The sequence below is a fragment of the Silene latifolia genome, chromosome 4 (assembly GCF_048544455.1).
Source record: "Silene latifolia isolate original U9 population chromosome 4, ASM4854445v1, whole genome shotgun sequence".
In the NCBI taxonomy this organism is placed as follows: domain Eukaryota; kingdom Viridiplantae; phylum Streptophyta; class Magnoliopsida; order Caryophyllales; family Caryophyllaceae; genus Silene; species Silene latifolia.
The window spans coordinates 41,311,572-41,383,660 of record NC_133529.1 but is presented as its reverse complement, the minus strand read 5'-3'; the positions used below and the strand labels follow the sequence as shown (position 1 = coordinate 41,383,660).

Sequence of the window (72,089 nt, the reverse complement as noted above, 5' to 3'; positions counted from 1 at the left end):
AGACTTCACTATAGCCCATTATTTTACACACATCTTGTAAAATTGCATGTGACAACATATTAAATTTCTATGACCAGATTCGAAATTTAACTCATATTAACCTATTTTTCACCTAAATCCGAATTTAATAATGAAAAATCCATTTTTCGAGCATAACAAGTCCAAAAATTATGAAACTTTACAGGTTATCTCAAAATAATATATGTGACAACATATCCAAAAATCACTGGAAAATTCGAAGTATAGCTAATTTTAGACCGAAAATGACATTTTTACTCATAAAATCATATTTAAATGCCATTATTGTATAATATGAACAATAAAAATCCGTAAATATAACCAAAATATCCTAAAACATTTTAGGAACAGAAATTTTAACATGCTTGAATTAATTTCGTGATATATCATAATAACACAAATTTTACAAGTTTTATATGTTAATCTTTATAACTCGGAAAAACTTTTAACCGATTTGCATGCAAACAACCATGGCTCTTGATACCGATTGAAAGAAAATTAGATCTATATACTTACATATTCATATATATGTTAATTTAATTTGTCATAAAATTAAAGATGGATTTTATGCATGCAAACAATAAAATAAAATAAGGAAGAACCATTATTCTTACATTGTATTTTCGGTTCAAATGGGCACAAAAGAAATCTCCTTTTCTTTTGTTCTTGAGCTTTCCTTTTGGATGAACAAAGATCCAAGTGTAGGATCTCTCCCAAGGAATTATACCCAAAGCTTACTCTTAATAAAATTAATATTATATGAACTAGTACAATATTAATCTTGTAGAAAATGACCCAAAATATTGTATATAACACTTAATATTTCGGTTTTTGGAGGAGGAAGAATGGGAGCTTTTTATCTCTCTAAAACTCTTATTTTAGATAAGTGAAAGTATGAATGAATAATACAATTACATTATTGTATATTAGGTAAAGTTAAGAGGAAAAACCAAGTGGTTTTTCTCTTCATAAAACCGGGTGGGAGAGAGGTAAAGGGGAGCCAATGCATGCATAGATTGTTCTTCACAATAAACAATAGGGTTGCATGGCTAGATTAGTAGGTAATCATTGTGTTTACCATTAACTTAATCAAACACAATATTATCCTAATCCTCCTCCTTATTTCGGCACATTGAGATAATATGGGATCCATTTTATTTTTGTCAATTGTCAAAATGTCACATGTCATATGTAACATAAATTTGTTATGTATTTTTAACATATTAAAAATCAACGTATTATTAAAAATACGTCACATACAAAATCGACTTAGTAATTCATAATTACTTGTACCAAAATAATTTACCAATTTATAAATCACAATAAATTGTATTTATAATAATTCATTCAATTTCAATTGTTTCTTTAAACAATAATTTCATCCGAGTAATGATACAATTCGATTACTCAGACCGTATCTCATTTAATCACATTTCAATTTGATACGTAAATTTTACTTCCAAAATCGTCCGTCAATTTTCAAGTAATTTAATTAACTCGTAACATTATACGATTAATTAAATGATCAATTAAGAGTGTTGCCCTATAGGTATGACCTAGGGGGTCAACTGATCACCACCGTCACACGACAGTAATGTCAAACTTTAGTCAGCCAATCATTACCGATATATGTTGACCAGTTGACAGTAAAAATTACTTCCCAATTGTATTCTTTAAAACGAGACTTAAACATGTGATCATCATGATCAACAGTCGTGATCGCATTATTGTCGGAGGACACATATATTCCAACACCATCATCCACCAAGGTTATTGGCACATTCTTTTTTAAGCAAATGACAGTGATGTAAAGAGCCAAGTTGTGACTAGCGCTAAAGGGTGGCAAATCTTCATCTGAGAAAGTAATAGGATTACTTAGCTTCGGTGATTCTTGGAAGACCAAGTTGACTACATCGTCGGGTGTGGAGTTATGTGCTACATTTAGTTTGGCCAAAGCTTGCAGTAAAGCTTGGCGATGTGGGAATGAGCTTGTTCCTAATTTCCAGACTGAAAGATCAGCCTTTGTTTTCTGTAATTGCTTGAGTAAATGATCAGTAGAGTCATCTTCGTTATCATTTGGTGTGATAACGTTGGTTGGACCATTTTGAGTTGTACTTTGATATGGACGCCCCGAACGAGTTAGGTGGCCCACATCTTGGTCTTCACCATTTTGGACTATTTCCTTGACTAGAGAGTGTTCATGAGATACTCATGTTCATCGTCATCGGCCCATACTCCATTGACTGTAGCTAGTTCCCTCATTCTCATGATATCGTCCTCTAATTCTGTGATTTGGTCGACTAGTTTATCAACCACGGCGACTATTTCTTGCATAGTAGCATTTTGGGAAAAGATTAGTGGCGCGTGTTCTTTAGGTGTCGCGTTGGGATCATGTAAAGTTGTCACCACATTTTCCAATTCCGAAACTTGCCTATCCACACTCCTTGCCCATGCGATGAAGTCGGCAATGGTAGGGGAAATGGTAGAGTAGAACCTTTCATTCTCAATCGCGTGGATCTCATCTTCGATTGGAGAAATGAGGTGTGAAAAATCTAAGGTAGATTCTTCACTTGTGATCACTAGAATTCCAAGAGGATTCTGAGTGTTGTTGGGCTTACCTCCCGGCGGTATTGGTAGTCGACCATCCTCAATCATGTCTTGAAGCACATTTTTCAATTTGTAGCATTTTTCTGTGTCATGCCCCTTACCCCTATGATATTCGCAGTATGAGTTCTCATCCCAGAACTTGGACTTCTTTTCTGGTTCGGGTGTAGGTCCTATGGGTTGGAGTTTGCCTTGTTTCATTAACCTTTTTAGAGCATTGGAGTAAGTGTCCCCAAGATTTGTAAATTTCCTTGGTGGGGCACTCTTCTTGGATGGCTCGAGGAGGTTAACTTCATCGGTCTTGCTAGTGGAGCCGTAAGAACGACTTGTTGAGCCTTGATATCCTCGACCTACCGTTTTGGACAAGAGCCCTTTACGGATGTCATCTTCGATCCTTGTTCCCAGTACGGTTAAGTCTTTGAAAGTTTTGATGTTTTGGTACCTCAAATGATTTGCATAGATGGGTTTTAGGTTGTCCACGAACTTTTCCACAAGGGTAGCTTCGTCCGGGCGTTCAACTAGTTGGGTACTAGTCTTCCTCCACCTACTTAGGAAGTCGGTGAAACCTTCTTTGTCATTTTGGGTAAGAACCTCTAAAGTGCGCATGTTAACTTGGATCTCAGCATTATCCGCATATTGCTTAGCAAACTTGATCGCGGCGTCTTCCCAAGTAGCGATCTTCTTGTGTTCTAGAGAGTAGAACCATTGCTTTGGGATGGTGTCAAGAGATGAAGGAAAGATCCTTAAGAACATCTCGGGTTTGATGCCTTTGATAGACATGTATTCCTTGAAAGCACGGATGTGATTCAAAGGGTTTTCGTGCCCCTTGAATTTAGGGATATCCGTCATGTTGAAGTTGGTTGGCAACTTGGAACTCACGGCCTCATACTTGCGATTATTCTCCCTATAAATGTCATCCCCTTTTAGATACATCAATTGCTCCTTTAAGTATTGGAGTCGTTTCTCAGCTGCAGTCATACCCATGGGAGGGTTTTCGTCCCTGAAGTCATTTACGAAGTCATCAACGACTTCACTTTCCCGAGGAGGCAACCTCGTTTCTACGGTATAAATCCGGCCCTCGATGGTGTCAAGGCGATCATACACTTGGTCTTGAGTAACTTGGAGTTGAGCTAGCGCGGTTAGGATTCGATCATTACCATCTTGGAGTTGATTGAAGTTCACGTCGCTTGTTTCAGGCATCTTGGAAATTGGATAAGAGATCGACGACGAATCAAAACACGATCGACCAGTCTAGCACACTTACTAAGAAATGTTTTGACTCGTGAAGTGGGTGTGTGCCACTTGTGTCGGTGAGCTTTTGAAGAAATGACAAGATTTGAAAAATGTTGGTCCTAGTCAACTTTAGTGTAATTGTAGGAGTGGACTCGAAGTGAGGTTTTGAAATGGGCTTGGGCCCGAAATTTGACTCGACAAATGGACGGAGTTTTGACTCAGTTTTGCGCTAATCATTGGCCTTTTTTCGAAATTTACACTTTAAAAGGATTTTGATTTTACAAAAATCGTCATGGTTTCGTTTAGAAATGGTGATCACATAAGGTACAAGCATTTATACAAGCATTATAACGGGATGCTGAGTGCATTTAAAAGGGTTTTGGTTTAAAGGGTGGGTTGCCATACCGAACAATCAAACCCGAAGTTTGTGGAGAGGCTCATACCAAACAAGAGTAAGGCCGATTCCTAGTCCATTTCCTCAAGTAGTGAAAGTCCTTGATACAAACAAGAGTAAGTACCATGGTATGGATGACGTCAATCGTTATCCATCCTTAGGCCCAAATAAGAATTAGGACCGTTTAGACGGGACGATTGGTCGAATGGGTTGGGTTGGGCCTAGGAAGGCCGAATAAGCGATCTAGGAAGACCGAGTTATGAAAACCGACAATTGTCTTGTACAAACTATTCCCTAACCTTGTTCAAGTTTCACCCTTGGCTACACGTAAGTGTATTATCCCCAGTGGAGTCGCCAAACTGTGGACGCGGGCCCACGAGGGCGCTTGGGAGGAGAGAATAAGCGTTTGCATTTGTGGAGTCGCCACCAATTTATTGTGGAAAATTGGAAACCGTTCGAATACCTCGTGTCATGTCAAGACACAAAGTAGTGACATGAACACCAAGAACTCGTTACCCTTAGCCTTCTATGTCTAGAATGACTCTCGTGGATGCCAATGAACACGGATGTTCACAGAGATCTGGAGTAAGAGGTGAGGGTACGTATTAGGAAGCTCTTTTGATCGAACACCTAATCCCGCCCGCCTCGATAGCGTCCTCTACTAATGATTAGGGAAAATCGTCTATACTTGATATATCGTCGATTATATGCATGCAATGCAACATCCAAGTTTTAATCCTAACATGTGAGAATTGGACTAAGTCGGTGAACAATTAATTTAGCATACAATTGGGTCGAATCGGGATTTAAGTTCAATTACATGTGAAAGCATACAAATGATACAATAAAAGAAATAAAAATTACAATAATGAAAATTACAATAATTACAATGGATTCAATTGATTTATGTCGAAAATACTTTCAAAACGGATAATTTGAGAAAGAACAAATAAATAAATTAACGAACAGGAATTAGGCGATAATACGATTAATAGTTAATTAAGTACGTAAGCTAATTAAACTAGGTCAAGGCAGAACGGAAGTTCAGAGACAGAAGTCAACCTGGAACAGGCGCAGCAGAGCTGCGCCTCTTCCAGAGGGCGCAGCAGTTGCTGCGTCTGTTCCAAGGGTGAGTTCTGGCTGTGAAGCCGGAACTGCAAATCGTTAATATTCATGGGTGATTTTAATGATTAATTATGATATTCGACTCGGATGGAAGTGATTTAATACATTAATTACATGCGAATGAGTCATAAAAGCAATAAAACATGGATGAAACGAATGCAAACGAATTAATTACATGAACGAAAGATTGATTAGTGACATGGGTGAACTAAATAGGCTAAATATGACGAATTAATGAAGAACTAACGACGAATACGACAATAGACAGATGAAAATATATCAAAGATCGAATTCCAGAGACTCAATATGAAAGAATCGAATCTCTACAACCCGGATTGATTTTAATGACGAAAACCCGCAAATATTGGATTACTTGGGATCTAAGTCGGGATTTAATGATGAATGATACGTGTTTATAATGATAAACAATGTACATGAGAAATTACTATGCTATTATGTCAAGAAATTGAAGAACAAACGAAAACAAAAAAAACAATGAATTGACAGAGGACGAAGGAAGAAGAAAGGAAGCAGGAACTACGGCAGCCTCACGAAGAGGCGCAGCAGGCACTGCGCTCCTTCGAAGAGGCGCAGCAGTTGCTGCGTCCTTTCTCGACGGTCATCTTCTGGTAATCCGTAAAAAGGGTTTTAAAGCATGGTTTTATAAATCGGTTTCAAGAAGTACTTTCGACATAAACCTTACATTAATGATACAAAAAGTAAATAACAATAAATAAAGAAGGATTTACACCCTCAGACTTACATGTTTGACGAAACGAGATGAACTAAGTTTATGATTAGTTATGCTCGACTCGAATGTAACGAAAGTGCCCTCGTAAGAGGAAAACGATTAAGATTAATTAAGTTGATTGATTGTGGAGTTGGTCAAATTGGTCGGTCATGCAAACGAGGCTGGTACTCAGAAGGATCCGACCTTACGTGGTCGAAAGTTCAAGCACGTAGACGCCAAAAAGTAAGAACGTGGTCTAGAATGCAAAGGGAGAAGAGAAGGGCGGACACTCGCGTGAGAAATATGAGGAGCGAAGGCTCCTATTTATACTAATCACGTGAAGGCATTAGGGTTTTCGAAGAAACTTTGGAAGTGAATCTCGAAAAGATATGAAAAGATACGAAAAATACGCGGAAAAGGACCTGGGAAGAGGCGCAGCAGTCACTGCGTCTCTTGGAAGAGGCGCAGCACCTGCTGCGTCTATTCCCAGGTGGTTTCCTCCTGCGGAAGAAAGATTTCCGTGTTTAATTTATGGAATAACGGCTTAATCTTATTTTCCTTAATATTTTGTATGAATATTACGGGAAATTCTTTACCAAAGATTAAAAGATTGTGAAAGATTTATAAAATATGGAATAGAAATATCCGGAACATTCCATAACATTCTGACTCGGGATTTAGCGGTTATCAGAAAATGAAGACGGTTTTAAGCCCGGACTCCAAATGTACTCTAATTACTGTCAAAACGACCGTATCGGCGCGTAGATGACAATTAAGAGGTAGACATCAGTGTTTGAGCAATTACTTGACGATAAACTTATGAACTGTCATAAATCGTTCCGCGTACCAAACATGCGGCCCAATCATCACCGGGTGGTTTGCGGGAGGTGCAGAAATGAGGTATCTACAACTACACACTAAAGTGTGTAGCCCTGCCAGAGTGCCCATCGCAACAGGTCACTCCACGCCGCCAGTGGGGGACCGCAGCCGTTCCCACCTAATCCCCGCTCATCTCCGTCGAGCGATAAACCCAAATTCCTTAATGTGCACATCCCTTCTGTGGCGGGTTCCACAGAAGGCGAATAATGGGCGTGAAGCCACTCCCGCAAGTGACTCCACTCAACCAGGGACGCGCCCCGAAGAACATAGACAGATACAATCAATCACAACTACTAACAACAACCAAATCCAACCGCCGTCATAATACGAGTATGACAATATTCAATAATCACAAAACACCAACAACGCATTATGGGACTAATACTAAGTAGGGAAACCCTACCTGGAAAGCAACACAGTCAGACGATCTCAAAAACTATTATCAAAAGGCTTCTTCTACGAATCCTCCTCCTAACATACAATCATACAATTACTACCAATCAAGAAATACAACAAAACCCCCAAATCCCCAAATTAGGGTTTAACTAACTTTAACGAATTACCATAAAAACAGTATGTAGATCTTACCCTCGACGCAAGGATCACAAAGGTATCAAGAAAGGTGAAATCCGACCTTCCGAGCTCCGGGATTTGCCAATAATGCGATTGATGCGAAGAACGTAGATTGTTTTCTCTTTGAAAGTAATTAGGTTTGTAAAAGTGTCTTAAGAAAGTGATGGAAGTCATTATATATTAAATCGCATTATTAACAAAACCCGACAAATCATCCCCCCGTAAACCGGCTACTCGATCGAGTAGCTGACATACTCGATCGAGTGCCTCCTACTCGATCGAGTATCAAGGTTACTCGATCGAGTACCCAACAGGTCAGAAACTGTTTTAAATCGTAAAACACCCTTACTCGACAGAGTAAGGCCCACTCGATAGAGTACCCAGAGACTCATAAAACCCCACAGATCTGATGTTCCTGGCCTCCTATTTGGATTCGAAACAAAAGCTATCTTTAGCTTGAATGATGAAAAAAGGAATAACAAAAAGAAATGAGAGAGGATGAATGAAGAGTGATGAATTCGATTTACTAAGCTCTTCACCGTCCTGTAGGACAGGTGACCCTCTGCAGCCCAAAGTAGGTGCCTACTGTCCCAAGTCTCAGCCCATGCAGGTGCTCCCCTCAGCTGGCGACCACCCCGTCCAACATTGGCCCGTCTCGGGGCCTCCTCCTCCTCAACAACCTCCTCCTCAAGGACCTCGTCCTCAGCAGCCATCACCGCGGCAGTAAAAGCCTGCTCTAACGCCTCCTCAAGCGAACGAGAAGGGTCAATAGCAGTATCCACGTCCATGGGAGCTCTCCCTGACGTAGAAGCCTCGTCAACTACAAAATTAAAGTGAATTTAGGTCGCGTCAAGTGACGACAAGCCTTAATTAGGGGATTTTCGAGTTTTTGGAGCTCCGAAATCGCTCTTTTCTCGTCATCTTTGGCGATTTTCCCACAAACCCGTCCGCTCATGTATTAATTTGGGTCAAGTCAAGCCTAAGTTGAAGCCTAGTCATGGGTTCGAGTCGGAATTTCGACATCATTTCGTTATAACGGCGATTATGCCCTAGAAAATTGTCCTGAAAAAGCCGTCACAAATCAAAATTCCGAGATGATAGAAAGTTTACCCATCATGCAAGGATTCCAAATATCAAGTTTCGTCACAAATGAGCAATCCTAAGGATATTTTCGAAGCGATTTACGGTTTAGCTATGAAACCGTCTCAATTTCACTCAAATGCTCAAAACTCAACGAAAATTCGAAACAAATACATGGTTATGATCCTTATATTACCAATTAGCCGTTTACAAGGTCAATTTTGCAAGGCAAAATCATTTGGGGGAAAAGCCCCAAATTTTCGACATAATTAGGGTTGAAAACCCTGATTTTGTCGGTCCAATTCGATCAAATACAGAAGATTAATGCAAGATTAATACACATACCTCGATTAGTCATGGCAAATGCGAGTTTTTGATCAAATTTTGACGAAAATTGGTTTGAATTTGAGAGATAAATTAGAGAATTATGTTTCGAAATTATGAAACATAAACCCCTCTTTCATCGGGTTTTTACCCAGAAATGCCACGTCCAGGAAAGGACGCAGCAGGTGCTGCGCCTCTTCCAAGGGACGCAGCTCTTGCTGCGCCTCTTCCTCAGTTTCCCTCCATACGAATTTTCGAGGATTCGTTATAAGTTCGTTATTTTGTGGGCCCATCTTTGGTGCGCCTCTTCCTCGATGTCATATCGCGTATTTGGTCCATCTGACATTTATTCTTCACCCGGACCCATATTCCCAAGCCAACAGCAAACTGTCGCCGTATTTTTTGCCAAGACCTATCTTGTTACAACGAGCAGATCTTCTTTGACAGGTGTTTCGACACGCCTTTATTATGTTCCCCCAGCGAGAGTACACGGATAGACATTCCCTCTCGAGACATGGAGATCAGTTCCCGATTATGTTCCCCCAGCGAGAGTACACGGATAGACATTCCCGCTCGAGACATGGAGATCAGTTCCCCATTATGTTCCCCCAGCGAGAGTCCACGGACAGGCAATCGTCCCTCTCGAGACATGGAGATCAACATCGACCCCCAAGCTCTTCCGAAGTTTGTTTGAAGCCGACCCAAGCAGATTTCTCCCAGCAGTTCCTGACTATGTCCTGCTGCCTCTTCCCAATATCGCGTTTTGTTTCCCCTGGAGTTTCAAGGAATTTCAGGTATGGTCTCTTCTTATGGCTGGCGAGCCTCCTCACGTAGTCTAATGGACTTTAAACGACCTTCCCTGATAGTCGACAGACTCTAAAATGTTCCCGACGACAGGTCCTTGGCTCAGACCCCTTGAGCCGCCTCGCGTCGCCATAGTCGTCAGGTTGTAATCTTCGATTGACCTGATGGCTATACTTTGACTTTTGCCTTGTCCAAGCCTCAGTCAAAGTGGGGGCTCTGTAGATACCTCATTTCTGCACCTCCCGCAAACCACCCGGTGATGATTGGGCCGCATGTTTGGTATACGGAACGATTTGTGACAGTTCGTAAGTTTATCATCAAGTGGTCGCTCAAACACTTGTGTCTACCTCTTAATTGTTATCTACGTGCCGATACGGTCGTTTTGGCAGTAATTAGAGTACATTTGGAGTCCGGGTCAAAAAAACCGTCTTCATTTTCTGAAACCGAGTCAGAATTTTCTTGAATGTTCCGGATATTTCTATTCCATATCTTCCAATCTTTTAATCTTTGGTAAAATATCTTCCGTAATATTCACACAAAATATTAAGGAAACGAGATTAATCCGCTATTCCATAATTAAAACGCGGAAATCTTTCTTCCGCGGGAGGAAACCACTGAGGAAAGGACGCAGCAGGTGTTGCGCCTCTTCCAAGGGACGCAGTGCCTGCTGCGCCTCTTCCTCAGTCCTTTTCTGCGCATTTTCCGTATCTTTTCGAGATTCACTTCCAAAGTTTCTCCGAAAACCCTACTTCCTCCGTGTAATTAGTATAAATAGAGACCTTCGGTCTCACATATTTCTCACGCGAGTGTCCGCCCTTCTCTTCTCCCTTTGCATTCTAGACCACGTTCTTACTTTTTGGCGTCTACGTGCTTGAACTTTCGACCACGTAAGCTCGGATCTTTCTGAGTACCAGCCTCGTTTTGCATGACCGACCAATTCGACCAACTCCACATCAATCAACTTAATCAACTTTATTCGTTTTCCTCTTAGAGCGCACTTTCGTCGTACATTCGAGTCGAGCATCACTAAACGTTAACTTAGTTCATCTCGTTTCGTCAAACATGTAAGTCTGAGGGTGTAAATCCTTCTTTTTTTATTGTTATTTATTTTTGTAATCATTAATGTAAGATTTATGTCGAAAGTATTCTTAAAACCGATTTGTAACCTTGTTTAAAAACCCTTTTTACGGATTATCAGAAGACAGACGTCGAGAAAGGACGCAGCAACTGCTGCGCCTCTTCGAAGGGACGCAGTACCTGCTGCGCCTCTTCGTGAGGTGCCGCAGTTCCTGCTTCCTTTCTTCTTCCTTCGTCTTTTGATAATTCGATTGTTTTCGTTTGTTTTTCAATTGTTCATCGTTTCATTAACATAACAATTTAAGTATAATAATTTTAACATGTAAATAATTCATTGTTTATTAATTCATCATAAATCCCGACTTAAATCCCTTATAATCCATTTTTGCGGGTTTTCGTCATTAAAATCAATTCGGGTTTTAGAGATTCGATTTATCCATATTGAATCTCTGGAATTCATCCTTGATATATTCGTATCTGTTATTCATCCGTCACTGTCATTAATCCGTCTTAATAACCTGTTTAGTCTAATTAGTTTGTTTAGTTTGTTAATTTGTAATTAATAATCTTATAAATCTTATATAATTCGTTCTAATCGGTTTCATCCATGTTTTATCATTTTCATGACTTCATTCACATGTAAATAATCTGTTAATCACTTTCATCCGAGTCAAATATCATTAATCGACCATTAAATTCACCAATAAACATTAACGAGTTGCGGTTCCGGCTTCACAGCCAGAACTCAACCCAGGAACAGACGCAGCGACTGCTGCGCCTCTTCCAAGGAACGCAGCTCTGCTGCGCCTGTTCCCGGTTGATTTCTGTCCCTGAACTCCCGTTTCTGCCTTGACCTAGTTTAGCTTACGTATTTAATTAATTATTACTCGTATTATCACCCTTAATTTCTGTTCGTTAATTTATTTATTCTTTCTTTTCTAAAACCAACCGTTTTAAATGTATTTTCGACATAAATCATTAAATCCGATGTAATTATTGTAATTTTTCTTTATTGTATTTTTATTGTATTTCTTTTATTGTATTGTTTGTATGACCACATGTAATTAATATAAATCCCGATTCGACCTAATTGTATGTTAAATTACGTGTTCACCGACTTAGTTAATTCTCACATGCCAGGATTAATTTAATGGATGTTGCATTGCTTGCATATAAACCGTCAATATATCGAGTATAGACAATTTCTCTAATCATTAGTAGAGGCCGCTATCGAGGCGGGCGGGATTAGGTGTTCGATCAAAAGAGCTTCCTAATACGTACCCTCACTCCTTACTCCAGATCTCTGTGAACATCTGTGTTCATTGGCATCCACGAGAGTCATTCTAGACATAGAATGCTAAGGGTAACGAGTGCTTAGTGTTCATGTCATTACTTTGTGTCTTGACATGACACGAGGTATTCGAACGGTTTCCAATTTTCCACTATAAATTGGTGGCGACTCCACAAATACAAATAAACCAAAGAGTTAAAAGCTTGCTTCGCTTTTCGCCCTCGTGGGCCCGCGTCCACAACAACATATCGAGTATGAACGATTTCCCTAATCATTAGTAGAGGCCGCTATCGAGGCGGGCGGGATTAGGTGTTCATTAAAAGGACTTTCTAATACGTACCCTCACCCCTTACTCCAGATCTCTGTGAACATCCGTGTTCATTGGCATCCACGAGAGTCATTCTAGACATAGAATGCTAAGGGTAACGAGTTCTTAGTGTTCATGTCACTACTTTGTGTCTTGACATGATGCGAGGTATTCGAACGGTTTCCAATTTTCCACAATAAATTGGTGGCGACTCCACAAATGCAAACGCTTGTTTCCCAAGCGCCCCGTGGGTCCCCCGTGTCCACAATTACACCCAAATTAATAGTTTAGGTTATAAATTGCACCCAAAGCCATTTTCAGGTGAAATTTCCGTCAAATTTAAATTTTTTTGGGTTAAACATTTATTTTAGGACGATTTTGCCCCCATTCTTCCTTTATCAAGCTTATATGTTTTCTCCTCATTCATTGCCTCTTCATCCTTCTCTCTTCCCCAATTTGATTTGCTTCATTGTGTTCCTCATCCTCAAGGTAACTCATTCCCCATTGTTTTGAAATTTTGTACTCGGATATCGGGTTTGTTAAAGAAATTGTTGATTGGCGCCGACATTGGCAAGAGATAATGCATCTGATGATTGGGCTGGGTTCATTTATGCATTGGAAGCCCTTTATGATAAAGAAAGTGGAGTTAAGAAGATTAAATTCGTGTATTGTTCTTCATCATCAACATACTAAATACAAAATTGAGCTGGAGAACAAATTCGAAATAAGAGATGGAAGGACAACATACATAAATTACTAAAGTGATAAATGGTGATGGATGAACAATCTATCAATAATTAAGGTTTAATTGGGATTATTGCGAAATTTTGGGGGAATTTGTAAGGGGAAGATTTGGGGGAAATATTTGGATGAAATTAGGGTAAAAAGTGAAATAGGGAAAGTAAAATGAAGAGTCACAGGATTGATAGTTATACACACGGGGGTAATTTGGTCATTTCATAAAGTTTTTCACCTGAAAATGGCTTTAGGTGCAATTTATAACCTGAGATATTAATCCCATATATTTACTAAATGAATAGGCCAATCTACGTTTTTTCCCGCCTAAAATTTTATCTTCTAATTGGGCTTTTATTTTTTTTGCATTCTATTATAGGCTAAGTCTAATATAAATAATGATTCCCAAAAAATATTTTTATTAATCATCTATTTTACTAAGTGCTAAATAACGTAAAAAATATTGCCAGATTATGTAGATCACATATTATATTATTTGATTTCCAGAAAATGTAGATCATATATTATATTATTTGATTGCACGGATAATAATTTCAGCAAAATATATCTTATTATCTTGCGCAAGGATGATTATTTGATTGCATATATTATTTTGCCCCAAAAAGAATATACCGTCAATTAGATTATTGCCAAAAATTTGGGTTCATATATTACAAATCTCGAAATATATCTTTCACTAATCGAAATATATAAAATCATTGCCAAAAAAATATACTGTCAATCATGCCAAATATTGCACGTCAGATAATATATCTAAAAATTTGGCTGACAAAGAATGCAAGTAATGATGTTGAAGTGAATGCAACGGACTGGCCTATTATTTTCGCGGTTACAAATTGGTGGATTTGGAAATGGCGCAATAATATTGTGTTTGGAAGAGATAGCGAAAATCCGAGTCATCCTGCGGCATCAATTCCATATTACGAGGCAAGCTTTCAATAATTTTGATATTCTTATTCCACCTCCGAGACCGTCTACTGTCGAGATACATGTTCGTTGGCAACCACCACCACATGGGTGGATACTACTAAATACGGACGGGGCCTCAAAGGGCAACCCAGGACCGGCTGGTGGGGGAGGAGTCTTTCGTAATGCAGCAGGGGACCTCATTTCGGCATATCACTTCTCGTGTGACATTTGTACCTCCATGAAAGCTGAGTTGCTTACGTTGCTAGTCGGGTTGGAAAGAGCAAAGGAGATGCATATTCCTCGTCTATTGATTAACATGGATAATTCGCCTTGTGTTAATTTAATCAATGAAGATCAATTGGTAATGTAACACCCCCTCATACCAAGGTACCTTACCAGGACTACCCCAGCATGAAAGGTTGTTACCATCTCGGTTACCCGAGGTTAGTATATATCAAAAGCAACAGTCCAAACACATTTATTAATGTACGGTAGTTATAAAAGTTACATAGTCTCCAAAATCTAATAAACGAATTATCCAAAGGGCAACAACTACCAAAACAATAACTAAGGCTCGTGATGGTGTCATCTAATCCAGCGTGGTGACTCTCCCATGACTGCCCCAAGCTCAATAAATGTATCACCTGTCACAATCTGCTCACCATCCCCGAATGGATCACCGCAGGTTTTACAAACAACAACACGGGGTCAGTACTACTCAATCAATATAAGACAACAAACATTACCACCAGTTGATCATCGATCTCACACACAGTAACCGACTACACACCGAAGTGTGTAGCCCTGCCAGATTACCCATCGCAACAGGTAATCCTCGCCGCCGATGGGTGACCGCAGCCCATCCCCACCTAGTCCAGCTCATCAACGAGCGACTAACAATCCCTGTCCCTTAATGTGCACATCCCCTCCTGTGGTGGGTTCCACGGAGGGCGAACTAGGGTGTGAAGCCACTCCCGCAAGTGACTCCACCACAATCACAATCACACGACATCACAGCCATCTCAATCCCCTCACACCAACATCGTCACAACAATCTCCATACTCCGATTATCAACAGATAACAATAATCACAACAAACATGTCTTACAAAGAACAGTAAACTGAGTAGGGAAACCCTACCTTTTCGCAATCCGCTTACGCTGCAATCAACCATACAAATGCATAACAAATACCACATCGTCACCTACAACAACAATCACATAGTTCCAATCACTAACTGCAAAACCCCATTTCCCCCAATTCATGATTAAAGGCAAACCCTAGAATTAAACACCAACAATCATGGGAATAAAGACTTACCAACGAAAGGATGAATGATTGAATGCGATTGCTAAGATTGTCCATACATACACAAAGGAGAGATTGGGAGTGATTAGAGCGTCGTACGTTTGATTAGATTTTGTAAAATGATGTTTTAGAAACTGTTTATCGAATAAATAACCCCTAACTACTCCCACATCAAACCGCTGAAATAACACTCGACGAACCGGATACTCGGTCGAGTATAGAGCATACTCGGCCGAGTATCCTCTACTCGGTCGAGTATTCATCATACTCGGCCGAGTATTCCTCGGCAGAAGCCAAACATAACATGCACTTAGCACTACTCGGCCGAGTAGGCTCTACTCGGTCGAGTACTTAGCTTAATAAAATCCGTAGTATTACAATCTTCCCCCCTTAAAAGAACTTCGTCCTCGAAGTTCCAACCCAACCTATAAAACGTGGACATTTAACACTAACTACACAAACCACTCTTCCTTCCACAACATGGCTCAGGATATCGTCTCAACTATAGCATAGGCTCCCAATACTGACTCCATAACATTACCAAATAACCACAATATAATGTTGCCAACCTTATCTCACTTCCATAACACTCAATAGCACTCAATCCACAAAAGAAGATCAACCGTCAAAAACGGAATGTTACATTCTACCATCCTTAAAACGAACTTCGTCCTCGAAGTTTACTCAAACCCATAAACATCATCTTCCAACTGTCAAAACTATCGGACTCATAATCATCATCATTCAACTGTCAACACTATTGAAATATTCTCTCATTCCTAAACATCGAACTACTACAAGCACGGTCATGACCTTTAATAAAATCAAAACAAATATCCGTCTTTTATGCTACACCAACACTCTACTTCCAATTATACTACCATATGCACAACCATCAAAATCTCTTTTATTGCATCCTACTCCTCTTAAGATAAATGTTACGTCCTCGTAACTCATTAATACTAAATCCTAGCTATATTTTCTCATTATCCCCATCACCACCGCATGTCAAAGATGACCACTTATAATCTGAACAGTCGCCATGCATATATCTTAGGCTCTCTTACTTAAACAACTCTCATCCTTCAATTCACTCGTCACACTCCCTAACCTATACCTCAAAATCTTTAATTTAACCCAAAACTTCAAATCTTCCACATTACCGCAACATGACACACCTCTCTATATAAACTATATAAAACTCATATCACCAAAAGCATAACTCACACTCCACACTTGTTACGTACACTCACACTAGATCCTCAAGTTCTTTTCTTTCATTACCGCAAAACTCATACATAACTTAACATGACATCAATTCCCAATATCCTACACTCACTATCTCAACAAAAGGTTATGAACCACCTACATATATCAGATCATTACCACACATGTGTATGGTAATATCCGTATAAAACCCTTTCTTTATAGGATTATAACGCAAAAATTACATGTGATTATAGTCATAAAACGAAAAACATAATGAAACGATAAAGATTAGAAATAACCTTCGGTCCTAGTGCAAAATGGCAATGAGAGATCAAGGTAGATCTCCTCCTAAATGTTGCACCCAAGATTGTCCGAGAAATGCCCTTGTGCTAGAGAGAATCCCCTAATTGCCTTGCAATATTGAGGGGATTGTTTTGTGAGTTTGTGTTGGATGAGAGATCCGAATTTCGGGAGGCACAATTCCCAAAACCCTAAAAATTTTTAGCAAATGAATTAGGTTTCAAGTGAAGGAGAGAGCTCTCCTTTTGTCTCACCTAATTCGGCCAAAACCGAGTGGACAAGGGGGAAATGGGCTTCCATTTTCTCCTTATTTTTAACTCGTGGTCCGAGGCTAAAATGTATACAACGCGGTGTTTATTATAGACTGTCATCGGTTATCGGATATTAAATCATCAACTAATAACACGGTTTAGTTGAATTATTAATACATGTCCGACAAAGACAATATTGTATAATTATATTCAATATACATTTAATTAAATATAAAACGCTTATATTCAATTTTACGAATTAACCACTTAATTCGTCTTAGCCATTATTATTTAATCCGTATTAAATAAAATATCTCTACATCACGTTTTCGACTAATTATTAGTCAAATAACTCAGACTAACTGGTTAGTCAAAATTGGCATCTACATGACTGTATTTTCATACCGTCACATCTCTCAAACGTATCCTATAGGTGTGACTTTTAGGGACCAGTTGATCACCGCCATCTGTATGACAATAACGTCAAACTTATCTAGCAAGCCAACCGTTATTGATAAACGTGGACCAACTGATAATAATACCAAAAGTATGCCCTTTGATCCTTTTAGAGATTTATAAGTCCTTGCACTAACTGTTAAGGACACCAGCCCCAACAACATGTTCTACGAATCACTTGCCATTACCATGTCTACCAAAGCCTCATCTAGAACAAGATCAAAATTACTGTAACAACCTATCCCACTATGTCCCATCAACAGAATATCACTATACCATGACAACAACGAAAACATATACAACTCTCTTTCATATCATACTCTACCCTCATTCCCAAACTGAAACTGGTAAGACACATCAACAAACAAAACAACAGTCTACATGTCGAACCAAAACTCACAAGAAACAACAACAACAAAACAACAATCTGTGCATAACTGGTCTGTACTTTCGAAACTCAAATCGTAACCACCTCGTATACTCCACCACAACCGGTGACGGCATCACAACACCGCCACCAACAGCCGCACCGCAGCGCGAAAATACCCGCATCACAACATTAAGTACCGTGCCCGGATCACCACCCGAGGCACAACAACCACATCGATAAACATTACACCCACATATAATTTCCACAAACACTGACTCAGTATAACTCTCCGGACAAGAAAACTTACTCAAAACGCTTTTACTCGATCATAACACAACATTTTATACGGAATAAACGTACAAGAATCTCATGCATATCATCCATACCTTTTCACGGAATAAAATATGTATCATCAATACACATACGATTTTAACTATCCATGCCAGATCAATCAAATTATTACTTTTTTTTTGAACCTTATTCCATTAGATTGTCGTACCCAGCATATATCACAAACATTCATATAACAACTTTATGACTATCACACCATACCGCTTCTCATAAAGTGAGAACCTCACACAAACATTTATACACATCATAGACCCATAATAACATCCAACTAGTCAATCCTGATCACGTAAGTTACCACATGCTAAAAGTTACCTCTCACCCGAGCTTAACTCGTACACCCCTCATAACATATTCTCCCATCCGCATAACCATCACCCCCTGCCAAATGTAACCATACCATTAATACTCAACTATTAACAACCGCCTCATATAACCACATCTTATACTCTCTCACAACCATACATATCTATCTGGTCTCTACAAAATCAACCTCATTAGATCAACTAGCTTCCCTAAAGTAACATCATCCTCAACCACTAGTGACAATACTATGGCACCAACATCCTTCATGTGACTACTCTCTTACTATCACTTCTTAATATCACAATCCGTTTTCTCTCTTTGGTTATCATCCCAAATAACGAACATCCAATCCATCAACAAGATTTACCTCAACATTATTCCCAATTCTATCCTTTATCATATCGTTACCTAACTCTCCACCAAAATCTCAGATCGTGTAACCATTCTACAAGCTCCTTATTCCCTTAATACCTCGAAACTCACGGCTAACACGTCGTCCTGCTCTCCTATATAACCATTAACTCACACCCTCTAGTGGGGATATCGTACATTTCATAATTTCCTACCTTCATGCTCCTTAACTCCGGTCAACGTTCTCTCAACTTCCATCTATCCATCTTTCCCCCTTTTTACTCAATGATACCAATTAATAATTCATCTCCTTTCTCTTTCTACCTAACTTTTTAGTAAACTGTTTATTTTCCCATAGCTCCACAACTCTAATTCCATTAATTCATATCAATATCTTATCATTCTTCTTATCATTTATCCTCTCTCATCTTGTTTCCCACTCACCCTTGTCACCATCAACTCCACACTCTACAGTTACTATTCAATTAGTCGTATCTCCCTTTCGTATCTCTAGAAAACCAAAAATTAATCTCATACCGTTAATCGCCCAAAGAATTACACACTAGGCTCACCTCTTGATATTCCAACTTCCCAAATTAGCCACTATCTACAAATCTACATCGCGACATAACTTCCTTTAAGTTCACTATATACCTCTCTTTCCTATCTTCTTACAACAACCTTCCATTACATATATCCTTAAGCAACTCTATCCTAACTGTCTTCCTCCATAAATCCTTACACATCCAAATATGCCACTATTCGTATCCCTTATCTCAATCTATCATTCTCATGCTTCTTTACACTTACATCACCCTTGCCCATATACACTTACTTTTATACTACTCAACACACGACTATATCACTCATCATATCTCACAAAACATGCTCTTTACCTCGACTAGCTCATCATTCTTCCCTTTTCTTTTTCCACTATCCTTCACAACCACATTAACATATGTCTTCCTTACCCAACACATGTCCCTCATAAGCCGTCATTCTCCATGTCATAACTTCCTAGAACTTACGTATCAAGACCGTCTCACATATAAAAGAAGGCGTGAAGGCTCAAAACATACATGTGTATATACCCTACGACTCAAAACAATGTAAAAACATAGCCACCGGCTCAAAACAAAAGTAAGAACATAGCCACCGACTCAAAACAAAAGTAAGAATATAGCCACCGACTCAAAATGGCCGCCCAAAGAGGTACTCGGTCGAGTACATAACATACTAGGTCGAGTACAAGGTACTCGGTCGAGTAACTATATTACTCGGTCGAGTTTCGACTCCAGAAGCAAACTCAATTGTCGCAGAAGGATTACTCGGTCGAGTATTGGGAATACTCGGCCGAGTAGACCTTACTCGGTCGAGTATGAGACTACTCGGCCGAGTTCACGACTCCGGACGCTAAACAAGATTTATCACGAGAGATTACTCGGCCGAATATGGAACACTCGGTCGAGTATAAAAGATACTCGGCCGAGTAGGGACTACTCGGTCGAGTATCGGCAGCTTCTCAAGACCGTCCAGTTTTCGTAAAACAGTCATATCTCACTCGTTACTTGGTCAATCTGGGCGTGTGACCTATCGTTAGAATCGTAAGTGGACAAGCTATCACCTCAACTTGGAATCACAGCAATATCATTTCTAGAACTCGACTTATGACAGTTTTAAGACAACCCTTCCAAACATCGGTTTGTATACAACTCAAAATTCTTTAACAAAACAACTTAAACATGCATAAAACAAATAATAACGACCCAATACTTCTAAAAACCAGTACATAGGTGAACGTTTACCATACCCACATCAAAATTAAACACAATATTCATATGCATAGACGGAAGACCTTAATCACATGCTACTACCAACAACCAACATTAACATCATCATGATTATATACGCATGTATCACTACCCTTTTGAAAGCCACATAATAAACATTTAACATGCCAACATATTTCATACCAAATCCGTTTCAACAAGTTTCACCATGTCTTACACATGTTTCCACACATCTCACTTCCTTTCACATGATTCAACCATTCAAGTTCCACATGCCACACACACGCATCGAAAAGACTCACAACAAATTCCCCCTGGTGACCGGCTTGAGATTGTGAGGGCCATAGTGCGACTTCGGGACGTCTCCCAAGTCTTTGCGGTAGCTCCAAACACCTCTCCCCGGGTTCATTTTATTTTGACTCTCTAAGTTCATTGAGTTCATTAGTTTTAGGTGCCGGAATCATCGGCTCTGATACCACTTTGTAACACCCCCTCATACCAAGGTACCTTACCAGGACTACCCCAGCATGAAAGGTTGTTACCATCTCGGTTACCCGAGGTTAGTATATATCAAAAGCAACAGTCCAAACACATTTATTAATGTACGGTAGTTATAAAAGTTACATAGTCTCCAAAATCTAATAAACGAATTATCCAAAGGGCAACAACTACCAAAACAATAACTAAGGCTCGTGATGGTGTCATCTAATCCAGCGTGGTGACTCTCCCATGACTGCCCCAAGCTCAATAAATGTATCACCTGTCACAATCTGCTCACCATCCCCGAATGGATCACCGCAGTTTTACAAACAACAACACGGGTCAAGACTACTCAATCAATATAAGACAACAAACATTACCACCACCGATCATCGATCTCACACACGAAGAATCGACTACACACCGAAGTGTGTAGCCCCGCCAGATTACCCATCGCAATGTAATCCTCGCGCCGATGGGTGACCGCACCCATCCCCACCTAGTCCAGCTCATCAACGAGCGACTAACAATCCCCGTCCCTTAATGTGCACATCCCCTCCCGTGGCGGGTTCCACGGAGGGCGAACTAGGGTGTGAAGCCACTCCCGCAAGTGACTCCACCACAATCACAATCACATGACATCACAACCATCTCAATCCCCTCACACCAACATCGTCACAACAATCTCCATACTCCGATGATCAACGGATAACAATAATCACAACAAACATGTCTTACAAAGAACAAGAAACCGAGTAGGGAAACCCTACCTTTTCGCAATCCGCTTACGCTGCAATCAACCATACAAATGCATAACAAATACCACATCGTCACCTACAACAACAATCACATAATTCCAATCACTAACTGCAAAACCCCATTTCCCCCAATTCATGATTAAAGGCAAACCCTAGAATTAAACACCAACAATCATGGGAATAAAGACTTACCAACGAAAGGATGAATGATTGAATGCGATTGCTAAGATTGTCCATACATACACAAAGGAGAGATTGGGAGTGATTAGAGCATCGTACGTTTGATTAGATTTTGTAAAATGATGTTTTAGAAACTGTTTATCGAATAAATAACCCCTAACTACTCCCACATCAAACCGCTGAAATAACACTCGACGAACCGGATACTCGGTCGAGTATAGAGCATACTCGGCCGAGTATCCTCTACTCGGTCGAGTATTCATCATACTCGGCCGAGTATTCCTCGGCAGAAGCCAAACATAACATGCACTTAGCACTACTCGGCCGAGTAGGCTCTACTCGGTCGAGTACTTAGCTTAATAAAATCCGTAGTATTACAGGTAAGTAACAATCTAAAATTTATTGTCGGAAGATGCAAGGACTTGATACGGAGCTCTACATGGACGGTGAAGCTGGAGCACGTGTATCGCGAGGCAAACAGAGCGGTTGATATACTAGCTAATAGAGGAATTGATTCAAGTACTATCCCTACATATTTAGATACTCCGTTTAATGAGTTGCGGTCAATCCTCCGGGAGGATGTATTTGGGGTCGCTATTCCCCGTGTAATAGCTAACACTTAATCTTTTCGGGGCTTTGCCCCTCTCTAGCACCAAAAAAAAAAAAAAAGATAATATATGTAAAAAAAATATCTTCCAATTACCATTATTCATAAGACCATCCCCCTTTACCACTAAGAGAATAAAAATTCTCTTAATTTTCCCTCCAAAAAGCATATAGCTAAATAAGGTAATTCTCTTTTGAATAAATATATTCATATAATTAAACTCTAATCTTTTAATTCAATTCATAGTTATGATTTTTTCATTAAAATAAAATAAAATTGATATTAAACTATAAATTATAAGTTGCTAAATTTTTTAGTAATGTGATAATTATTAATGTAAAGAATAGCTTGACACATACTTACTACTTAAAAAAAAAACTCTATATACCGCGCATGCATTGCGCGAGATCTACACTAGTTTGGGTGTAATTTAATAAAAAAATTTGACGTAAGAGTAAATGTAAAAAAGTGGATTAAGCGCGGATGTAATTGATAATTTACTCCCATGTGAGTTCTTTCCCGCGGGGATTATTCCCTCTCCGGGCGTCAGGTCCCCAGGAAAGTGTTCATCTAGGGAATCGAACCCAGGACCTCGCAATTCCTCCTTAGGAGGCTTTGAGGTTACCCTGGAATTCCACTAGACTCACACATCTTGGGTAATTTACTAATTTATTCGTTTTATTATTTATCTATAATTTTGCCGCAAAACCCCCAATTAAGCATCAAACAAAAATTAAGACCAGAAGCATTGTCAAATAAGAGCAATTAATAAGAAATCGCAAGTATTTGTCTGATTTCCTCCTCCCTTGTCTGATTTCATCTACAAGAATACTGTTTACTGTACATTGTATTTGTAGCAGCATCAATATCATACATTCATACTCTCTCTCTCTGTATTCTTCATTTACATTCATACCTTTATCTTTTTATTTAACTTCTTAACACTCAGATCTACTCACTTATATTTTTCAATCATAATCTTCCATTTTCTCAAATTTAATCCAAAAATCTTTCAAGATTTCTGGGTCAAATCCTATTTTCATATTAATTTTGTCCACATAATAAATGTGTTGAATCATCTGGGTTTGATCTTGTTAAATTGAAGAACAATCAATACATTATTATAATCAAGATGCAAACAAAGGTGAATTCTTTAGAAGAAGGGAAAGATGGTATCTTTGTAATTAAAACAAGGGGATTACCGTTAAAATTACTGTTAATACTGTCAATGTTATTAGTTATATGTGCTGTGTTTTCATTTATTAGTGCTAATACTTTTACACATTTTGGATTAGATACTGCTTTAGCTGTAATTAAGCCTAATTATGAGCCATGTATTGGTGCAACTAATAGTTTAGTTGATTGGATTAGACCACCTTCTTCTAATTTGATGCATAATTTGACTGATGAACAATTGTTTTGGAGAGCTACACTTGTGCCTAGAATTAACAAATACCCTTTTCCTAGAAAACCCAAGATTGCATTCATGTTCTTGACTAAGGGTCCATTGCCCTTGGCACCCCTTTGGGAGAGGTTCTTTAAGGGTAATGAAGGCCGGTTTTCGATATATATTCACTCAATGCCTGGTTACACTGAGGACTTTTCATCTACATCTGTTTTCTACAGAAGGAATGTACCCAGCAAAGTAAGACTTTTTATGCCTCTGTTTGTTTCTGCATTGTGTTGGTTATGATTGGCTTATTGTTTAGATTTTCGGGTTTATGTGTATTAGTCAAATTTTATAGAATATAGCAAAATGACTCACTAAACTGCTTCTTCTTCTTTTTACTGTGAAGTAGCGGTCATTCAATGCAATTCTTGATGCAATTATCATTTTGGGTCATTAGGAAACAGTAAACACCCTCTTTGTGTTGCTAACACAAAATAGTAAGGCAGCGTACATCCGACCCCCCTTACCCCACAATTTGCGAAAGCCCTTGAGGCATTGGGGTAATGTTGTTGTTGTGTGATAATAAAAAGTATATCTAATGTCAGTGGTGAAGTACTGAAGTCATAAGAATGTGAGAAAACTATTGATTTGGTTGGTAAATGGCTTGATCTATGCATATATCTAATATTTAGATTCGATTGATAAAGAGAAGTTAAGGGAAGATATCATAAGGATAAGCTCTTGCAGGAGAACTTGGATACTATGTGACTATCTGAGGCTTCACCATCCACCATAGTTTCTTCCTCTGATAGTCTGATGGTTGGGACTTTCGAGCAATGTCGTTGGATGTGTGGTAAGTAGGTCCAGATTATCCAGTCTTGAATTGTTTTTAATAGTTGACTAGGTACACCATGGAACAGCTGTCTTCGATGAAGGAAGACAAATGTGCTTAGGCTTTTGGTTAAGAACAGAATGTGGTGGGCACTTCAGTCAATCAGAATCTAGAATAAGGTGGGTGGTATTCTTGGTAGTTAGGTCTGAATATTGTGCTAATTTCTCCAGCCACCTTCTTCTATTCTGTCTCTTTTTCCAAGGCTTTGCTCTAGATGGAAGGATTTGGAGGGAAATGGATTGGTGGATTGAAATTTTTCTTCTTTAGATAGCAGCGGTTTGGGTTGGAGGTAAATGGTAGGGTTTAATTTTCGCCCTACAAGTCAAAATAATAGCCTTTCAACGTAGGAAATAATTGAAAGTAAAATGTGCAAAAGTTAAGTGCAGCCATGAAAGCGCAGACATGCAGGCAAAAGTGAACAAGTTTCAGGAACATGGTTCATCTGAACTTCCTTTTGACTGCCTAGTGATTAGTTCTCTTGTTCAGGGTTGTGTGGGATGGTTGTCACTAATCTGGATTTGGGAGTTGGTCAGCATCACCACCTCCACTGTATTGTCAGGATACTTTGATGCCATTTGTTACACAATTTGCAGAAGTTCGGATATGATGAAATAACTCGGTGATAAGTCCATGTCTGATAGTAATTCTGTAGGAACTGAAATAGTTTTTGGCATTCAGCTCAACTCATAAAAAAAAAGACAAACTATCTTTGTGATGCTTAATATCTGTTGAGTGACTTGTGACATGCAATGTTACGTGTCAAGAGCGAGGTCTCTTAGAGTCTAGTGCATTGCAATGTTCGGATCTTGGCACTGTTTCCCTATAACTACAGCTCTACAATCTCTTGCATGGATCATGTCCTTATTTTGCCCTGTTCTTAGAACTCAGTATATCAAGAAATGGTTTTTGATACTAGATGCAAGGATTTTGTTCCGCCTGTCAGTCTATTGAGAAATGATTGTGCAAGTCATCCTTCAGTAAACTTCATACAATTGAGTCCATTCACTTTAATGACAGTTCTTTAGGTCTGGGGAGCGAAATCGGAATGTAGAAATTAATCATTAATGAGAAAGTGAAATCTACATGGCAAAGGTATGGGTGAGTGACTGAGTGATAGGGCCTATATCTTCGTTGTTGAAGAAAGTAATTTTTGAATCTATTAGAGATTGAGCTAGAAGTACTCATTGTGTTTATCTTATTATTCTAAAGAAATATTGAAAACTGAAGAAGCTTTTTAGCAGATACTTCCATAAGGCCGTAATAGATTATTAGCATCATCTTACACCAATTTGTAGTGTGTCGATGACCACTTCATGACAATTTTTATTGTTGGTCACTGGGAGACAGTCTTTCTATGTTACACATGGATATGGCTTCATACAACCTACCACCCTACCTCGCCACGGGCAGGAGCCTTTCTAAATACTGTGGTAATGATGTTAGATTTTAGTCACCCGGAAAAAGGGAGCTTTAGGAATGTATTATTTGATGTTTTTTTCGAGCTTGGCAATTAAGAAGTATCTCACCATTTGGTTTCTTTTATTTGCAGCTGGCAGAATGGGGACAAATGAGTATGTGTGATGCCGAGAGAAGGCTATTAGCAAATGCTTTGCTTGATTTCTCAAACGAGTGGTTCATGCTTGTTTCAGAATCTTGCATTCCTCTCTACAACTTCACTGTAATCTACGATTACATATCAAAATCGAAATATAGCTTTATGGGTTCTATAGATGAGCTCGGGCCTGATGGGAGGGGACGCTACAACGAGAATATGGCTCCGGAGGTTAACTTGACCCAATGGCGTAAATCATCCCAATGGTTTGAGATCAACCGGAGACTTGCTATCAATGTTGTTGAAGATACCTTTTTCTACCCCAAATTCAAAGAATTCTGTAAGCCGAACTGTTATGTGGATGAGCATTATTTTCCGACCATGCTTACCATGCGATCAGCGCATCTTTTAGCAAACCGAAGCATAACTTTGGTAGACTGGTCAAGAGGGGGAGCTCATCCCGCCACTTTTGGAAGTGGAGACATCACCATTGAGTTTTTCGAGAAGATTTTACGAGGCCCGACTTGCAAATACAACGATGGTGACTCTTCTATGTGCTTTATATTTGCTCGAAAATTTGCTCCAAGTACATTGGAACCATTGTTACAATTATCACCTACAGTTTTGGGTTTCTGATGAGTTCCATGGTCTCCAAGATGATTCAGAGTTCTCCATTAAGTAATCAATGCGTTTACCAAAGTTGGGATCGAGAATAGGATCATCATATTCATCTGTGCAATGAAGTGATAATCTGATTTCAAACCCCGTCAAATCTTCATGTTAGCTAGTTTGGCAGGTGAAGTGATAATCTGATTTCAAACCCCGTCATTAACTACTCATGTGGCTCCTTTACACCATTAAAAAAAATGTGTTTTATCATTATTTTGGCTTTGTTTTCTGTAGTGTTTGCAGTGTAGTTGGATCTAGTCACAGAAGATATGAATGAAATCTTGTAGTTAGTGTATAGATATGGCATGGGATTGACCGTGCATTAATATTTTTGAGGACACTGCAGTAATATTTTTGGATACATGTGTAATAGGATCATTTTTTTTTTTTTTTTTGACAGATGGAGAATAAAAGGAAATTACATACTAATGGCTTTTCTAGCTAACCTATGAGGCATTTTATTAATAGATCTAGGAATATAGCAAAAAAGACCTGGGAAATAACAACTTCTACTAGTGTTGTCGTTAACAACCACTCTAGTAGATATTTTAGTAGACGATTTTTCTAATTTGTGCAATAACTGGTAGACAATAAGAGAAAATGCAAACATGAAGAATATTTTTCTTGAGTAGCCCACCTTAATGGTTCTAGAATTGCTAAAGTTTCGGTCTGTTCCGTAGATTGAGCAAAAGACTTCTAAAAAAGCTCATTCTTAATCAACCCCGAGTAACTGCTATGAGCCCATCAACATGACAATACTTATTGTTCCCAATGATAGGGAAACACAAACCAAGTTGTAGGTTCCAAGTATCAAGGTCATCCTCTAAAGCGTTCATCCAAGAAGTACGATGATTATTTTCAATCTTTAACTTTTCGGCGTTGTTGATAAGAGGGAATTCATGTTCATAGAGATAAATTGCCCCAATTGGAGAAATCAAGTTATCACCAAATAAAGCACTATTCCGAGAAGACCAAATAATCCAAAAGGTGCAAATAAAGAAAATAATAGTCTCAGTAGAATCTTTTTTTCCTTTTTAACAAACTAATCCAGTCTTAAAGAGTATAATTAGAACCATTATCAGCATTAATAGCAAGGTGACCGGCTTTCCACATTCTAGAGGGAAGCGAACAATCCCAAAAAGATGATCATTGTAATTCCTTTTATTGTACTCGAGCCATGACAAAATATTCCGTGAGGATTCTCTGTCCCATTTGGTGTTCCATTGTGTGTTCCAACCACTTAGCTTCTAACACCTCAAAAAATTAATATATATATATATATATATATATATATAGAGAGAGAGAGAGAGAGAGAGAGAAGGGTTCTTATAAGACCTTCATACCATATAAGGCCCTAAGTCCTTATAAGAGCCCTTGGATGGAAGGGATGGAGGGATGAGATTACATCTCATTGAAGGGTCACAATTCTCCCTCCCTAATCTCCTTCCCTAATTGTGTATAACTCCACCTAATTTTGTACAACTCTATCAACATTCTAATCTCCCAACTCACTTCCTCATTATTCATTCATTCACACTTCTCTCATACACTCATTCTCTCTCATCTTTCTCTCATTCTCTCAAAAAAAAAAAACCAAATCAACAAAAAAAAAAAAAAAAAAAAAAAAAACAAGAACAACTTCCTTCTCGGCCGCCGTACACCACCATGCCGCCACCTCCACCTCACCCGACCCACCACCACCACCGAGAACCAACACCACCCAACACCACCGGATCCTTCGTCCTTCCTCCCCGCCGACAACCCCACGGCCAGCCTCATTCACTCTCGCCCTCCACAAACCAAAACCCGACGCCACCACCTTTACTCCACCACCATTCACCATATTCAAACACCTCCCTCCCTCCCTCCCTCCCTCCCTCGTCCGCCCCCCCCCCCCCACACACACAACCACCCACAACCGACGCCACCCACCACAGCGCCTCCTCCTTCCTTTCTCCATTACCCCAACCCACCTTCTTGCCGCCTCGGCCAACCCGACGCCGCCGCACTTCTCTGCCGCCTCTCCTTTCTCCTTTCTTTTTTTGTTTTTCAGATCCGACCACCAACCCGCAAACCTCCCCTGCTCCACCGTCCTTCCTTCCTTCCTCCTCTTTCCATTTTTTTTTGGTTTTGTTCTTTGTTTTTTTGTTTGTGTACTGCGTTTTTGTTTTTTGTTGTTCTTTGTTTTTTGTTTTATTTTTGTTTTTGTTCTTTGTTTTTTGTTTTGTTTTTGTTTTTTGTTTTGGTTTTTTGTTTTTATTTTTTATTTGGTTGTTATTGTTATTTGATTTTTTGGACTAAAGTTATACATCTTGTCTATTAAAGTTATACACTGCGTGCATTAGAGTTATACACACGATATTTAAATTTGGTTTTGTTATTTGGTTTTTTTTTTAGATTTTAGATTTGGTTTTTTGTGATTGTTATTTGGTTTTTTGTTTTGTTATTGTTATTATTGTTATTTGGTTTTTATTATTGTTATTCAAGTTTTTTTATTTGTTTGATTTTATGATTTGTGTTATGTTTTGATTTTATTTTTTTTATTGTTTGATTTTTTTACTATTTACGACTAAAGTTATACATTTTATGACTAAAGTTATACTCTTATGGAATAAAGTTATACAATTTTGGACTAAAATTACACAAATTTGGACTGAAGTTATACAAATAAGGACTAAAGTTATACAAATAAGGACTAAAGTTATACAATTTTGGACTAAAGTTATACAAATTTGGACTACAATTATACAAAAAATGATTGAAGTTATAAAAATAAGGACAAAAGTTATTCAAATAAGGACTAAAGTTATACAAAAATGGACTAAAGTTATACAAAAAGGATCAAGTTATACAAAAATAGACCAAAGTTATACAAAAAAAGACTAAAGTTATACAAAAATTGGACTAAAGTCATACAACAATGGACTAAAGTTATACAAAAATGAACCAAAATTATACAAAAATGGACTAAAGTTATACAAAATTGGAGTAAAGTTATACAAAAATGAACCAAAGTTATACAAAAATGAACCAAAGTTATACAAAAATCGACCAGAGTTATACAAAAATGCACCAAAGTTATACAAAAAATGGACTAAAGTTATACAAAAATGAACCAAAGTTATACAAAAATGAACCAAAGTTATACAAAAATGGACTAAAGTTATACAAATATGGTTCATTTTTGTATAACTTTCGTCCATTTTTGTATAACTTTGGTTCATTTTTGTATAACTTTGGTTCATTTTTGTATAACTTTGGTTCATTTTTGTATAACTTTAGTCCAATTTTTTGTATAACTTTAGTCCAATTTTTGTATAACTTTAGTCTTTTTTTGTATAACTTTGGTCTATTTTTGTATAACTTGGGTTCATTTTTGTATAACTTTGGTCCATTTTTGTATAACTTTAGTCTTTATTTGTATAACTTTAGCCCATATTTGTATAACTTTAATCCATATTTGTATAACTTTAGTCCATTTTTGTATAACTTTGGTTCATTTTTGTATAACTTTGGTTCATTTTTGTATAACTTTAGTCCAATTTTTTGTATAACTTTAGTCCAATTTTTGTATAACTTTAGTCTTTTTTTGTATAACTTTGGTCTATTTTTGTATAACTTTGGTTCATTTTTGTATAACTTTAGTCCATTTTTGTCTTAGATGAAAAAAAAGTATCTCAAAAAAAAAAACGAGATTTAAAACACGAAATCTTAAAAAAAACGTATAACAAAAAGAGATTTAAGAAAATAAATAAAAAATGAGAACTAACAAAATAAAAGACAACTAAAATAAAATAAAAGACAAAAAAAATAATGAATGGAAAAAACAACTCAAAACACACAAATTAACACAAAACGAAAAAAAAAAAAAAAAAAAAAAAAAGGCAAATGGCGGTAAGTGGGGCGCGGGGGGTGGTGGGTGGTTAGTTGGTGTCGGGTGGGGTGGTGAATGAAGATGAGAGGAGTGGGTGATTTATTTGGGTTTTTTGATTTATTTGGATTTTTTGGGTTTTTTTATTTATTTGGATTTTTTGGGTTTTTTTATTTATTTGGATTTTTTGGGTTTTTTTTGAGGTTTTGAGAGAAGAGAAGAATGAAATGTGTGAGATGAGAGAGAAATGGGTGGGTAGAAAACAAATATATAGTGAATTAGTGGTTAATTAGGGTGGATTAGTAAAGTGTGTTAATTAGGTTCTATAATGACTTTGGGTGGGTTCGTCTCATCCCTCCATCTCCCTCCATCCAATGGCTCATAATAGAACTTATGGACTCAAATATATATTTGGCCTTAGTTGATCTTTCCTCTCTCTCTCTCTCTATATATATATAGTGTCAAGTTCAAATAAGTCCCTTATATCTTTTGAGTCCATAAGTCCCTCCCACAACCCTTGGATCATGCATGGTGGAAGGTTGAGATTGAAAGCAAGAAACACACTTAACACTAATTAATTTACTTCTCTCTCTAGTTTTAGTAATACATTCACTAATTCATTATCATACACAATTAACACCACCTTTTGTCTTATACTTCAAAGTTTGTGAAAATTTTGTTAACATTTTTCCTAGTTCGATTTTTTCATTTTTTTTTTTCGAGACAAGTTTTCGACATTTTAGGATTTTACGAGTGTAATTCTAACAGCAAAAAGTGTAATTTTAAGGAATATTTTCGAGAATTTAGCGTTTTACAAGTTTAACTTCAACCTTTTCCGAGTGATTTTAACGAATAATATTTTCAATTTTTGTCATTTTATCACAAGTTATTGTAATTTAGCATTTTACGAGTGTTATTTTAATGACAAAAAGTGTTATTTTAGTCCAGATAAGTGTAATTTCAGTCCAATGAGATTGTTATTTTTAGTCAAGGAGAATGTAATTTTAGTCCAAAAAAGTGTAATTTTAGTCCAGAAAAGCATAATTTCAGTCCACTGAGAATGTAATTTTAGTCCATTGAGAGTGTAACATTAGTCCAATGAGAATATGAGAATATGACCAAGTCCATGGAGAGTGTAACATTAGTCCAATAGTAGTAAGTGTAATTCTAGCAGAAAAAGTATAATTTTATTTTAATGAAGAAAAGTGTAATTCTAACAGAAAAAAGTGTAATTCTAACAGAAAAAAGTGTAATTTTAACAACAAATAGTGTAATTTTAGCCGAAAAAAGTGTTATTCTAGCAGAAAAAAGTATAATTTTAACAAAAAAAGTGTAATTTTAATGGAAAAAAGTGTAATTCTAACATAAAAAAGTGTAATTCTAACATAAAAAAGTGTAATTCTAACAACAAAAAGTGTAATTTTAGCCGAAAAAAGTGTTATTCTAGCAGAAAAAAGTATAATTTTAGCAGAAAAAAGTGTAATTTTAATGGAGACAAGTGTAATTTATTAGATCTAAGACTAAAGTAAATAGGAGGTTGGTGTTTGATGCAGAGAAATGGATTCAAAAAAAAAGAAAAAAAATGGATACATGTATGATTTGTTGATCAAAGAAAAAGGATACACAAAATAAAAAACAAAAAACCAAAACGGCGTGATTTGCTGATCAAAGAAAAAGGAAACCAAAACAAAGAAAACAAAACACAATTCCCAAAACAAATGTGGGAGGACGACAAAATTCCCAAAACAAAACAAATGCCTGAACCAAAAACAAAATTTCCAAACCAAAAACCAAAAACAAAAATCAAAGAAAACGAAATATATTGTGGACATGGAGGAAGGAGCCGGAGGAAGGAGGACTGAAACGAAAAATCCGAAATAAAAAAATTTAAAAAAAAAAAAACCCTTTTAGATCTGAAACGAGCCGAAGGAAGGAGGACTTGTCGTCGTCATTTGCGTGGGATAGGGTGCGTTTGTTGGTGGTGGTGGTAGTAGTGGCGGGTGGTGTTGTTATGCGGTGGTTGAAGGACAGTCGGATGGTGGTGGGGGAACAGATCTGGAAAAAAAAAGGGAGGAGGTGGTGTGGTTGGTGGAGGTCGTGATGGTGGGAGGAGAAGGCGGCGTGTGTGTTGTTATTGTGGTGGTCGGAAAGAGGAGAGAAAAAGAAGTGTGGTGGTGGAAATCTGAGAAGGTGATGGTGGTGGTGGAGATTATTTGAGATGAGAAGGTAGTGGAGGAGAGGAGTTGGGGAGGTGCTGTGATGGGGAGGTGCGGTGGGTGGGCTGACCGGCGAGGATCCGGGACGGTTGTGGGGTGGTGGTGTTTAGGCCGGTGTTGGAGAGGGAGGTTGTGGTGAGACGGTGGTGGTGGCTGTGGTGTCGGGTTTAAGGTGGTGGTGGCTGGGCTGTGGTGTGGTGGGTGGTAATTTATTTATTTTGGTTTTGATTTATTTGGGTTTTAGAGAGATGAGAGGATGATGATTGTGTGAGATGTGAGAGATGTAGGTGGAAAAATAAATTTTATAGAGTGGATTAATTTTTAATTAATATGGATTAGTAAAGTAGAGAGGGAGAGTGTTTAATTATGCATTAATCCCCTCCTTTTTGCTTCCAATTTCAACCCTCCATCTTCCTCATCCAAAGGCTCTAAGGAAGACTTATGGACTCACATGTAAGACATGGACTTACTTGATCCTAATACTATATATATATATATATATATATATATATATATATATATATATATATATATATATATATATAGAGAGATTGAATCATGTGAGGCACCCTTCTTAGGGTGAGGCGGCTGAACCTATCTCTACCATCCGATCAAAAACAAATGAATGCACAAGATTATGCCACATGTCCCCAACCAACACCCCATTTAACAGACCTTGAAATCGTGTTACTCTATCATTTACTCACTTCACTTTCTCTCTCTTCAACCCATCTTTAGCTCGTTCTTCAACTCGTTCTTCAACTCGTTCTTCATCTCGTCTTCATCTTCAGCTCAGCTCCGTCTTCATCTTCACACTTCGCTCGCCATCTTCTCATTCAGCTTATTACCGCCATTATCATCTAGCTTCGTTCACCATTATCATCCAAAATTAGGTTATTTCTATCAATTAATTTTTCTTTCGATTTACACCGATTCAATTTAATTTAATACATTTTCGATCAACTATTATTATTGAATTGTTAATGGAGAATATTCATGTTATTGTACTTTGTAATCTGGTATTACATTAATCCTTGTTGAAATTTTGGATAAATTAATTTTGATGTGAAATGTAGGCGTGGTGTCTTCTATGTGTTTGGATTTGTTCGTTTTGAGTATCTTGTTTGCTTGAAATTCATGTCAGTTTCATTCTAATTTCGATCATCCTAATTGTTTGCAATCTGACTTTGAATCCTCACTCTGCAACTGTAGCCCTAGAAATCTTCAATAGTTTGGTGGTTGGCCAGTTTGAATACCATAGTGTTAACCGATTCTACTGTTTTTCATGGACTCGTAAATCTATTTAGAAGGTATTATGGAATGAGTTAAAATTGATGTAATGATCATATGCTTGTGTAATAGGTCGCGCCTTGAATTAGAGGCATTCTTTGCTCACTCATCCACAAATTGCGAGATCTTTGCTTTGTTATTCCGTAAGTATTGCTCCTCCTAAAATGCCATCGCCTTCCCCATTACATCACATCTCCCATATGAATTTATTTTCTAATATGTTACCTTTAATAATTTTGTCTATGGTAGTTTCCCCTGATAAGGACGTGGGGCGATTCCGATGGCTTATGTAGTCGGAAAGCGGTAGTACATTATCGGATAAAGAGGTGATGGACTTTGCAGCAAGACAGGTGAGTTTAACAGAGTGATATCAACCAGATGCTATATGAAATGTGTATATACTTGTCCATTTGCCATTTTAAACATGGTGACGATTTGGTATTGATAGTTATCAAACCCAAGTCGTGAATACCATCACGCGATGATTCCCCCAATAAGCTAGCCACAAAAGGCAGTGTTTTTTAGTTATTGTTCAAAGTTGGTTAACACTCTGTAACTAGGGCTACAGTATACTGTTTGCTTGAAATTCATGGCAATCACAGCAGGAGCTGCCGGTGTGGTAAGTTGACCTTCTAGCTTTTTATCTCACTCGTCTCAGAATTGTTTGCAAGACCTATGACGGTCTGCAAGAACGTTGAGACAACTTATCACAGAATAAGGAATGATGAAATTGAAGCGAATATTCAGATTACAAGGCAAATTGAGTCCGAAATTGTTAGGTGTGAAGAAATTGAGGCCGCGCTTGCTGCTCGAGAGTCGGAGGTAATGAAGCTGGTGTATTTCTCAAAGTTTGAACTGCGCGGTTTGATCGCTGTCACTGGTAATTTCTTTTGAATTTATGATATTTGATTTTATTTGTTTTTTCGTTCTATGATTATATGATACAAGTTGATTATTTGATCTCTGACTGTTTGCATTCATGTGCAATTATGTTGTTTGTTACACAGATTTTCACTTCTGTCTAGCCTTAGTAAATGATGTCAATTTGTGAAGTAAACGATTATCATGAGGATAGAAAGGTCTAAATTGGCGTCTATTTGCTTTGTTTAAATCATATTGCATCCGCTCAAGCCAATTCCATACGTTTGTTCTATGTGACTGATTGCTGTAGGTATGATGATAGATATGTCATCAGGTGGTTGTAGTTGTGAATCTAGGGTTTCTGGTAATATGATTTTATTCCTCTTCTTTCCTCAATTATTCTGCTTGTTTTCATCTCTATGGATTGATTGTTTTGGATTTTTTTACTGTTTTTGTTGTTTATGGGGTAAAAATTCCAATTCAAGCAAATTATTTAGTTACTACTGTAATTAAATAATTGTGGGAAATAATATTGTCGAAAGTTAATTAAATTGCTTGTATTACTCGCTTTGTGAGAGTATAATTAATCGGTTTATCTAACACAAGCATAAAAGCGAGTGGTACAGTATATTTCTAGTGGCTATGGCCACCATAATTGTTTGCTTATTGTAAAGCATATCAATTTATGTTTTTGGTGATGTCGTGTTCATCTTGAATCTGTGATTTAAGGTGGTGAATGACCGCGTTTATACTTGTGTGATTCTCTATGGTCAAAGTTGTATTGTCGGAAAAGTAGTTCTTTCTGATATACAATTAACTTATTCATGTAATATATATTGATGATTTAGTGTACTCTTTATAATTCTATGTAGTGATCTTATGTACATATATAGATGATCTATTCAATTCACCACTTTGATTGACTTTATTGAAGGCTACAGTTGTTAAGGTATCATTCACCATATTACCCTAATGCATCAAAGACTCTTACGCTCACACTTTTATGCTTGTGTGTAATGTATGTAGTCTTATGATTGTGTCGGATGTACGAAGCCTTACACTTGTTTGTAGAGGTAGCATATATCATTTGCATTAGATCAGAAACTAGACATTGAGGAGCTTAGCCAAAACTTGTAGGGAAATGAGCTTATGTTTGTAGAGGTTGCAAGTTTGCAATAGAGTTAAGTTATTCTCCGTAATGTTTTATTTTTGTCGGATGCTTATTATCACCACAAGATGTGTGTGTGAACTGTGATCAACTGTATAATTTTTCAGTTCATCATCCCAGTTGGCAATAATGTATGTTATAATTAACTTTCATCGACTTTCTCGTGCAGGTATATACTCATATGATCGAATCAGTTCATCTAGAGATTGTTTGACGATGAGAGAGAGCACGCTTGGCAATATTCATGCTACTGGTTTGCTTGCTTGATCGAATCAGTTCATCTAGAGATTGTTATAATTAATTTGAGGTATTGCTTTTCCACAGGCAATTTTCCCAGTCTCATTTTTATTTTCAAGAAGTTTGAAGTTCCCAGCCAGACATGACAATGTTCTGTGACTATCTGCAGAGATAGAGGCAGGATATTTGTTCGACGTTGTTCTAATTGTTATGTTAAGTAGACATAACGTTTGATCTTCAATATCGCATTGTGCAGGTGGGTCTATTTTTGGTTGCTTATGGGCTCACTTTGGATGCGGGCTGTTTTTATCGATGAAGAGGCCTTAAATATATGGGTCTGTCCTTTTTGCCGGTATTTCTGTTTTACAAACTAAGAATTTGACATACCACGATCATCATCATATTCATGTACTCTCCCCATTCACTTAAACTCACTACACTTGTTTTTGAGCCAAAGTTTTTGGAGATGAAATACATATATGTGAGAGAATAATGGAAAAAATGTGGTGAATTAATTTAAATGTCGCGCAAAGGAAAATGTAGTGAACTCAATTCAATAGAGGGAGTAGTACATACCTTTATTTGAGAGCTTGCTGACATTCTTACAATAGGTTGGCATAACCTTAGCTCGGAAACTTTGCTTGGATGGGACATGGCAATCTTTTGCTGAATCATTCTCAAGAAGTGGCCCATACATTATATCTACCATCTTGTGGGTCTACTGGTAACTGACTTTCTATCTCTTTCTTATGCTTATAATTGTAGTCATCATATTGCCAAGAAAGATTTACCTGTTTGAATGAATCTTACAAGTTCTAATATTTTTCAGGGGAGTTTGCATCAGTGACATGATACCGTTTTATGTGGGGAAGCTTTTCAGGCAATCAGGAGCTTCTGATGATGTGTGTTCAAAGGTTTGCTCGATCTTCTTGACATTATGATTCAATGCTGAACATTGTGCTACTTAGGGCTGGGCACCGGTCCAAAACCGGACCGGACCGGACCGGAACCGGTTTGGACCGGAACCGGAATCGGTTGTTGGCAAAATTGCATATGTAGAAGTGGGAGTATATTATGTGAACCCTAAACCTGGTTCCCCTTATTTAATCTTTGTTATGTACTCGTATATCTTAAAGGCTATTAGCTCAAATGGGAGAGCAATGTGCAAATCTTGCACAAAGGTATGAGTTCGAATCTCATATGGCCTAGTTAATTTAAGAATCTAGTGTATTAAACTTAAATACATTAACATTGAGGATGAGTTAGCGAAATCCGTACTCAGATGTGCAAAAAAACGTGATTTTAACCACTTATGATGACCAAGTTTCACAAAACAAGCTCTACGATTCACTGAACAAGCTCTGAGATTCACAAAACAAAGTCTCAGATTCACCTAATAAAGAAAAGAGCAAAATAGATGATTTTAACCACTTATGATGATCAAGTTTCACAAAACAAGCCTTAAGATTCACTGAATAAGGTATGAGATTCACAAAATAAGGCTTGAGATTCACCAAATAAGGAAAAGAGCAAGAAACGTGATTTTAACCACTTATGATGACCAAGTTTCACAAAACAAGCTCTAAGATTCACTGAACAAGGTCTGAGATTCACAAAACAAAGTCTGAGATTCACCTAATAAAGAAAAGAGCAAAATAGGTGATTTTAACCACTTATGATGATCAAGTTTCACGAAACAAACCTTAAGATTCACTGAATAAAGTATGAGATTCACAAAATAAGGTCTGAGATTCACCAAATAAGGAAAAGAGCAACAAACGTGATTTTAACCACTTATGATGACCATGTTTCACAAAATAAGCTCTAAGATTCACCGAACAAGGTCTGAGATTCACAAAACAAAGTCTGAGATTCACCTAATAAAGAAAAGGGCAAAATAGGTGATTTTTAACCACTTATGATGATCAAGTTTCACAAAACAAGTCTTGAGATTCACTGACTAAGGTATGAGATTCACAAAATAAGGAAAAGAGGAAAAAACGTGATTTTAACCACTTATGATGACCAAGTTTCACAAAACAAGTTCTAAGATTCATTTGAACAAGGTCCGAGATTCACAAAACAAAGTCTGAGATTCACCTAATAAAGAAAAGAGCGAAATAGGTGATTTTAACCAATTATGATGATCAAGTTTCACAAAACAAGCCTTAAAGATTCACTGAATAAGGTATGAGATTCACAAAATATGTATGAGATTCACAAAAAAAAAAAAAAAAAAAAAAAAAAATGGAAAAAAAATTTTTCGGAAAAAAAAATTTCGAAAAAAAAAAAATTTGAAAAAAAAAAAATTCGAAAAAAAAAATTGAAAAAAAAAATTCGAAAAAAAAATTTGAAAAAAAAAAATTTCGAAAAAAAAAATTCGTGATATGGTATTGTATAGTGCGTGATATTGTTTTATGGACTCATGGACTCAAATATATAGGTGGACTCACCGGATCTTGCCTCACCATAATGAGGAATTTGGTGAGACCGGCCGCCTCGCCATAATGAGGTGCCTCACCGGATCCGGCCTCTATATATATATATATATATATATATATATATATATTGTAATATTTTATTTTGTCACTATTGATGTGTCGAGATGTAAGTGGTGTGACACACATAATGGGACACAAAAGTGGGAAAGATGATCCTTACTACAAAATATTGGAGGGAAGATAGTACTCCCTCTGTCCCGGTCATTTGTTGTCCTTTTCCATTTTGGGGTGCCTTAGTCATTTGTTGTCCTTTCTATTTTAAGAATGAACTTGATGGATAATTTGATCATTCTCATTCAATTTGTTCCACTTGTCATCAGGGGCGGCTATGACCAAGTGCGGGCTGAGCGCGCGAACTGGGCCTCCAAATTTTTGGGCCTCATGTTCGTATAAAGTATGAAAACATTAGTCATATATACATAATAATCTCCATGTAAATTAACAAAAGTGTGATAGCACATTGGTAAATACATGTTTCAATTGCCCTAGCCACCCAAGTTCGAGCCTTGCCATGACGATTTTTATTTATTTTATTTATTTTCTCAAATTTTGAGGGCCTCCGTTTTCATTTTGCACGGGGCCTCCAAATTATTCGAGACGCCCCTGCTTGTCATTTAGTTATTGGCCTTTTCCTCATTCCTTGGTCTTTGTGCCAAAATAAAAGGACAACAATTGACCGGGACGGAGGGAGTATTTCGTAAGAAGTTGTATTACAGAATGTTGTGCTTCTGATTCCAATACACATGTGTCATGTGTGTGTATATATAAACTCTAATAGTCTAAATCCTAGACAATAGCCGTCGTAACCTATTAGAACCCAATTGAAAAATTAGAGCCAAGTAAAAAGTCGAATGTGCAAATGATAAAAGAAAAAAAGAATTCTTAAATCATCTATTGCATGATGCTTGTATTGACTAAGTGTAAAATCTTTTTTTTTTAACTCATTAAAATCAAAATGAACTGGATGACTTGTTAAACTATATTAAGTGATTTGTCAAAAATTTAATAACTCATAAATAAATCTTAAATAATCATTATTTTTCAAAACATCCTTATTTAGTGGACCTTTTCTTGAGATAAACACATGTTGGATTATTAGCACATTTTATTTATTTAGTGGACCTTTTCAAATTAGGATACTTGCAAAAAAAAAAAATAAAAAAAAATTGTACAAAGGTTTTAGTTATTTTTGTTAAAATTGTCAAAAATAATACGGAGTACGAAATAATAATCGGAACTATATTTATAAAAACTTCATAAATCAAATGGATTAAAACCATTATTTTACATTTTCAAAAACTATTAGTTATTCTACTTATTTAGAGCAGTCGTAAACAAGAATTAGTGAATTTTTTTGGTTGAGACGACTAGGTTTTGAGATGGAATCTCCAAAGATTAAGCAATTAGATGCAGGCCGGGGATGCAAACTGCTCCTCAGTCCTCAGTCCTCAGATGACTAGTCAGATAGTTTACCCTTGATACTAATGTAGGGACGGGGTTAAGGGAAGGGCCCACATTAACAGCTCTCGTTACTAAACTGACTGTACTATTATATAACCTATCTTCATCATCTCATTTAGCGCCCTTTTCATTTTGCCCTTTTGTATCTATCTACTAATACCAAGTCCATCCTTACATAAAATCTGTCTATCAACTCCAATGATTAACTTAATAGGATTGATGCTTGCCTTGGGCGTCCTCGCCGCTATCGCTGTCATCAGCGTTGTCGTCATGGCTGCCAAATCCCCTGCTGAAGCCGACTCTCCATCATCCTACTCTGCTAGTCGTGCAGCCGCTGTGGGCGCTGTCTCCTTCTAACCTATTGATATTACTCTCTTTATGGTTTTGGTTTGGTTGACTTTGATTGATTGATTGATTGTTTGTTTATGTTTATGTTTGCCAAAGTTTTGATGGTTTGAGCTGAGATTGTTTAAAAAATTTCAATGGCATTATTGATGAGAATATAATACAGTATATATAGTTACATTTGTTATGCATTAATCTTATAGTTTGAGTAAAGATTTTGTGTATAATGACTAATGAGTCTTCTGGAAGATCTTGTTGCACTAAAATCTCAACCCATCATCTCCCTTTGACGACGCACCACGCCCTCGCCTTCCGCATATTGAGTTCTATCAACCTCCGTCGTCCCCTCCCAACCAGCAGAACCCCAGTTACAGGCTACCCCTCCCCATTGACCACTATGACCGCTACGCTCTTCCCTCCTCCAAAACCAGCCTAGAGATCACCTTCCACTTTCTTGGGATTACTTTCAGTGACAAATAATAATAAATCTTACTTCAATTTCAAGTAATCCTAAACCTTTCTAAGATTCATATTAGCCAACCCACAGTCGGACTTTTTAAATCTTACTTTAATTTCAACTATTTCTCTTTTTCAAAAACATCAATCATACCCTAAACTTAATTTCCACCTCTACTTAAATACCCCTAAATTCTCTAATGCGTAATTTGTTTAGTTTATGCATTTTTATTGATCATTTGACAATAAACTATCATACCATTAACATAAATATCATTTATTCAATCATATACATTTTTTTTTTTTTTTACAAAATTTAACTGTTTACAAACTCGATGTTAGTAATTTGGTTTTAGCAACTATGGAATATTTACCAAGTTTATGAGCACAAGTGATGTTTTCAAAAAAACGAAAGATACCATGTAAAATTCGAAAAAAAAAAACACAAGGATCCACGTAAAAAAAACTCCCTTTATTTTTTATATTACTAAGCAACAAAAAAATGTCAAGCTAACACACCATTAGATTAGATAATGGGAGCAGAGAATACAACTTCCAGGCAAGTGCGTTTTGGTACAAACTGTACTACCATCACCTCCCCGTAAAGATCACATCAAATTTACACAGCTGGTATTTACAATGGAGCCGGGCCAGCGATGGTAAATAATAACACGATTTATAATATGATAGATAGAGTTTCATAGTATACAGCAGTTTCAGGCGCTAAAACCTCTATGAAGAGAACTCCAAGGGCTCGAAGGAATGGTAGGGCATGCCTGAGAGGACGCCTCAGCCATCTGCTCAGTCGTTATTCCGGCATTGCAAATGTTCGCTATGGAACGCATATGCTTCATTCCATACTGGTTAAGAGAACCGCAGTGCGTCTCAAAGGTTCTGACCTGCAAATAGTTTAAAAAAGTCTCTACCTGGTTAATTTCCGCCATCATGTGTGTTAACATATGGTCTTCCGCATCACAATAATGGGACTGACCTTACAAGAATTATTTATAAGGTAGCTACTCTTTAATCTGTGAATTGATGGGTGAATGAGTAGATAAAACAGTAATAGGGTTATCGCAAATAGTGGGGTTAGAAAACGATGGAGTAGGGTATAATATACGGGGCAAGTATTCTAGTAAATTGGATCGGTCTCACATTATATTAGCATGAGACCGTCTCATAGGGGACTAATTGTCCAGTAAGAATGAAGGTTAGAATTGAGACGCAAGGTGACGGAAACAGGATAAGTACCAGTGTCCTGAGGCATTTCCAGTCATCAACAAGGGGCTGACCAGCAGGCCTGACTGTTTGCAACACCTGCGGACCTTTTTCCATTCCAAACAAAAGCTTGCCTACAAGTTTCATGCTGTGATCCAAGTGAACTCTGTGTGACATTGCCTCCACAAACCGCTTTTGAGCCTCCATCTTTGTAGTAGAACCTTCAGGAGCCTTGCGGAACTGATGAAAAGAAATATTGCAAATACAACAGTTAATGGAAAGTGGAAACTGAAAGAAGAAAGAATTCTGCACCATTCGAATACATAAATTGAGAACAACCGCAAAGCCTTCGTCCCAATATGATCTAAGTTTGACAAATGTGTTTTGACAGTTAGAGCAAGAACCGCAAAAAAAGGTAGAAATACCCCGGAGCCCGACTATGACTGATAACTATTAATCTTGGGGAAAATTTATGACGATTAATCATGCTAATCAACCCCCTATCATTTTGGAACTAATATTTTGTTGTGTTGTTTACAGAGTTTATCATTATTATTTAAAGAATCAGCATGATCTAATGTCAAAAGCCCTACTTGGCAATATTCTTAAAATAAACAATAAATTATTGACTAGTGTTTATATTCTCAGTCCTCCAGCAACTGCAGCAGTTCTGCTTTTCTTCTTTAATTGATATTTAAACGTCAAATGCTAGCAACCAACTACCATCTATGCACAAACAAGTAATTGGGTTAATACAAACGTAGGCCAGATACAAGCTATGACCAACATGGATTTTGCAAGCTACAACAAGCGCACAAGTGGACCTGGGACGGGTTAATGGATTGAGCCAACGTAGATTTTAGTAGATGCATTTTCCGTACCCGCTCTAGGATGAATGGACAAGACAGCCCGTGAACAGCTATACGTTCAATTATGGATTCGCTACTTTTCTTCATGTTACCGACCAGATATAAAATGTGAAGACATACTAGTAACAAGAATTAAATAGCTGGAGTTTGAGAAAAACAAAACCTTCTCCCAAAAATGGACAAGATCAGCATCTCGCTGGTTAACAGCTTTACCAGACATCGGCCTCAACGAGTTGCCGTCAGCGTATGTGTGGTTATCATTCGCAGGATTTGAACCTATGTATAAGAAGAGCATGTCTTTGCTAATCTCTGTATCTCCAAACTGCATGACATGCGAGCCGTATCTGAGTCTCCGTTTGAAGTTCTACTCTTGACCTGCAATAAACAGATCAATTAACCTTGGTTTTAAAAGGCATGAGGCTCACACCTCATATACAAGAGGGACAATGTTTTTTGCTCAAATTTGTATTTTTAAACTAAAATTTTGTGCAAGTGTGCAACAATACTCTTCTTTAGATTTTAAAAAGGGATAAAATATAAATGGATAAATGCTATGGATAATATTGTAGAGAAGAACATAATAAAAATTTGAACAAACAAAGTTATGTCTCGATAGTTGCCTCTTAATCTACAAGGCACACTGACATGTTAACTAAGCAATTAAAAATATACACTTTAGATTTAATAAATAAATAAAAACTTAACTCACCCTTCACCTTGTTCTTTGACGCTTGCATAGTAAAACTAGTAAAGGAAAACAGAGTGCAAAAGATAACAATACAGCCATAGAGATCACATTCCACCGTTTCTTACCAATTCATACTGATGCCTCAATGTTTCTGCCCGTAAATTGTGTCTTTCGCTGTACACAAGATAAATTTTTAGGAAACTCAAGACAAAACCAAGAAAAGTAACTGTTACCACATACACTAAAAATGTCAAATTGCAGATAGGCGTAAGGATGATAAAAGGCAGTTTTGGCAACACTGCTTACACTAGTACTATAGCAACATAGACTTGGCCCCAAAATAATTTGGGGTCGGCTGAAATAATCATCGTTTGAAATCGTTAATATGAGGTAAGAGAAAAACTCACGTGAAACTATTGTACACATACAATGGTTCCAGTTCATGTCATATTATTCATTTCAGAAGAGTGTTATTATATGACTTGTTGTATTCATACCATAGTCGCACACAAAGCTAACTGATGAGGTAACAGTAACACTTGAAAATCAGAAGAAAATTTTTCAGACATAGTTTGACTTTAAAAAAAAAGCATCTGAGCTTAAGACAATGAAGTGTGTAACTTTAAGGACGTCAACGTAAACAAATGTCTACAAGACAAAAATCAGATAAGGTGCGAACAAATTAGATACATAGAGAACATCACACAGGTGGAAAGCATATGGATGTCACGAAGAGGCAAAAGGTAAAGGCAGAGGGCAGGACGGGAATTGAGAAATTCCCCAACGGATTGCCATGTACTTAGGCATCTAACAATGCTAACTGCTAATGATGTGTTAGGATTAGTGCCTCGTCTTAAAGTATGCCCACAGCGCTTATTTAAGTCCCTTTATGCATCTTTTTATCAGTAGAGGGAAACGTTAACCTTCCGGTAAATCACTTTGGTGTTAAATTGCTAATTCTCTCATTTGAAGCATCCTCATGTAGCCATGAATGAATAACAAAATGATCAGATCTAATACCCACAAATAATGTTAAGATTATGTCCATCAATGACCAGAAATGCAGCTTAAGTTGCCGTCTTAATGTTCAAACTGTAAACCAATAAAGTATTCTCATAATTGTAATAAACGACCTCAAGAGACCAAAACCATATGCCCAGGAGAAATTAAAACTACAGTTCTTCAGAAAGCAAAGACCATATAATGAAGTACTTATCAAATATCAACCATATAGGGACAATGTGATGTAAACTCTATCAAACATTTACATGACGGCCATACCTGTCTTCCATCCATGCTACACTATACATATCACCCAAGCAAGTATCGTACTCTGGAGGAGGGCTAGGGAAATCCCCAGGGCAATACGTCCCCCAACTACTTTCTATAGCATTTGAAGCAGTGGTAGCATAGATATCAAGCCCTTCGGGCAGGATACCCTCAAACATACTTCCAGCCTCGCATGCTTCAAGATAGAACACCTGACAGTTTCACGGAGCAGAATTTATCAATATTCAATTTAGTGGAAGGTAATGTATATAATTTATTTCTTAAAAATTAAAGCCAGTACAGAGAATAGAGAAGGCTGGTCAGCGTGTCAAACTTACTAAGCTTTTATAGCCCCGAGAAGCATGTTTCTTCTTCAAAGTATCTACCAGCTCATCAGCATAGAGAAAAGGGTACGTTGGCATACCTGAGAAAATAGCAAAGAGAATAGACCCATCATTACAACAAGACAAGAAATAGTTCGATTAAGCAAAGAAGAGCCACCAACATAATCAGTCTTTTCAACGACCAAAAGAAATTTCAACGTAATAGCCCTAGGATTAAGCAAAGGTTGTTTATGAATACCAACACGCATATCCATTCATCCAACAATGCGACACCACGATATGCATGCGAAGGAACTACACAGTCATTCACACAGCAGGCTAATGCAGACATCAACCATTTACATGGCGAAACAGTGTTTTGAAGATCCATGGTTTCATAGGAAAACAGAAACAACTCCTTGTAGCGAAGTGTGCTCATAAAACTAGAAAGTTCAAAGATTCACGCCTTGACAAATCACAACATAAGAACACCTGAAGTTCACACCCCTCCCACACACCACAAAGAACAATAAAACTACAGATTTTGGGAAAGATGTCAAGCTTGGAATACTAACCAATCACGCCAGCACCACCATGGTCAGAGTAAAAGACAAATATGTGATCATTAGGGCCACTATTTACAACCTTTCCACTGCCACCCGTAATAGCGTTTTTGTCTCCAAGTAAAACAGCCAAAAAGTTTTTCACGTTCACGTCTTTTCCAGTGTAATCCTGCAACAATGTGTCAAGCCAATAAGAAAAATGAATTAATGCTGATATAACAACAAGGCTGTAGAAAGAATGATCCTGTAATACGACCTTTGGGACTCCGGCGTATACATTATCTCCACGTGGGCTATTGATGATGACCCCAGGTCTTGGGTTGTCCTCATGGTAAGCAACATCGTCATACATGAACACAATGATATTCTCGTCTTTCAACCCACCTTTTTTCAATACTTGATACGCATGGCAAACATCAGCCTGCATAAGAGATCAAGATGAATAACGATGGTCATTGTCAACATGCAGTTTTACTTAGTTGTGGTTCCTTGAAATAATTGAGCACATGGGTCTCTTACAGACATGATTAAATAGAATACCTACCCTCTATTTCTTTTTCCCTTTGGTAACAGTCCACAAGGCACAAATAGTCAAATACCCACTCTGAATTTAAACTATACAAGGTGTCTTCATCATCGGGAAAGTATACAAAATAACCAAATATAACACCTTTAACAGGCACGGCCCTTGAATATTAGATCTAATCAGATTTCACATACTGTACATACATATAAACGGATATTACCGAGCTTGATGGAGACATTAAAAATTTTAGCTTGTGCCAAAATTAATCATGTTCCATATAGTATGACTCCAGAACAAGCAATTGGGGCAACAACTTGGAAATTGATGCTCGAGTAAGCCAACACTACACAGACCACCAACAGATAAAACGTAAACGGTGCCAGCATCTAAGGCCATTGAACGATAGGAAGAGTAGCCCACTTAAATTCTATGTGTGGGTATGATTATATCAAAAAGTCATTGGCTAGATGAGTTGACTTAAGTGATCAGAAGATGAATGAACAAAGAGCAACTTGATCTTAGATTATATCTTCTTAAGAAGCGTAATCGACCTGACCTGACCTTGTGTGCCTGTGTTGAAGCCTATCATGTACATATAGCTAATACCGCGGTCTACTTAGACAGCGGCCGTGAGTTACCCGTCTTTTCTTCAACAAAAACGCAATCCACTGAGCTAAGTCACCCCAATTAGATAGTTATTTGATCAAAATAACAGTAAATTTAAAATTACAATTAAAAGCAAAGAGCATCACAAACAACAATTTTCTAAGTCAAGTACTCCTACTAAACAATATCAAATCAAATCACTAAAATCTCATCGTTTTAGTTTAACAAACAAAATCATCTGAATTAACCAAAATTAAAATTAAAATAAAATAAAATAAACAGTAAAAAAGGAATAAGAGTGAGTAGTTTAGATGACCTGATGTCTGTAATTATAAAATCCCTTAGAACCAGCAATAAGAACAGCCCACCTAGTTCCTACTGAATCATCATCATCAACATCAACTGTTCTATCGGACGGCAACCGTAAGAAGTCGTCCATCATTCGACGGTCATCGGCCAAAGCCGCCGTGATAAGGAGTAGGACCACCGATGCGACGGTAGCGTAGCGTAGCATTGTCGCCAGGGATATGATTAATTTGATAATTGAGCAAAATTGGGGTTTACGATTAAGTAATGTTAATTAATTGGGGGGGATTTTAATTTAATCCATTAATTGGTTGTTTTAACGGGAGTATACTGTATATACGGAGTATTTGAGTATTTGGTATGTCTAGTTTTCACGTGTATTACGTGAAGGATGATCTGACCGTTGAGGACTGTTGTATGTGGCCCACCTTAGACGGTCAGGATTCCTTGCTTCGTCTAAAGCTGGTTGATGCTTGTGGAATTCGGTAAATTATACCATGCACCCAGGAGGCCAGGAGTATGGTGCATGGTACTCCCTTTTCTTAATTTTTTTCCTATAATAAATAAATTATAAATTTAATAAATTAGAAAATAATAAAAAATATATTATTATTCATAATTTTTATTCCTCTACAAATTGAGATCATATTTGATATGTTTTGTTATTTATTTTATTTTTTCTCACATATTCACATAACGTAATTGACATATTCATATCATATCACATAATTTTTTTCCTTAAATTATTTTGTATTATGCGATTTTGGTATGAAATTAAACGTTCATGATTATTGTTCAATATATTTGAATAAATAAAGTCATATTCACTAAACTATAAATGTCATATTCACTAAAGTGAAAGTGAATATAATATAACCATCAGATGAATATCACACCCTATAATACATATTCATCAAACTACACTGTCATATTCACTAAACTGAAAGTGAATAGGATAGTGTCCAATTGTGAATATCGTACTTTAAAATACATATTCATTAAACAATATTGTCATATTCACTAAACTTAAAATGAATATAATAGTGTCATACAGTGGCGACTCTAGGGATTGAACGAGGGGGGTGCGGAAATTTTATAAAATTAAAAGACTTTTAGTAGGTGGCGGCTAAATCAATATTAATATAGTAAAATTTCATACATTTCGCATACGTTTTTCTTAAAGGATGTCGTTTTTTAGAGGATTTTTTTAATACGAGACTATCAAACTGACGCAAAATTAGAATACGGAAAAAACATTGATTATATACCAAACAAATTATTCTTTTTGGTAATTTTTTTAATAATGATGGACATATTTATCAAGAATTTTATAATTACAATACTAAAACTACTTGTTATATTAGGGAGAGAGTGTTTAATTATTAATTAGGCCTATTTTGTACAATGATAGGTGAAAAATAATTAAAAGAAAAAAAAAACAGAAATTGTTGGTTGTAGTAATTGAACCCATTACCTCTAGTTTAGAATAAATGCTTCTTACCACTGAATCAAACAAATAACATTGAAATATATTGCACAATAATTTATTTATTTCTCACTTTGAGGGGGTGCGGCTGCGCCCCCTGCACCCCCTCAAGAACCGCCCCTGGTGTCATATCGTGAATGTAACACTACGTAACACTTAAACTGAAGATGACCATCGTAACTTTTCTTAAAAATGGAAGTTAATTTTTGTTTTAAAAATTTAAAAGAAAAAAAAGGAGGAAGTTGAGGATGAGTGGGGAGTGGGGGGTTGGAGGGAGTATGTAGTATCCTACACATGGGTGTAGGATATAAGAATTATGTCATAATTCCACTTAAGATAAGCTACTTTATATTGGAACTTTTAGAAGCAAAAAATAGAACTATAGTAGCCACTGTTGTCCAACAAAAAAAAAAAAAAAAGACTATAGAAGCATGGAGTGACATAACACACAATATCTTAGTCGGTCTAAAATATTCATTTCTCCCACTCATTTATTTATTTTTATTTATTATAAACGATATTTTATTTAATGATAAATAATAAATAATTTGATTTTTGGCTAATATGAACACATCTGTCTTAAATAATAAAACGGTAAAAAAGTAGTTGAATGAAACAAAAAGCATAATGCTTAAGGAATGATAAACTATTGTCCCATCTACTTATAGTATTTGACCAGTTTTTCATTTAAATATATATATTTTGGAAAATATTAAAAGGTAAATAAATTAATTTAGATTTCCAAAAAATATAATATTCCATAATCATTAGATTTGTAATTCAATCAATCAATCAATACATCTATCTATATTAATAAAGGAAGCTTTTTTCGAGCGATTACAGAGAGTCCAAGTTTAGCAAAACACCTAATCGAAATAAATAATGCTAAATAATTATAACTATATTAAAAAATAATATATCCTATATACGGTATGACGTGAAGTTGATTACTACTCTGTTATAAGTATTTGATTTGTTCGCGAACTACAATTGTATGAGAATAACAATACTAAATAAACCCAATTACCTAAATGTGCATGTATATATATCCTGTATTGTTTACCTGATTCTTATTTCCTCATCGTTGTCGTTCTTTCTATTTTTATTTGTTTGTTCTCTAATTAACTGAGTAGCCTTTAATTTAGTTTTACAGCTGATATGATTTTTTTTTATGGAATTAGATTGTTCGTTCCATCGGTGATATATGTTTTTGAAAGTAATTTGCGAACCTTAGGCTATTAAACTTACATGCTGCCATAGGACTCTGCGTGTTTACTGCTAAGAAGAGTATCATATCAGATTTTTGTACTAAGTTTTGCTGATACTGAAATTAATTCCGTAGTTTTGCAGATGCGTGCTATGAAGGCATAAGAAGAGACGACTAAGAAGATTAGCAAGCTGCAAGCAAATCAACGACTTAAAAGAAAAGGCATGAAAAGGATATTTCAATATTAAATCAGGTTGTTGCTCAGTCCCTGAGCCATATTTTTCTATTGTTTTCTATTTCTGTTTGCTTATTTGTAGATCATTAGAGTCTTTTGTTGAAAGGGTGCAAGAATTGAATCGATATGATCAAACGGAAATTTATTGAGTGTTTATCTAATTTAAAAAGTTTTATGGTTTTATTTACAATCATATAAATGAATTCCGATCCGCAGCGCGGTAAGGAACTTTTATTAGGCTGGACGCGTACATGTTTTCTGGTCGATTTGGTGGAGATAAAGCTATAAAGGTATCCAAAACGATGTTCTTACAAGTTATTTGTTGTATTTATCGATAATTTCATCGTAATGGTTATTTTCGGGTTTTGATCATTTTTTTTATCAAATAAGCCCGAGCATGGTATCAAGGCAAATCCAGAGTTCCGTTGAGAAAATTGGAAGGTTGAAGATTGGACAAAGTACCCGAGCACTGTCACGGCAAAAGACGAGAAAGAGTATCGTCATTCAATACTTTTGTTGTGAGATTTTCTTTACGTGAAATAGAACCTCCAACTTTACAAATTATTCTAAATTTCTATACGGAGTATAAAATAAGATAATAGAGTTAGTATAACTATATGAATCTGCTAATAATGAGATTATAAGATTCATGGAATTGAGAATAATTTAAATTCACATATTAATACATCATACATCGTCTATGATTTAATTAGTATAAGAGCTAAGCGATGCGAATTACATAATACTCAAACGCGTATAAGCGAGTATATGCTAAACGTGACAATATTGGAGCTTCTACAAGTTCAAAATACACAAAAATAATAGTTTTATGGCTTAAGATCACGTAAAGACCAATAATTCACATACGGACTACAACACTATTCGTAGTATATATTTCCGCTTTTGATCGCTATTCCTTAATTGAAGTACCTTCTTTTAACTGTTTGTGCTTTAGTTTGTTTGTTTAGTTTTTTTTCCAGAAAGTTTTATCTTATTTTCACGGACATTCAAAGAAAAAAATGGTAATATAGACTATAAAATAGGTACAAATCAATCATGTTTAATGATAAACATCTTATTTTCACGGACATTCAAAGAAAAAAATGGTAATATAGACTATAAAATAGGTACAAATCAATCATGTTTAATGATAAACATGACAGTATGAAACATTTATTATGTAAATAGCTAAGTACGAAATTAAAGTGTTACTTTGGGTCATGATCAACAACAAATAGGTTACGGTAAACATAGGAAGGAGTACGGAAAAATGGTCTCTCACTAATGTAGTGAAATAGCGTCTCTCCCAAGTATTAATGTAATAATAACTATAGTAATTATAACGCTGAACGTGACATAACTATTTTTATTTTTCATCATTGTTATAATATATGCGAGTTTTATACTTTTTTTTTTTGATTAGGTAAGAAACCTAGGTTGATCTTCTAGGGTAGGATTAACCTATCTCATCCTTTGATTCCTTTCGAATGAGGGAGGTAAGTTGAAACCACCGGCTATCAAACCACCTCGAAAGAGTTGGACATGAATAACTTTTATGAATAACTTAAGACAACGCGATATGACACCTTTTTGTGGTACACTTTTATTAGTTTATGACAATCTCAAACTAATATAAAAAACAAAAAACCTTAATAGTTTATTGTTAAAAATGAAATATGCCAAATATGTTTATATGTTTTTTGTCGCATATGGTTAGGAAATTACCATATGGTTGTTTATCTTTTTCAATTGAAGTAAGTATAATTAAGATAGTTATGAACGATTCTACCAGGTAGCACGTCATACGTATAAATCGTTCTTGAAATTAAGAAATTAATAACGTTTTAGGTATAACTATTAAAAAAATTCTAACAAGCGGCCCGTGCATCGCACGGGTATTAAATCTAGTACATATATATAAAGCAGAAACTTTTCGAGCGATATTAGAGAGTCCAACTTTTTAAGCAATCCTAACAATAGTAGATTTCGAAACAAATTTACTAAAATTATCCCAATACAAGTAGATTTCTTAATATTTAAAACAAAATTTAATAAAATTATCCTAATATAAGTAGATCAAATATATTTTAGTAAAATTATCCTAATATAAGTAGTTACAATTATCAAACAGATAACAGACAATTATAATAGGCCAAGTTATCATTTTTATTTTCCTCACAATTATGGTCTCATACATTTGTAGTTTGTAATCCCGCATCAAAATTCAAGAAGCTGATGGATAAATAATGAATTTATTTGATAAAAGTGCTATGGTAAGGAATAAACTACGGTTACTTCATCAAAATATAATCACAAAATAATTATTGGAGTGTGTATATAAATCATACATGCCTCGATACACATGCATTCAAGTGATCAATACATATAAAATAATTCACTGATCTATATACGTTACTCCCTCCCTCCCGATCAATAGTTTATAATTATTTTATACACGATTATTAAGGTAATGAGAGAGGAATGAGTTTATAATTATTAAAAAAACAAAAGAAACACGAAATGAGGAGGAAATAAAATGGTCCCCACCAACATGAGTTTGTTTATTTACTAGAAAAGAAAAGTGTAAACTATTTGACTTATTCACCTTAAATAGGAAAATGTAAACTATTGATCGGGTTAGAGGGAGTACTATTTTGTTTCATTAATTTATACTAAATAAGAACGTGTAGATCATTAGATCGTAGAGGAACAAAACCGAGAATAACCGAAGTAAAATTTTGTGGTTTGAACAACTTAAAGCTTGCAGCAACTCATAGTATTAGTCATATATGATGAACTGATGATCAATTGTAATCTAACCATTACATAATATTGATTTCTTCTTAGATTCATATTGCAAGGATAAAATTTTACTTAATGCACAATTCTTCTTAACTTAAACACAGAGAACAAAAAAATTAATTACAATGCAGAAAAACGAAATAGTTTTTAACCATTTAGAGTTTGAGTGTTGGACTCATGGAAATTTGGAAAGATTAAAAGAATAATACTAAGTGGTACTCTAAATACACAATGTAACTAATTATATGGTATATTAATAACATACAAAGTACTTATTCATATACTATATCTCATATTTCATTAGTCATCGTAAAATTGAAAAGTTAACTAAAAGCTAAAAAAAATAGCTTAAAAGGTAACTGAAAAGTAGGAGTTGATAAGTTAACTGATTAAATAAAAAGTGTTTGGAAAACTAACCGAAAAGTAGTTAGTTTTTAGTAAAATGATATAAAAGGACTTAGTAAGTACTCCATATTTAATATTTTAAATTGAAGGATTAAAAATAAGAAACAAGTAACATATTACTCACAAGCTACCCTTATTTTGGTAAATAATTTATCTACCAAATACTTATAAGAACTAAGATAAATGAAATTTTGGTCAAATAAGCTTAAGCTTATTTCTTAGAAACAGAGCTTAAATATGAGATTTCTCATAATCTCCCGACCTTACTCATGTCAATTAATTTCTTATTTATGTCTGCCCATGTTTACTTGCTTTCTAGCCTATTGTTAGGAGTTGATCTCACCTTTTAATTTTATAAACTTGATTGATAGAATAAATAACTATTGGTTCAGAATAAATATTAGCAATTAGACATTATAACACAAATTACAAATATACTCTATAATAATCACGAGGAACAAAATAATAAGCAATTGGTTCAAAATAAATAAACGTTAGCTTTTTACATGAGAATGAAAATTGTTAGCTCTACAATAAGAAGAAGCAAATTTGATAAAAAGGGAAAATCTATCGCAAGTGTCCAATTATGTCGCATTTGTCTTGGATGCAGCAAATATAAATAAAGTTTTAGACTCAAACTGAATTTTAAATGATGACAACCATGAGTGTTAGACATGGGTAAAAATATTATGAGAATTATTTGAGAAAGTTATAGAATAAACGAGTAAAAATCTCCATAAGTTGAGTCGGTTATAGTTTGGAAACTTTTTACCCGCGACATAAATTATGACAACTAGGGAGCATGTAATTTTAGTTTTCGTTATGCAAGACTTGGCAGAATACTTTAGTAGGGTTAGACTTAAGGAGCGAAATTCATTATCTTTTAGGAATTTCTCCTACTAAATGTACTTCATCCTCTTCTCAATTATCTTTTGTATTGCTTTTACACAGTTGTCAATGCGGTAGTTTGACCATGATTTTCGACATTTTAGTGGTCAAAATTATAAAAGTTTGTCTCCTTAAGAAGAAAGGTGGAAGATGTTTAAGAAGGGAGGGGAGTATACATAATACATTTTTAAATATAACTCATAATGGTAAGCTCTATCACGATACAGTGTGGCATGTCAGTTATGTTGTTGAGGTACATTAACTCTGTAAGAACATTAACTCCGTAAGAGGACTATGCCGGTTATGCCAGACCATGGTAACGTACACCGTTTTCAGCGATGCCCTAAAATACTAATTTGGTAACCCAACGATTTTGTTGATGCCATAAACTATTAAACGATATTGTCAAATATGATACTACTAGAGTACTAGGTGCCCCTTGCATTTTATGTAATAGAATCACATATATTTTGGACTGATTATTGTTTAGGCTACTAATTATACCCAATTCGTAAATATCGACGACGTTTTAGTAAACATCGACGACGTTTTCATTCCGAAAGACAATTTTGCCCTTCACATCTCACTAACTCTCTTCTTTTCTCTCTAAGTCCAAAAATCCCCAAATATTCCCAACATCAAACACCATCACCACCTCCTACCACCACGCCGCCACCACACGCCACCAGTACCACGCCGCCACTGCCGTTTAAATTAGTTTTCTTTTTTTTTTAAATTAACTTTGTAATTGAAATTAAATCGTTTATTGTTGTTGTTAATAGATTATATGACTTTATTTGTTAGTTTTAATTGATTATATGCTTCGATTTGGCTAGTTAATTGAATTTGTTTTGATTATTTTAGATTTTATTAAACTTTATTGAATTAGTTTTGAAAGATAGATTGTTGTTTGTATGATTGTAATTGTATTTTTGTTTTTGTTGTCAATCTTTTGCTAATTAGTTGTAAATGCATAGTTGTTTGCGTAAAATAGGTCAATTATATGTCGAATAATGTTGTTGTTGGTGTCGAATTTGAGTCGAAAAAAATGGGGAAGGGGACACCATGGATGAAACATGGGAATTGGTTGTTTCATCCATGGTGAAACATGAATTTTGGACGTTTGACCATGGAGGAACGATGATTTTGGCCGTTTGCCCATGGACAAACGTTGGGTTTGGTTGTTTGGCCATGGTCAAACGTTGGAATCCCATGTTTGACCAAGGTAAATTTTTTTTTTTTTTAAAAAAAAAAAAAAAAAAAATCTTCGTGGTCAAACGTGGGATTCCAACGTTTTGACCACGGCCAACGTTGCTTTCCCACGTTTGGACCATGGCAAACGTTGGTTTCCAACTTTGATCCATGGCTGAACGTTAGATCTTAAAGTTTGGTCCATGGTTCAACCTTGGGGTACAAATTTCAGATTTACGTAGAAAAATCGCAATGTTTGCTATTACTAAGTTAATACGTGACGTAAATCAATTATCGATTAAATTTAACGGTGCGCAAAAAAAATAAAAATTAACCAAATAATGAAGATTAAGTTGTTTAAGTACCGATAATTCGGAATCCGTCATGTTGTTAATTGTTGTTTTTTTTTTTAATTTAGTTGATTTTTAGTTGAATTTGAGAGGAAATTTTTTAGAGAGAGAAAGTGTTGGATGAGTGGAAGGGCAGTTATCGTCTTTTTTTTGAAAAACGTCGTCGATATTTACTAAAACGTCGTCGATATAAATCAGCCCCCTAATTATATTAGAATTCAGTTTGGATTGATTTTGCGAGAAGTTTATAAAGGAATAAATACTCTTAGTTATATGTAGATAGTCAAGGTAGAATTATATTGTTAGAGATCTAGCATTTTATCTGAATACACTAAATTTATATAATTATGACACCTGTTGTTTTACGTAACATCATTATGTATTGCTTAGTTGTTGTTGGTGAAAATAATTTGTAAAACTCATAAGGCATGTCTTCGTTATTAAGGGTTCATTATGGTGTGCTGCAGCATGTGTTATGGACATAGTGTTTTGTATTTAACTAAAACCGGATGTGCATGTGACAATGAAAAAGTTAAATACGTACTCTTGATGTTATACCTATGAAAGACAAAACTTTCCTGCTAAAAGTACTAATAATTTATCGGTAATTAACTAGACAACTACGTACACCAACTACAATTTTTTTTTTTCATTAATGATTCAACATTGTTGAACTTTTTTTTAAATCAAACTTAAGAGTATATTTTTACAGATAATTCTAATGGAAGCCCCGTGCATCGCACGGGCTTTCCAACTAGTACATATATATAAAGCAGGAACTTTTTGAACGATATTAGAGAGTCCATTTTTTAAAGAAATCCTAACAAGAGTATATTTTGATAAAATTGAAATTAATTATTAACTACAAAATATAATCTCTAAATAATTTCTAAGAGTTTTAGTAGGCTTCAATCAACTGTATTGAGGCATATAAATAGTCCATAATATGCAACGAGTAGACATCAATCTGTTATCCATATTAATTTTTTCACTTTTCTAGATTATGTTAATTGCACGGAAGATGAATTATATTCGCTGCCTTTGTGTTTCCTAACTTAAGTTCCATTATACTACTGCGTACTTTGTTGTTATACGGGTAAATTTATACTAATGCGTGCTTTGTTGTTCTACATATATTGTTATGGAGGGTGTACGTAGCAATAGCATTATAGCAAAGACTCATAAACAAAAGTCATAAAAGATCATTTTTTTTTTCATTGTAATGGTTTGAACTATGAACAAGTTTTCCGTTGATTAGCAGGTTCATTCCTAAGACTTTTTCTTACTTTTATCTTTATCTTTTTTTTACATATATCTGTTAGGAATTTGTGTCGAATACAGACTAAGCTAACAGAGGATTAAGGAGCTAAAATGAAGAATAGAATCCAGCCATGTACACGGGTTGCAGGATGACCAATTGGGTTAGCATGCTTTGTGGCTTTGTGCTATACTCTCACGTGTTAGCTAGCTTAGGAAAGTTAGTGGGATTATTTTCTTGCTTTCCTAATTTAGTTGACATGTGACGTTAGTATTGATTAGTGCTACGTTTTTCGTTGTTAGTTCCGGTAATTAGTATTTGGGTATTTGCTTTGTATTAGGAAACTAATAATATTCTTATTAGCAGGAACTTTTCGAGCGATATTAGAGAGTCCAATTTTTTAAGAAATCCTAACAAGAGTATATTTCGAAAAAATTGAAATTAATTATTAACTACAAAATATAATCTCTAAATAATTTCTAAGAGTTTTAGTAGGCTTCAATCAACTCTATTGAGGCATATAAATAGTCCATAATATGCAACGAGTAGACATCAATCTGTTATCGATATTAATTTTTTCACTTTTCTAGCTTATGTTAATTGCACGAAAGATGAATTATATTCGCTGCCTTTGTGTTTCCTAACTTAAGTTCCATTATACTACTGCGTACTTTGTTGTTCTACGGGTAAATTTATACTAATGCGTGCTTTGTTGTTCTACATATATTGTTATGGAGGGTGTACGTAGCAATAGCATTATAGTAAAGACTCATAAACAAAAGTCATAAAAGATCATTTTTTTTCATTGTAATGGTTTGAACTATGAACAAGTTTTCCGTTGATTAGCAGGTTCATTCCTAAGACTTTTTCTTACTTTTATCTTTATCTTTTTTTACATATATCTATTAGGAATTTGTGTCGAATACAGACTAAGCTAACGGAGGATTAAGGAGCTAAAATGAAGAATAGAATCCAGCCATGTACACGGGTTGCAGGATGACCAATTGGGTTAGCATGCTTTGTGGCTTTGTGCTATACTCTCACGTGTTAGCTAGCTTAGGAAAGTTAGTGGGATTATTTTCTTGCTTTCCTAATTTAGTTGACATGTGACGTTAGTATTGATTAGTGCTACGTTTTTCGTTGTTAGTTCCGGTAATTAGTATTTGGGTATTTGCTTTGTATTAGGAAACTAATAATATTCTTATTAGCAGGAACTTTTCGAGCGATATTAGAGAGTCCAATTTTTTAAGAAATCCTAACAAGAGTATATTTCGAAAAAATTGAAATTAATTATTAACTACAAAATATAATCTCTAAATAATTTCTAAGAGTTTTAATAGGCTTCAATCAACTATATTGAGGCATATAAATAGTCCATAATATGCAACGAGTAGACATCAATCTGTTATCGATATTAATTTTTTCACTTTTCTAGCTTATGTTAATTGCACGGAAGATGAATTATATTCGCTGCCTTTGTGTTTCCTAACTTAAGTTCCATTATACTACTGCGTACTTTGTTGTTCTACGGGTAAATTTATACTAATGCGTGCTTTGTTGTTCTACATATATTGTTATGGAGGGTGTACGTAGCAATAACATTATAGCAAAGACTCATAAACAAAAGTCATAAAAGATCATTTTTTTTCATTGTAATGGTTTGAACTATGAACAAGTTTTCCGTTGATTAGCAGGTTCATTCCTAAGACTTTTTCTTACTTTTATCTTTATCTTTTTTTACATATATCTATTAGGAATTTGTGTCGAATACAGACTAAGCTAACGGAGGATTAAGGAGCTAAAATGAAGAATAGAATCCAGCCATGCACACGGGTTGCAGGATGACCAATTGGGTTAGCATGCTTTGTGGCTTTGTGCTATACTCTCACGTGTTAGCTAGCTTAGGAAAGTTAGTTGGATTATTTTCTTGCTTTCCTAATTTAGTTGACATGTGACGTTAGTATTGATTAGTGCTACGTTTTTCGTTGTTAGTTCCGGTAATTAGTATTTGGGTATTTGCTTTGTATTAGGAAACTAATAATCTTCTTATTAGCAGGAACTTTTCGAGCGATATTAGAGAGTCCAATTTTTTAAGAAATCCTAACAAGAGTATATTTCGAAAAAATTGAAATTAATTATTAACTACAAAATATAATCTCTAAATAATTTCTAAGAGTTTTAATAGGCTTCAATCAACTGTATTGAGGCATATAAATAGTCCATAATATGCAACGAGTAGACATCAATCTGTTATCGATATTAATTTTTTCACTTTTCTAGCTTATGTTAATTGCACGAAAGATGAATTATATTCGCTGCCTTTGTGTTTCCTAACTTAAGTTCCATTATACTACTGCGTACTTTGTTGTTCTACGGGTAAATTTATACTAATGCGTGCTTTGTTGTTCTACATATATTGTTATGGAGGGTGTACGTAGCAATAGCATTATAGCAAAGACTCATAAACAAAAGTCATAAAAGATCATTTTTTTTTTATTGTAATGGTTTGAACTATGAACAAGTTTTCCGTTGATTAGCAGGTTCATTCCTAAGACTTTTTCTTAGTTTTATCTTTATCTTTTTTTACATATATCTATTAGGAATTTGTGTCGAATACAGACTAAGCTAACGGAGGATTAAAGAGCTAAAATGATGAATAAAATCCAGCCATGTACACGGGTTGCAGGATGACCAATTGGGTTAGCATGCTTTGTGGCTTTGTGCTATACTCTCACGTGTTAGCTAGCTTAGGAAAGTTAGTGGGATTATTTTCTTGCTTTCCTAATTTAGTTGACATGTGACGTTAGTATTGATTAGTGCTACGTTTTTCGTTGTTAGTTCCGGTAATTAGTATTTGGGTATTTGCTTTGTATTAGGAAACTAATAATATTCTTATTAGTTTATTTCTTATTAGTCTATATATTTATCTTGGGCGGAATAAATATATAAAGACCGAAGTTTGTTGGCATTCTATTTGATGATCGAAGGAGTTTGTTCAGATCTTGGTTGGCCTCATGATTATTTGTCCTTCGTCCTATTGGGGTAGTCCCTTTTGTTCATTTTAGACTTTTGCTTCCCACAATCAGCTTTTCACAAAGCGAAATCCACGCTAAACCCTTCACTACCCATCGTCGCCAGCCACCACACATTCGTCAACGCTGCAACTCCTCCTCATCTTTCACCGATCGATCGATTAAGGTACAACTATCGAAATTTCTCTGCATATTTTTTTTAAATCAGATGCTCTTTAGTTTTGAGTTTGATTAAGGTATATAACTATCGATTAACTAAGGTATACAACTATCTATCGATTAAGTATACAACAATCACGCATGTAATTGTTGATTAAATTAGGTTTTAGTTTGTTTGTTTTCTAGGTTTTGATCATGTGAAAGCCACTGCTAGTGAATAGATATGGAGCATCACGCATACATATATGGTTGGATTAGTTAGTTGTCATCCGTGCTTGGTCGTTTGATTTAAAACATTAGAATTTGTGTTATTGTTTGAGATATGAATAATTGAAGACCATACAAAATCCGCACATTGTCGAGTATATCTCAATACTGTTTGGAACCTATCATGAGTAATAGTCAACCTCATACATAGCATTTGAGGCAGATACGACTATTCTGATTATTAGGAAAAAGATGGCATAACATGGAATGTGGAAAGTATCTTGATGAGAGAAAATGCTTGAGTTTGATTATTATGAAGAAGATGGTATGACCACAACAGTTGAATACCGCATTCATCATTTTAGCAATAAATATAATCATCTTTGGTGTTTAAGTTCAGTGATCTCTGCTTATTGAAGAAAATGTTGTTAAAGATTATTAGTCGTATAGAATATATATAGATTTAAACTTAAGTAATTACTTGTTCTTTTCTTTTGTTTGAGAAAATAGAATAAATTAAGGACTTCCACAAATTTGTTTGTCGACCTATGTTGCTCAGAATTCCTTAAAGTGCCGGACATGAGTGCATGGCAGTGTCGTATTTTGTGAAATTGGTGTTTACTGGAATAAAAGTATCTAAATGATGGTGTCGTAATTAGTGCTGTGTCAACATTCAGCCATAATGAAGTGTCGAAGCAAGCAAACTTTGAAACGTTAGTGTTGCAAGTCTGGATTTTAAGTCCTACAACTCCATTATTTTGGCTCTTTTTTCTGGAGCAGTGGAGGTGGAGGGCAAGGATTAGTTAATTGAGTTCTTAGATTGGGCCATCTATTCGTTATGTGAAGATAAGATGGTGTGTTGTGTGATACGGCTCTATTTAAGCCTTTTAAGGTGATACAAATGGACTAACGAAGTTTACATTTACATGACAAAATACATCTTGTGCATAATGACTCAAGTTGGTTTGTCTGTTTCAGGTCATGTTCAGTGGCATTCTCCAAAAGAAGTTACCAGCAGAATGTGGTATCAGTGTCGTGTGCGTGTCCCCTGGCATTGTTAAAACTAATGTTGTAAGCTCATAATTTTCAGCTCTGGCCTAAATGGCTATATGTAATGTTTGGTTATTAATTACTCGTGCTTGGAAAAGAGGAAAATAAATTAACTCACCGATTCTTGCAGGTAAGGGATCTTCCTAAAATTGTTCAAGCTGCTCATGCCTGGACACCGTATATCTATTTAAGTCCTCAAGAAGGTAATTGGTCTCTCTTGTTATTTCTTTGGTGCTTCTTCAGTTCTCCCATGACGAGTAGTATTATCGCTCTTAGTGTTGCAGTGCACCCTCTTACATGAATTATGAGTTCTGTCTATTGCATATTTGATGAGGGAGAAGATAATCTGAGGTGGTCTAGGATGCAGTTGTTGGTCATTTGCACTCTTTTACTTTCAATTCAGTTTGAATATTTTTTTTAGACTTCAGACTTTGGCTTCCCCTGGCAATATACTCGGTGTTATTTAAAAAAAAAAAAATTTAACATTTAAGATTAACGGATATGAAAATTCTACAAACACTAGATAACTAAGATAAGTGTCTCCCTGTCTCACGAAGACCACCCATGTTTTATGCTCTTAACCCGTATACTTTCACCATTAGTTCGCTAACTTGCCTATAACTTTGCAGCTTAAATAGGACGGAGTACTAGTTAGTCCCTCCTTTCTTCATGTTTGTCCGCTTTTCTATTTCGAGAAATTTCAGTGGTTGTCCCATTTTGACAATTTTACTTGTTTGGCAAAAATAGGACCAAATTGTCCTTATAAGCTCATTGTTTTTACCAGAACGCCATCAATTGAATCTAATTTGCCTCTTTGTAAACCTTTTTATCTTCATTGATAACATCATTTAGAAATGTAAGACTCGGTTTGCGGATTGTTCCTTTATTTCCCAAGCCTTATGGGCAGTGGGGTGTAACTTGTAAGGTTCAAACTCTTGACCTCAAGTTTGAAATATTGAGCCAAGGGCAACCTGGTAATAAATATATTACTCCGTATGTTATTTTATGTACTGAGATGGGTATAAACTTACAGCCTGCTTTGACCGTTAAAATGGAGTATACTACATCCATTCAAGTCCAAATACCTCAATTCCTTTTCGACGCTATTCATGTTGCCTAAAGAACATTCCAAATTCTTTGCAATATACGGAATATAAGATTGAAATAGTATTGCGGCATCTTGTTTGATTTGTATTTGTAAGTACAATAAGTATATTAAACCTTTATAAAAAAAATTTACAATGTGGAATTAAAGATATTAACTATATAATATGTGCATCGGGATGTGTGAAAAAGCAAATGAGGTATTTGGACTCTTCGCTTTGATCATTAATATCCCTAAAGTAAGCAAACTATAGCGATTAGCGATATACCTTCTGTTCTTCACTTTTGGCTGTGACTCTTGGATAAGTTCGTAACCTAATAGCAGATTCAGAGTAACATATAGCATAAGAAAGTCGACGTAAAAAAAAGGGACGCTTATATAACCGACCTAATGCTGTATATTTGACTGCTTACTTGCAGGTTTCTGGACTACACTGGTGGTACAAGCATGACAGTCATGCTGCGGAGCTTACAGCAGGATACTATAACTTGAGAGACAAGGACGGGTATCGTCCAATAGCAAAGATGTTATCCAGGCATTTTGGAGTTCTCGATTTTACGTGTCTATAGATGAGAGACTATGAACAGCCTGGATATGTTGAAAGTGCTCCACAAGAACTTGTGCAACAGGTTAGCACATTACAAGATTATATTAAGAAATGAGTATTTCACTCTTGAAGGTCCTTCATAGATAAGATCCTTGTATTCACGACTGATAAGCTCACCTTTATATGCAGGTCCTAAGTGGAATCGGGAGTCCTTGGGTGCCTGTTTTTGCTACTTCAGATATGTACCCTGACAAATAAAACCCCCCATGAACCAAATGTGAACTCTTTCAATTAACAAACTGGTTGGTTGCTGTTGTAAGGTAGATACTTATTTCTTATTAGTTCATTCTTTGTTTGTATTATACTTTGTTTCAGCTATTGTTAAGTATTTAGGTAATTTGCACCATCTTTTTAATCGTATATTTATTCCTTGCAATTTAGTGCATTAGGTGATGAACTTGACATTACTCGGCTTTTTTAGACATGGCAAGCATATCCTGAGAGTACAGGTGTGTGCTTTTATGCGCAGACAGATATTGCTGATACTAATGATGTTGATGATGTTGTTGATACTAATGATGATGAACTGTGAGCCTTCCCAAGCCGAAAACTCGACGTAGTGTTGTTAGTTAGAAGCAGCTCAAATATAGGGAACAAACTAGGAGTATTACACTCGTATTATATTTGTTTTTTAATTGCATTTTGTATCTTACTATCATTATTTAGCGAGAAGTATTCTACAGTATTTTTGTGTAGGTGGATCTAAGAATATTTATGTTCAAAACATGTGTATATATTTATAATTTTGGTGTATATTTATAAATTTTGGTTTTTGGAAATGTAATTATTTTTAATTGAAACATAGCTCCCATTTGAGGTGTTTTCCACGCCTAAAATGTATTTTTTTTTAATTAAAAAAAATACCTATTTACATCGGTTTTAGTCATAAATGATGTAGATAAGATTGATATTTACATCGGTTATGTACCAAAACCGATGTAAATTAAATGTTAAACATCGGTTTTACGTAGAAATCGATGTAATTTAAATGCTATTAACATCGGTTTTACCTAGTAATCGATGTAATTTTTTACCATTAACATCGGTTTTCACCTATAACTGATGTATATTGTATGCTATTTACATCGGTTTTAGAACCGATGTTATGGTAAAAATACTAAATACGTCGCCCCCAGAAACATCGTTACAAAAGCGATGTAAATGGGGTAAAATAAACGATGTCAATGAGACTTTTTCTACTAGTGAATAAATGCAGGAGTAGTGAAAGAAAAAATTATGACGGCGGGAGAAGTGAAAGTAATAGTACTATAGTAGTCACAAAACATGTAATGAAAGTAACAATGCGAACAATGGAAAAGTATGAAAAATTAACTAACAATTCGAATTTAAGAAAATATTAATTTATTTAAATATATGAGTTTGACAAAACTAACTGGTTAACCATAAAAATAACAGGGGTAGTTAAACAAACAACAATAACCGAAGCAGTAGTGGACATAATAGTATTAACAGGGGATGTAGTAAAAGTAATAATATTAACAGCGGGAGTGGTGATCGTGTCACATAATTTGTTGATTAATTTTACATTTCATCATAATTTCAAGATATAAATTGTAAATGTATGTGTTAACCAAATTTAGCGAAATATATTTCATAGAAAATAAAATTTAAACGATAAATAAAGATAGCCCGGGAGTAGCCGGCACCAAACCTAGTTGACTTAACATCAGTAACAAGGACATTGAATTGCAGATATCATAGATGACAATAGCAATGTACTTAGCCTAATTGATATGAGGTCTAGTGTTCAATCCCTTAACATAGCATTTTTTTGTGGGTTTTTCCTTGTTTTTGCATTTCGTTTATTTAGTCTAACTTTCCTAGATTATCACTATTTTTTTATTTATTTCCTTATCATAATCATCTATAATACGAGAAAAATGGATCTTTATCCAAAACTTCGTAATTAACTGAACAAAATAATTTATACAGATCAGAGTATTTTTTGTACTTATGATATATATAGAAAATTATTAATAGAACGAAAATATATTGTTTATAAATCGTCCCCCTTACTTTTTTATTCTAACTTCGTCCTTGATCACGTGTTAAGGTAGAAGTCGTCTCCATTTTCAAATCTCATCTCGTTCCGAGTCGAAATATTCTGGAATTTCTCAAGATATTATTATGGTTTTACATTTTGCGTCACGCCTTTAAAGCTCTATCCTAAAAGAGCGAGAAACATCAATCTATTTCTCCTCAAAATCGATCTGCAAACACATTTTTCTGATCACAAGAGGATACCTTCTAGGGAAAAAAACACAGCATGAGCTACACCTCTAAAGTACAATTATGTGTTTTTGCTCGTTTCCTCCTCTTTTCTACTATAAATAGAGACTTTAGGTCTCTCATTCAAAACACACCAAAGTTGATTTTCCTTCTGTTCTCTTCTCTCGATCTCCTTGTATCCTATATCGTGTTACTACTTATCGACATTGTGCTTTGATCATTCGACCACGAACCATCATCATGCATAAACCGACAAATTTAACCAACTAATACATTCTTAATCAACCAATCCAAACCATATAATCTTTGGTTTACCAAAGACGTTCTCACTTCATAAAATTCCGAGTAACAACTATTCAACTAAAATTTACTTAGTTTCTATAGACGCGGGCTAACTTGCGCGCGCGCGCACCCGCCCGCGGTCCCGTCCTTGGCCCTTCACTATATCCTAGGGGAAAAGAGGCCATCCGCGTCCCGGGGGCACGAAGTAGCTTTTTCCGACCTTTAGAGAAAGGCACGGGATCATATTTTAACTCGGACTGTTTCGTCTCGATGAAGGTCTCAAAATGAGCGATTGGCGATGAAGGTGGAGTCGGCACCAACCAATTATGTGGTGCTAGGAAACCGTTCGAATTAACTTTGCACCTTGGTAAAAGAAAGCACAAATCAGTGTTAACATAGATACTAAAGATAAAGACTCGTTCTCCTTAGAATCCTATGTCTAGAATAACTCTTGTTTTACAAGGATACGAACGTTCGCTATCCAGAAATCTGAGTAAGGGGTGAGGGTACTTATTGGGAAGCTCTTTAATCGAACACCCAATCCCTGTTGGAGTATGTGTCCTCGACAATAATGCGATCACATGTTTAAATCTCATAATAAGAATGCATGAGGGAAAGTGATATTTTATTGTCAACTGATCCACATTAATCAGTAATGATTGGCTAACTAGAGTTTGACATTGCTGTCGTATGACGGTGGTGATCAGTTGATCCCTTAAGGTCATACATCTAGGGTAACACTCTTAATTGCTTAATTAATTAATTGTATGTTGATACAAGTTAATTAATTCCTTAAATTGAACAAATTTTATTTATTAGAGGGAGTTTTATATCTTATTGTAATTTGATTAAATAAGATTCAATTTAGTAATTAATTTGTTATATTACTAAAATTGATTAATGTTTGTGAAACATTTGAGATAAGAGTAATTAGTTAATTATAATTACAAGATGTTGTAGATTATATTAACTAGACTTAATGTGACCCATTTTATTTACATGTAATTGTGAATTACTTGTTAATTTGTTAAATTTAATTCATTTAAATATATAATGATATTTAATTTGTTAAATATGCATTATTATGCCTAATGACATATTACTTGTCATATGTCACACAAATTACAAATGACAAATTACAAAAGATAAAATGAAGTCCATTTTACATATGGGTGCCGGTTTTAAGTAGGTTGTTTATGGTTTTATGGTTTATTATTTTTAATTAAGAAACACCATCATGACTGCCCTAAACTAGACCTACACCTAGCCTTTCTTGTGAAGACAAAAAGCAAATTGAGAAGAATAATTTTGGCTCCCAATAAGAGCCAAAACCGGCTCCCTCCTCTATATATGAGAACATTTGATTCTCATTTTTCTAGTGTAGAAAATTTATGCTTCTCTCTTATATTCCATCATCCTCTCTCACATAAAAATGGTTTTATGTATAATTTATTCAAAATCTCTAATATTATTCCACCATTACTAAAGGTAGTAAACAATAATATTAGTTATTATTTTTAAGGGTATATATATACTAATTTCTAGTATCTAAATTAGTATATGTATTAAGAGTGATTACTTTGGTACAATCCTTGAGGAGTAGATTCTACTATTGAATCTAAGGGGTTTGTTGGAGCACTTGGTTTTTCTTAAGAAGACTAATTTGGTAGGAGACCAATTAGTATAAACCATTCGGCCCTCATTGTAAGTTGATCGGTTTTCTTCTTACTTTGTACTTTAATGTTATGCATGTATAAGATCTAATTAGTTTATGACTAAACTAAATCAACATAGTTATTAGAAGTGTCTAATAAGAGATTAATGAATCCTTCAATTGGTATCAGAGCAAGAGTTGTTGCATGCATAATCGGTTATTGTTTTTCCGAGTTTAAATGTTAACATATAAAACTTGTAATTTGTGATTTATGATGATAAATGTCACGAAATTTTTGCATGATAAACATTCTAGTCCTAAATTGATTTTAGGTCATTTTGATGATTTATGGTATTTTATTGATCTTTAATATGATTTTAGTATTTTTATTACATTTTATTGAGTAAAATGACTTTTAAAATGCTAAAATTAGTTAGACTATGATTCTAACCATGAAATTTTAACACGACCTCACATGCATATTTTACTTATTGTATGTAAAATTTTGTATAAAATGGTTTTATATTGCATGTTTTATGATTTTTACATGATAAAAATTGATTAAAAAGAGGTATTTTGTTAAAAATGGTTAGACTTCGATTCTGCCCAAGAAATTTTAGTATGTTGTCACATGCAATATTTACACACTGTATGAAAATTTTGAGATAAAATGGTTTTATTTTGCATGATTTATGATTTTTAGATGTAAAAATCACATAAATAGTGACTATTTTAGCAAAAATAGCTAAAATGAATTTTATGGCATAAATATTTTTCCCAATGTTGTATATATGATATGAACATCAGATCTAAAGTTGCATGTTAAATTTCATATGATTTAAATGGTTATTAATTTTTATGTGATATAAATTGATAAATAACAACTTTGTTAGTCATTAATATAAAAATTCGATTTTGGGCTTAAAAATTTATCATTTCCAGGTTCTAGAAACTTATTTAGAATATTCAAAATTTTAATTTTGATTTATTGCATAATTTTATGTTTAATTTGGAATTAAAGGGTTAAAATTATGTTTTATACAATTTATTTGTGAAATAAATTAAAATAATCAAAGGGCAAATTTTATTAAAATTTTGGAATTTTGGGAATTTTCCAGAATATAGGAAATTATGATTTTGAAATTTTCGAATTTTTATGACTTAATTGAGAATTATTTCTTTATTATTATGAATAATAGTGTTTAAAGAGCAATAATAAAATATCAAGTTGAATTATTATCAAATATTTAGTGAAGACTAAATTTTTGACTCCTAAGAAGGTTGGGGTAATTAACTTGGACATAGATTTGATTTATGTGATATTGTGTGATTTTAATAAGTTAATTGTCACAATTATCCATAAAACCGGACCGAATATACGATATTAGCTTAAATAGGGCGATTTGGCATATCACATGGCATGTTATATATATATATATATATATATATATATATATATATATATATATATATATATATTAATGCTGCATTTTTATTATGATTGTCATATTTTAATTTTATATAATTTTGATCTATGTAATTTGTACTTAGTATGACCTTAGTTTTAATTGGTATTTTCCAAAATGAATGGGGATATCGATTTGGTTGTAATTATTGTGATCTCGTATCACTTTTATTTTATTTTGTTTTTGTTTTTATAATGTATAAAGTAGAAAAGCTATATAATTTATTAATTCCGGAGTTCCTTGAAGACGGTGCCATTCGAGAAGGCGGTCCGACAAAGACGGCGTTGCCATGAATTGCGTGCCATATGAAGTTCAAGGGACCAATTATGGGACTTGGTGGATTTACCTGAGGGAGTGCGACCCCTTCAGTTTAAATGGATATATAAAATTAAGCTCGGCATGGATAAACATATAGATGTTTACAAAGCTAGATTGGTGGCAAAAGGTTTCACCCAAGTTCATGGTTTACACTATGATGAAACCTTCGCTCCAGTCGCTATGCTTCGGTCCATTAGGATAATCTTAGTGGTTGCCGCATTTCATGATTATGAGATTTGGCAAATGGATGTCAAAACCGCCTTCTTGAATGGGATTCTAGAATTGGAAGTGTACATGATACAACCTGAAGGTTTTGTGGATACATCTAACCCCAAGAAGGCGTGTAAGCTCAAGAAGTCCATCTATGGTTTTAAGCAAGCATCTCGGAGTTGGAATCATCGCTTTGATCATGTTATTAAACAATACGGTTTCACTATAAGTGTTGAAGAACCGTGTTTATACATGAAGTTTAGTGGGAGTAAGGTTACATTCCTTGTCCTATATGTGGATGACATATTGCTCATCGGGAATGATGTTCAATCGCTCACTTCCGTTAAGGAGTGGCTAGGGAAACACTTCCAGATGAAGGACTTGGGAGAGGCACAATGAATCTTGGGTATCCGGATCTATAGGGATAGGGCCAAAAGGATACTAACATTGAGTCAAGAAGCTTATATTGACAAAGTTCTTGACCGGTTCAATATGAAAGACTCCAAGAGAAGATTTCTACCTATGGGCCAAGGGATTACTTTGAGCAAGTCACAGTATCCCTCTACCCCTAAGGAGATTGAACACATGAAGACCGTCCCTTATGCTTCTGCTATTGGGTCTATCATGTATGCTATGATTTGCACTCGTCCCGATGTTGCGTATGCCTTGAGCATGACAAGTCGTTATCAAGCCAAGCCTGGTGAGAGTCACTGGATAGCCGTAAAGAACATCCTTAAGTACTTGAGAAGGACTAAGGATTCGTTCTTAGTGTTTGGAGGAGAAACTGAGTTGCGTGTAAGAGGTTACACGGACGCAAGTTTCCAAACCGATCGGGATGATATGAAATCCCAATCCGGCTATGTGTTTATGCTAAATGGAGGAGCTGTTTGCTGGAAGAGCTTCAAACAAAGCGTTACCGCGGATTCTACAACAGAGGCTGAGTACCTTGCAGCGTCTGAGGCTGCAAAGGAAGTTGTTTGGATTAGGCAATTCATGGAGGGACTAAGAGTAGTCCATTCCGCCAAAGATCCGATCACTCTATATTGTGATAACAGTGGAGCTATTTTTCAAGCCAAAGAGCCGAAGTCTAGTAGCAAATCTAGACACATTGAAAGGAAATACCATGTAATTAGAGATTATGTGGAAAGGAAGGAAATTGACATTTGTAAAGTTGGGATAGATGATAATATTGCTGATCCTTTAACCAAGCCTTTATCAAAGGCTAAACATGATGGTCATGCCGTCACAATGGGATTGACACGAATACCAGATTTTCTTTAGATTATGGATATGTAATAATTGGATAGTGTATCTCTTATTATATATATGATAATCACATTCATTGTTTTTGCATTCATTCTTTTATGAATCTTTTATTTAGTGTGACTAAATTTTTAATACCTTGTTTATCTGAATAAGTTGTGAAAACAATGTTAAATACTATTCATGTGAATAAGATGAACATTGTATTTTGTCCCTAGTCACTTAATGAGGTGGCGTCTCGGAGTGACTAGATTGTAAGTCGATTGATGGTTGTTCAACACCATGAGGTCATACGTGATGACTAGTCGATTACATAGGCAGAGTGTGTGACACTTTGCCGGACAGTGACAATTTAGAGAGTCCCTAAGTTCTATTATAGACGCCTGGTCGTGGCAAGGATCTTTAAGATGTTCCCATGAGTCGATTCTTTTGACTGGAGACTATTATCCAAGTCAATGCAGTTTCTGAGTGACTTTGGTTTTTGTCCTAGGTTGTGCCGTGAAAGGAGGCCAAAGGACATCTTCTGAGTCATGATGATCTGTATTGGGCAAAGATAGATAGGGCATACA

General features: G+C 35.7%; 2 protein-coding genes across 2 annotated transcripts; one reads left to right on the top strand and one right to left on the bottom strand.

Moving 5' to 3' along the window:
- The first annotated feature begins 23,545 nt into the window (after positions 1–23,545).
- LOC141653461 (glycosyltransferase BC10-like) lies at positions 23,546–27,618 on the top strand. The gene is made up of 2 exons (XM_074461229.1): positions 23,546–24,463; positions 26,650–27,618. The coding sequence occupies exons 1-2, from the start codon at positions 23,951–23,953 to the stop codon at positions 27,286–27,288; spliced, it is 1,152 nt and encodes a 383-aa protein (XP_074317330.1). The 5' UTR covers positions 23,546–23,950; the 3' UTR covers positions 27,289–27,618.
- A 14,612-nt stretch (positions 27,619–42,230) lies between these two features.
- Positions 42,231–48,408, bottom strand: LOC141653458 (vacuolar-processing enzyme). The gene is given in 10 exon segments (XM_074461226.1): positions 42,231–42,626; positions 42,979–43,185; positions 43,978–44,156; positions 44,159–44,189; positions 44,628–44,676; positions 45,784–45,983; positions 46,110–46,195; positions 46,670–46,826; positions 46,914–47,078; positions 48,106–48,408. Coding segments are annotated over 10 exon segments (1,455 nt in total). The 5' UTR covers positions 48,304–48,408; the 3' UTR covers positions 42,231–42,443.
- Positions 48,409–72,089: the final 23,681 nt, after the last annotated feature.

Excerpts from the sequence above, each read along its gene's own strand:
- LOC141653461 (XM_074461229.1), top strand. The coding sequence starts at position 23,951 with ATGCAAACAAAGGTGAATTCTTTAGAAGAAGGGAAAGATGGTATCTTT. Across the intron at positions 24,464-26,649 it reads GAAGGAATGTACCCAGCAAA|CTGGCAGAATGGGGACAAAT; the intron begins GTAAGACTTTTT and ends TTTTATTTGCAG.